General features: G+C 42.8%; 2 protein-coding genes across 3 annotated transcripts; one reads left to right on the top strand and one right to left on the bottom strand.

Annotated features, from left to right (window-relative positions):
• Window positions 1-21775: 21775 nt before the first annotated feature.
• fbxo15 (F-box protein 15) lies at window positions 21776-29545 on the bottom strand. Of its 2 annotated transcripts, none has more exons than XM_028969846.1 (10): window positions 29337-29545; window positions 27334-27435; window positions 26843-26947; window positions 26624-26758; window positions 24843-25043; window positions 24187-24319; window positions 24019-24101; window positions 23536-23681; window positions 22959-23083; window positions 21776-22119 (listed from the first exon to the last, which is right to left on the bottom strand). In XM_028969846.1, exons 1-10 carry the CDS (start codon window positions 29432-29434, stop codon window positions 21850-21852), a joined length of 1398 nt encoding a protein of 465 aa, XP_028825679.1. In that variant the 5' UTR covers window positions 29435-29545; the 3' UTR covers window positions 21776-21849. The 2 variants fall into 2 exon arrangements, with proteins under 2 accessions (XP_028825679.1, XP_028825678.1); XM_028969845.1 differs by having other exon boundaries at window positions 26516-26758.
• Window positions 29546-32424: 2879 nt separating this feature from the next.
• Window positions 32425-35521, top strand: cbln2b (cerebellin 2b precursor). Its single transcript, XM_028968563.1, has 4 exons — window positions 32425-32638; window positions 33059-33573; window positions 34060-34179; window positions 34588-35521. The coding sequence occupies exons 2-4, from the start codon at window positions 33286-33288 to the stop codon at window positions 34783-34785; spliced, it is 606 nt and encodes a 201-aa protein (XP_028824396.1). The 5' UTR covers window positions 32425-32638; window positions 33059-33285; the 3' UTR covers window positions 34786-35521.
• Window positions 35522-72089: the final 36568 nt, after the last annotated feature.

Here is a 72089-nt window from a genome sequence, read left to right on the forward strand (position 1 = left end):
TTAGATGTCTGTCTTTTTAATAAATTGTACACTTGTCCATCATGTTTTTTTTTATTGTTTTTGACTGATCTATTGAGTTTCCTGCATAGACCCCCAATTTGCTAAACGGTTTCTAAAAGTGGAGTACGTGCTTATGAAAAATAATCATTAGAGAAAATTTTGAATAGCAGCACTTCTCCATTTAATATATTATAATCTTTGTCATTTGTATTACTTTATATTAATACACTTTATATTTAATTTACAGTACAATGTAAGCTCTCTGTACAATAGCATATGAATGGAATAGTTTTGGCAAATGTGGGGTATGCATATAAAACCGACTTTTTCTATATACACACCTGTCTGCCAAAAAATGACGACCGCTGACAGGTGACGTGAAAGTCATTGATCATCTCATTAACAGTGGCACCTGGCAGTGGGTGGGATCCATTAAGCGACAAGGGAACATCTTGTCCTTGAAGTGGGTGCTTGAAAATGGTTCAAAAAATGGCTCAAGAACAGTTTGAGGAACAAGACAATGGGTTCTTCAGATTGCAGCTCATTCAAGCGTCGGTAAGATGTGCTGGAAAAACAAGGCCGATCCATGGAGGCACCACATCACAACAAAGGATCCTCTGTCTACAGCTTGGTCCCGGTTACCACAACAAACCTTCAGAATCAAATTGTCAAAATGAACTTTGCCATCATCTCAGCTACATATAACTGGGCCAATAAAAAGACAAATAAGCATGAAAATGACAAGGCAATAGTGCAGCACGACTACAATTATTCTAAAGATGACCATGTTATGTTACTATGTAGGCATACATTTATGTAAACATTTTTAAGTAGAATTATCTAAGGTTATTGGTGATTGGCATACAAATTAGAATGATAATAATAATAATATAATAATATTATAGTTAATTGTAACACCCAAAATCCCAAATTGTAACACCCAAGAGTGTATGCTGCTTTCGAGGTGCTGCTACTGTGGAGGAAGGGACCGGCAAGCAATATGTTTCTCACACAAACTTCCACAATTCCCATACACAAGTACACCTACACATATTTACACTTGAAAGAAGTGTTGCTGTAGGACGGAGGACCATGAAACATGGGGAAAATGCAGCGAGGACGTGGGGTACAGCTCTTGGTGTGAGAACCACACGCCCACCAGTCCAACTTCCACTTCAAAAGGCATTTCACCTCAACCCTGACACAGCAGCGGACATCGGATTTAAAAACGGGAACTGCATCGGGCGCATACTCAAATATACAGCTGTGTTCCAGCCTTGCTCCAGAATGCTCCTAATAAATAAAGTAAATGCTGAATTGAATGCAGATTGTCTGTAGCTCAGTTTGGCTCTTTGATGTTGTGAGATATTGAGGGCTTAAGATCAACATCCAAGGACAGTTTGTTAATTTTCAGATATCCTTGTCTGATTATATAGAGACCACCCCTTCACAGAACAGAGTAGTGCTTATAATGCACAAAATCCTTCTCAATTATGCTGTCACTGCCTTTCCCTGTCAATAAATAAAGTACAGGTTTTGACCTCAACAGTCCAGAGTCTATGGTGAAGGTCATATTCACAGGATTATTCACAGTAACAGGCATTTTAAACGATGGTTGCCAAACTTTTGCATGTGTATTCGCTGGTCATATGAGCAGGTGTAAATTTAGCTGCTGTGAGCTGACATGTCCAGCCCATGCACAATAGAAGCACACTCAGAGCGTGACCTGCAGCACTCCAGCTCACTTCTAATGAGGGTGGTTCGCACAGCGAGACTGAAAATCCAGTCTCTCTCTCAATGCTTGCATAGATCAATGGAGATGGCCCGAAGCACAAACCTTTGCACCAAAAACAATTCATCCAAACGATCTAGTGGAGCCCTGTTCCCTAGCAATGGTTCCCCTTCCCAAACAAAAACCAATGGCTTCAGCTGCTTCAAAACAAGCCTCTTCATTCTTTTTTGTTTAAACCTTATCATCATTTCTCATATGCATGTGGACAAATCTGAGAAGAGCCTAAAGGCACCCTCGCTTAAAAATAATTTACATAAAGCTGGACAGAATTAGTGACCCTGTCAGTCACAGCTGAGGATAGCAGTGGAAATGCATCAATTACAACATGTGCTGGGGAGGAATGGAGTGCAAAGCGAGGCGGCCGGATGCGTTGAGCATGCAACACCTGCAGCTACTGGCAGCCCTGGCGTGCAGTCTTATCAGCTCGACGAGCTGCGGCATGCTGAGGAGCGGCAGAAGGAATTCACCGACTGCCTGCAGCAACGCAACCTTCAGTGCGTGCATGAGCACTCTGGGGAGCAAAGGCAGTGGGCAAACAGAATTTGACAAACAAGAATACAAAAGAAATCCCTAAATAAGGGTTGGCAGTGAGAGAGGAGATTCCTCGCCAAGATTTTAATACATGTTTGAAATCCAGAGCAGAGTCTCCTAGGCTATGGTCCGATTAGTTATCACTTATTCATCGAGAATAGGTTCATGCACCCCATGACTGAAGACGTGCTGACTCGTTCAGAAGCACTCACATTGTTTCTGACAGCATACGGAAGTAAGACCTGTGGTAGCGTAAACCAGCTTGCCTGCACAACAAGCCTGACTTGTCATTTTTACTCTGGATCGTCTATGATTGTGCAAACCTGAAGGACATACACTTCTCCTGTGCATGATATTCAGTGAAGATATTAAGTTGAGATAATAAGTTCTTTTCCACACTGAACATCATATTGTCACGGCCATCATATCGTACGTCCCCCAGCCCACCAGAGGGAGCAAGATCAGCCGGGGAGACAGCGACCCGCGGCGCGTCCACTGCTTCACTCCCGTTCCCCCTCACCTCCTGCCTCCCTCTCCGGTCACCTCCCAGTGTCTATTGTCCACTCCCCCTACGACGACTTGTCCCCCCTCTACAAGCATGTCTGCAAGTGCATCCCCGAACTCGCATGTTGACACACGTCCCTTTGCATGGCTGCTTAAGTAAGTCCTTCACACTTAAAGACAGAGTAAGTGTGTAACAATCAGGCTATTCATTGTTTCACAAAATTAAATTGTTAAATTAATTGTTAAATTGTTTACAAAAAAATTCAACACCACACCAATGTTGACACGTTTTAGGTTGAATTGGTGAAGGGACAGGATGAGAGGGAAGAGTTGAGAGAAGAGGAGATGAACAGGTTAAGTCTATGGGAGTCACGTTACATGATGGTAGGTGGTAGTAGCCTAGTGGGTAACACACTCGCCTGTGAACCAGAAGACCCAGGTTCAAATCCCACTTACTACCATTGTGTCCCTGAGCAGGACACTTAACCCTAAGTTGCTCCAGTGGTATTGCAATTGTATTTTAACCTTTATTTCGCAGCACAATGCAGACACCTGGTTATAAAGGAAACCCATACTTTCAAGCTATAGCCGGTCCACCAAGTTTCACATGCATCATACATTTAGACATTCTTCCAATAACCCAGCAGTTTGAACTGCAAAGTTTCAGTGAAATGTGTTCTGCAGTTGCAGATAAATACATTGACTATTAAAATGTATGTTGTTGTCAAGCTAGAGTCACTAATTCTCCAACTGTGACCAAAAATATTTTCTGCCTGATGTTGAATTTTTAGAAGAAGAAAATAGTCTGTTATATTACTGTTCATGTCACACCAATGCTGTGTGTATAATAATGGGTTTTTGCTCTGACTATTTGTCATTGACTGACCGTTTCCATATGTATCCCACCATTTGACAAGTGCCATTGTTGTGTGACCATATTTGTTTTTTAATAAGCATAGGTCCTCTCACCCATAAATCTAGTAAAAAAAGCACAAAATGGAAGCTTATTAAAAGGTGATTTGTAACAGACAGATACATTACAGAATTCCCATATTACATTAAAAAAAGGCCTATGTAATGTGACAGAATATGACCAAGCTTCCAAATGTTGTAATAAAGTTCAGAGATTTAATGAACTCTACCCAGACATGAGGGCTCATGGATCATTATAAGAACGGGGATGAATCCATTCTCCGCTCACTGAGCATAAAAAGCCTATTACTGTATTCTATAGAACCAGTCAGGTCATCCATACCCTGGGAAGAGGATTTGGTCTGGATAAAACGCACAGCTTTAGTTCACATTCATGTCAATATTTCTGTGCTACTCGTCAGTGAAAATGGACCCCCATGGATGCCAATGGCTTCACATTCAGCACATTTATTGACGTCCATCGATTGCTCCAATAGTGTTGTGGTGATTGGTCTGTAGGAAAATTATTCTCCTGATTACCAGAAAAAAAAACACTTTTTTGAATGAATGGCATAACGAGGAGATGGGCAGTGAAAGCTGTGGCCTAATTAGCATGTGCCCATGGTTTGTGATAGTGGAAATTTAATTGATGGCGGAGGTCTGGGTGGAAAAGGATGAATATTAATCAGGCATTTGAAGTACCATACAATGTCTGGAGAATGCTCCTGGGGTTTATAGCAGACACATAGAATAACGCACAATCATGGTTGGGACATGTCAAACAGTGTTTGTTTCTCCTGCAGAAAGTTAATCCAGAAAGTCCCTAGATGTAAATTATGTCATCATGCTGTGTTAATGTTCTACCAAAAAAATTATGTGATGGTTGGCCGGAAGTGGACGTGGATGGAGTCGGCGACCATCTTGTTCACTGCAAGCTCATTGTTGGTTTTCTCCATTGCTGCAAGCTGTTTTTCTTGTCTGACATAGCCTCACACTGCCACGTTCTTGACACTTCTTCTGGATTGCCCTTGTCTGTCTCCTGCTCTGAAACCAATGTTGCCAACCAATCGCCTGTCCCTGGATTCCTCTTCTGCCTCGCCCTCTGCTTCATCTGCCATTGTTGCTGCTAACCCATGCTTCCTGATGACCCAACTGTCTTCTCCCTTGTGCCCAGCACACACCACAGTAGGCCTGAACTGTGTTATCATGCCGTGTGTCTTTCCCACGGCCACCGCGCAGTCACATGAACTGTATCTGGCCAGCAAGCTGCCTCTCGCCCACTCCACGGCCTGCGCGGCCATCCAGCAAATCCCCAAGCATCCGTACAGCGCTGCTCGTCTTGTTCCTGCTCCAAGCCCACGGGGTCCTGCTCTTCCGCCCTCTGTCCATCGCATACTGTCCATGACAGTATGAGGCTTCCATTACCAGGCGCAGCGGGACCAGTTTCAGTACAGACTTTCATCACACATGCCCTCGCTTCGGTACAGCAGCAGCAGCCACACACCCTCCTGCAGCTTGGATCAGCGGTGTCCTCTCTCGTCGCTACAAACCCCACCAAGCCACCGCTTGACTTCTACTGGTACTGCCACCACCAGGCTTCTCGGGCTAACTCCAGCCCTACTGTACAATAGTAATACTGTCGGTGAAGGGGCTTTCTGACCCAAGGAGACAGCTGTGGTCAACTGCCATTGATTGCCCATAGATGGAGCGCCATCAGTTGCGACAGCAGGAGCGCCATCTGCAGTTCCCCCGTGTCAGGTAGTAGCCTAGCGGGTAACACACTCGCCTATGAACCAGAAGGCCCAGGTTCAAATCCCACTTACTACCATTGCATCCCTGAGCAAGACACTTAACCCTAAGTTGCTCCAGGGGGGGGACTGTCCCTGTAACTACTGATTGTAAATTGCTCTGGATGAGAGTAACTGATAAATGCCATAAATGTAAATGTGTTTGGACTCACCCCTCTCCTCGACTGCTCCCGGAGAAACCCATGATACTGGGCCATGCCCAAGGTCCTTTCATGCCTGGGGAGTGACAGAGCCGGGTGGAGCGGAATGTATGCTTCTACTCCGGTGGCCAGGACCATTACTGCACCCAGTGCCCCCATCATCAATCCAATCACCAACCCCTGGCTGACGCACCTTTAATCTCAAGCCTGGTGAGTCCTGAACCCTCACACGCAGCACCACACTTTGCCAGTCACCCTCAGTCGGACTCAGTACCAAGAACTAGTGGATTCAGGCATGACCATGAAGTCAATCAACATCGAACTTGCCACCCACCTTCGCCTCCCCATCAGCCATGATGGGCTCTGGACGGCCGCCCACACTGCTCTGGCCATGTGCACTTCCAGACTGAACTGGATCTACGCAACGCCTACTGCCTGGTGTGCATCAGGCAGGGGAGACTAATGAAAGAGTGGCTTCATCACTCCCACCAATCAATACGAGTACCTTGTGATTCCCTTTGGCCTCTCCAACAGTCCAGCAGCTTTCCCTGTCACAGAGACCACGTCCCTGGACTTCCAGCTGGGCCCTCAGTGGGCCATGGACCCCACCGAGAGCACACCCATCAGAGTGGTCTGTCCTAACCACAGTACGCCAGTTGCAACAATTTCTTGGAGTTGTAAAACTTTATTGCTGGTTCATAATTACAGTCAGGTCGCACAGCACATGACCTCCCTTTTGAAGGACAAACAGACCCACTTCTCCTAGACCCCTGAAACCCAAGCTGCTTTCAACCTCCTTCCTCCATCTCCACCCCTGCGACTTTTTGTCATGGCCCCTGTCCATATCCGAACATATCATAGATGCTAGTAAGAACATGCAGGTATCTCAGAGCATGGTTGCATGCCAATGAAAAGGAATGGCAGGGCATACTGACACATGTGAATGTTTCTCTCTCCAGTCGGCTGATCTGATGATTGTTTTTTCTGTGCCAAAGAAGACATTTTTCCCAATTTAATAAGAGCTGGTTGCTCCTGCGTTAACTAATTTCCATCACAACTGGTGCTCCAGCTCATTGGCTGCAGTAGTGGATTAATTGAATTGTGCCAAATATGGTAATATTTCCCAGACTCCCTTAATTATCATTGTATAATTCACCAGCAAGCATTGTGTAGCAAAAATTGTGTTCTTGTTTGGGTGGTGTGCAACTTTTAGACCACTACATCAGTGAACAGGTGCTGGTATAGAGGGACAGAGCTGAGAAAGTGGAGTAGTAGTACAATGCTGATAGGTTACACAATTTCAAAATGGTTAACCGTTGTACTGGCGCTCGGTTCTTCTGTGCCACCCTTTGAAGCTAGTCTGACAACAAGTATTTGAAATGTGAGGGAGTCCAGATATTGGTTTAAAAAATGTTTACTTAAACACAAAATTAAATCACACTGACAACTTTACCTCGGTTAACATCTTTCTCTCACCAGTGAGCAATTTAACAAAAACAAATGCAGATAATCAATCACAAAGAAGGATATTTAGATGAGCAGATAGGAGTGGAAGGCATTTCAATTTTAAATGGGGCCACTGATAATTTGGAGAACATTATATAAATGAAGCCTTTTTAATGGAAGGTCACAAAGACATCACTATTTACATGACTTGTTTTAATCGAATTTTAATCCAAAGAATTTCCAACCACACTATGTGAGAACCCAATGGTGTTTTTCATTTAAGTGAACTCTGCCACCTAGTGGTGAAAAGCAGAATTTAATGTATTTTAATAGAATTGATTGATTTACAAATACATCGACAGTTCATATACTTAAATGTATACAGAAGACATATTTGAAATATATAATATAAACTGAACCATTAAAATATTAAGTAATAAATAGACAATAGACATAACTTTACGAGCACTGACAGGTGAAGTTAATGCAGGAACAGCTTCTTCCCCCTCGCCATCTCCCTCCTAAACAGCTGATACTGTAAATCAGATCCATCATTGCACAATGCACTTTATGTTCACTTGTATATAAGATTTAGTTTTGTTTGCCTATTTATTTCATAAAAAGTAGATATAGTTATTTAAAAATCGCAAACAAATTCCACAACTTGTACAATAACACGTACACACATCCTTGCACATTGTTGTTGTTGTTTTTTCCTACATTGTACTTGAGAGACACCATCTACCGGAATCAAATTCCTTGTATGTGCTTGCACTTACTTGGCCAATAAATACGATTCTGATTCTGATAATGTCATTGATTATCTTGATACAATGGCCCCATACAATACATTTATTGCTCAGCTAAGCATATTTTTAAATGACTTTAAAAACATGTGAGTGCAGCAAGAGGAACCCTCAGAACAAGCAACTCAGTATGAAGAGATTCTTACAGCCACTTCCGACCACATCACGGTGCTGTTCTAAAACATAATAAAATTGGACAAAGTAGACAGTGGATGTTGTTGTGGAAAACATGCCCTGCTGACCAACAGGTTCATGCCATGCACTATCAGGGCCCTATGAAATCAATTTAGTTTTTCCCTAAATTCAGTTTTATTTTTTCCTAAATTCCATTTTTCCTGTTATAAACATATTTAGTCACCTAAAAACTATGTGATTATGGAGTGTGTGGCGAAAGAATAAGCTGCAATATGAAAAATCACATTTAATCTCTGTTCAACAAAGTGCTTGGGCATTTACTGTTTGCTCAGTATTTACTGTTTGAATCAGTCAGAATCAGAAAAATGCATTAATTCAGAAGGGAAATTGCTTATGCTACAACTGCACAGAGGGGAAGACATACAATGTACATACAAGGTATGTATAAGACATACAACAAGTGTACCGAGAGACAGACATACATTTATGAGTAAAATAAAAAAAATTTAATAAAAATAAGCACTAAAAATAAGTATGACCAAGGCATTGCACATTATGTAAGAGTTAACAAGATAAGAGTGAGTTATTGCACAGTAAAAAAGAGCAACAGGAGACAGTTGCACAAAAGTAAATGTAAAAAATGTAAACCATTTACATGTAAATTATATGTACATTTAATACAAAGAACTATATCACAATATTACACATTATTCATTTTGTAAAACGAAAGTGCTTCACTTTTGACCTCAACATAAAAAACATATCAAATAAATAAACTTTGGCGAGACCTGGAATACAAAAAAAAGTACCCACTTGCTGGCATGACTGGCTCGCGCTAGTTTGCAAATTTTCTCTGTTTCTGAGTTATTGACTGTAAGTGGTCACATGTGTTCAGAGCGAGTTCAACAGGCTGCCATAGGATCTGTATAACAGCCCGGCAAGCTTTATGCTCCTGATGATGGCCGTAATTGGCGACCAGAACTTTTTGACTAAGCTCTGCTACTTGGACGACCGGTTGGCGTACAGTCCCTGACAAAAGTCTTGTCGCTTGTGTACAAATTGACCTCAAGTGCCACTGAAATATATTTCTAATCAAGATTTTTTTACACAAAATGGATCATTTTATTCCCAACAGCTTTTGTAATAATGTTTCAATGCAAAAGAAAGAAACTGTCAAAACTGTTCTAATATTCAAAGCTCGGTAAAGCCCAGTGTTGTCACTTTGTCATATGAGCTTCACATGTGACTAATAATGGATCAATGAGGTGTCAGGTGTGTATAAAAAATACACCCAGAACACTAGACCTTCACATCAACTGCAACTAGAACTCTGCAAACATGCCTGAGATTCACCCTGAGACTAAAGTGTTGATTATCCAGAGGCTGAAGACCAGTCTCCACTGCTGATGTGGCAGACACCTTCAATGTGTCTTAGAGTCAAGTACAGAGGATCAAAAAAAAAAGATTTGAAGAGACTGGAGATGTTTTTGACCAGCCCAGGTCAGGCAGACCCCGCAAGACAACTGCTCGAGACTGTTTGTTGGCTCGAATATCCAAGTCCAGCCCATTTCCACTGCAGCAGAGCTCCACAAGACCTGGTCACCTGAAGTCCCTGTGTCAACCAGAACAGTTTGTCGGATTCTGTCTCGAAATGGCCTCAATGGTCTAATCAGTGCCCAGAAGCCAGAACTAAACAAAAGACAGTTGATAAACTGTGTGCCATTTGCCAAAGTCCACAGCCTGCTAAAAGGATGGATGCTGGAAAAGTTGCAGAAGGTGGATTTTTCAGATGAATCTTCTGTTGAATTACACCACAGTCGCCACAAATATTGCAGGAGATCTACTGGAGTGTCTTAACCACTAGGCTACTACCACCCATAGTTAGCGTTTTAGGCAATAGTATTAAAGGGTTTCCCCCGCCCATTACTCTTTTTTTTGTATATATATATTGTTTTCTAAGACAGAAGCTGGCCTTGGACAACAGTAGAGGACTATTTGACAGCTGAGATGAACTTGTGACTAGGACACAAGGTCTTAGACTTTGATTATTCTTGCAACATCAGATTGAGTTTTAATACTGTGCTTGCCTATTACTTTACAACAAAATTTGACTTTAATATATTATACCATATGATACCATTAATAAAAAATCTAAACAATATTAATTGTCATTTCATTTATTACAAATATCACTTATCAGCTTAAAAAAAATTACAAGCCAATGATCACTACAACAACATAATTCAATCGCGATTCGATGATCATGACAATTAACACAAGATCAACAAAACACCTCAAATGAAGTAAAACTGCCTTCTGACTGCCTTCTTCCCTGAGGGTCTGCATCCACCTGAAGGTCCATTGACAGCAGTGTGCAAGTAGCAGTCTGTGTGATCCACAGACAATAACCTCTCAAAAGGAAATTAGACACTGCTGCACTCCGATCTTTATATCACTTAAACTTTAAAGCTGCAGAATAGTAGTTTTTTTTTTATATATATATATAAAATACAAGAACATTCACATACTGTCACGATGGCTGGACATGGAGAGGAAGGAGGACACATACGCACAACGTCACGAGACAGGGGTTTAATACAGAAGTGACAAAACAAGGGAAACCTCACCAGACAATGACCCGACGACCCTTGCCGGACCGGATCATGACACATACGTATTTCATAAAAAAAAATCACGATTAATTTTAAAGTATACTATTGTGGATGGTGTAAAATGAATCATAATTGTGTGTGCATCTTAAAAAACAATTGTGCATGAAGCACATGAGACATATTTGTGAGCATTGTTCTGTGCATATAGCTTGATTTGGTTTTGATGTTTAAATAATGTTAGTGTTCTGATTCCATACAAATTGGTGGAGACAAATTGGTGAAAAAGTGGCCAGGAAGTTCAACCAGGTGGCTGTTTTTTTTACAAGGCTAGAAATGGTAAGCTGTGAAGATTATTGTTATTCTGCAAAGAAAAGTAAAGCCCCAAAACTAAAACATCAGGTTATGCATATAGCCAATGTTCCCTGAGGAAGAGGAACGAGGTACAACACAAGAACCATGGGATAACCATGACTCTGCACGCCCAGCTGAAGACACCGTTAGCCACGCCTACAGACAGGAGGTGGGGCCAGAGCGGGAGAAGCCACCTCCCCACCCCCCAGTTCAGTTCAGGACCGCTCTTCGCTGAGCTAAGCAGGGCAGTGTAGTGTTGTACCTCGTTCCTCTTCCTCAGGGAACACCGGTGTTGGGGAGTAACGGAATACATGTACCGGCGTTACGTATTTAGAATACAAAATACGAGTAACTGTATTTCGTTACGGTTACCGTTTAAATGAGTGATAATCAGAATACAGTTACTTTTTTTTTTTAAATAAACGGATTACACGGCGGTCTTTTCCTGTTTCATATGTTAGGCTATCCCCTCTCTATCTCTTCTCTAATTTTGGGAATTTGGTAATCCCACGCTGCGCGCACCACGCATGACACAGGTGTTCTGTCGAAACATGCTGCCTGTCGAGTTGTGCTACCTAGCGGTCCTGCGCACGCGCAGAGCGTCAAGTTTGCGCTCTGTTTCAGCGCCCATAAATCCACGCTACCCCTGAAATTGTAAATAAATTGATCTTTATACTCTTACAGTGCACATGGACCGAGTGTGTGTAAGGTGACACGCCATCACCCGGTTTAACCTCGCCGCTCGGAGGGTTTGAGGAGGAAGGTGCGATCCTAATAAAACAGAAGGTAATTTGTCTTGTGCAAGGCTACTTTTTATTTTAACTAAGTGATGGAATATGTTGGTGACCATAAGAGTAAATACTTTTCAATGGCATATTTAATGTTTCTCTTCCACTTTTCAGCTTTATAAATAAAGAAATGGTTAGGGAAAAACAGGGCTTTTTATTATCTGTGATTGCTACATTCATGTAGTTGTAAAAAACATGACAATATATTAAGTAATCCAAAGTATTCAGAATACGCTACTCACATTGAGTAACTTAATGGAATATGTTACAAACTACATTTTGGGGCATGTATTCTGTAATCTGTAACGGAATACATTTTAAAAGTAACCTTCCCAACACTGGGGAACAGTGGTTATATGCCCTGTATACCCTGATATTCCCTTTAAGTTGATACACTCGATACAATACAAGATATATGGGACATATGTACACGCCCTGCCTAGCAGAACCTAACTAAGAGAAGATGTGGCAGACTAGTCCCTGAGTCCCTGAGGTGGCCCCTGAGTCCATGAGGTAGTCTCTGAGTCCCTGAGGTGGACTACAGTCCACATTTTTTTTTTATATCAAGTACAATAACATGAAAAGGGAATTTCAGGCAAAATAATCAGCCTTTCAGTAAAGAAATAATGTTTGAGTTTTCAGATGAGTTGAGATATCAGATTTATATTTTGTGCAATAGGATGCATAAATGAGTTAATAATGCCTTATCATTGCATTCATTTACATTAATGAACTATTACTTTACCTAAAATGTATGATAGCATTTGTCTGTTGATATAAAGGTCTTTGTACACTCTAGTTCCAAACAAGACAGCAGAACTAAAATAAACCCAATCACCTAAATATTTTCACATTTGCAAAACACTTATGTTAAGGCTTAGTGGTACATGAAAGTGAAGTGATTGTCATTGTGAAACCCAGCAGCACAGCACACGTTGACACAACCAAATTTTGTCCTCTGCTCCCGGCCCGGGGAGCAGTGTGTGGGGACGATACTTCACTCAGTGGCACGTCATTGGCACCTTGGCGGATCGGGACTCGAACCGCCAACCCTCCGACCATGGGGACACCTAGGCCACCTCTGCCCCCACAAATACATAAATGTGATGACACTCTTAATTTTGTTAGGAAGTCTACTGAAACGCCATAGTGCCACTTTTCTGAGTTAGTTATGTCCACCGGCTTAAACTGTAAATGTTCCTGCTTTGTCTCCAGTCCTTGTCGACTCGCTATAGTGTTAACCTGCTGTTCTGTACCTGTGCTGTAGTATTTTGCATTGTTTTTCATTAAAGACATGACATCTACACAAACATTTTTATTTAAAGTAACTAAAAATTAGCTTGTGTTAATCAATTTCCGTCAACTTCTCAAGTTCCCTCTCACTCATTCAATTTCCTTAAAGCTCCCATGATATGAATTTTATTTTTCTTTTATATCGGTCTTAGTGGTCCCTAAATATTGTACCTAAAGTTTCTTTCCGAAATTCAGCCTTGGTGCAGAATTATAGCCACTTTGGGCCAGTTCCACAACGAGATTTCCCCAGGAGGCGCTCAAGTGTGATTACTCAGGACTCCTTGATAAGCAGTTGCTGCAACATTGACATAGATCTGTCCCTACCTTATTTGTAGTTTCCACCTTCAGGTCATTTCCAGTTGTTTCTGTTCTTATTATTAAAATCCTTTCCCTGGAAACATGTCCTGCTTCTGTGCTTCTTTGCCGTTTCGACCCCGTGACGTGACACTGTGTCTGTCACTTTAAATGCTAATGAGGAGGAGAGAGGCGGGATGAGGAGGAGAAGTCACGTCAGCGTTTTTCCAGAAAACATAAATCCCCGTATGACGACATAACGGGTCCAGATCCGGCTGTCCGAGCTGCCTCGAAGCAAAATGTCCAAAGCGCTCTTTACGCCTATCGCCATTTCTAGCCATTGCAGGACCATAGACAGACTAGGGGAGCTCATATTAATGTTAAATAATCTCACAAAGTGAAATTTTAATCGCGACATCCTGTTACTTAGGGTCACAGTGTAATACAAAAAATGTATAAATAACAAATAGAGATATTATACAGGGAGTGCAGAATTATTAGGCAAGTTGCATTTTTGAGGAATACTTTTATTATTGAACAACCACCATGTTCTCAATGAACCCAAAAAACTCATTAATATCAAAGCTGAATGTTTTTGGAAGTAGTTTTTAGTTTGTTTTTATTTTTTAGCTATTTTAGGGGGATATCTGTGTGTGCAGGTGACTATTACTGTGCATAATTAACAAAACACAAATATATACCCATTTCAATTATTTATTTTTACCAGTGAAACCAATATAACATCTCCACATTCACAAATATACATTTCTGACATACAAAAACAGAGCAAAAACAAATCAGCGACCAATATAGCCACCTTTCTTTGCAAGGACACTCAAAAGCCTGCCATCCATGGATTCTGTCAGTGTTTTGATCTGTTCACCATCAACATTGCGTGCAGCAGCAACCACAGCCTCCCAGACACTGTTCAGAGAGGTGTACTGTTTTCCCTCCTTGTAAATCTCACATTTGATGGACCACAGGTTCTCAATGGGGTTCAGATCAGGTGAACAAGGAGGCCATGTCATTAGTTTTTCTTCTTTTATACCCTTTCTTGCCAGCCACGCTGTGGAGTACTTGGACACGTGTGATGGAGCATTGTCCTGCATGAAAATCATGTTTTTCTTGAAGGATGCAGACTTCCTGTACCACTGCTTGAAGGTGTCTTCCAGAAACTGGCAGTAGGACTGGGAGTTGAGCTTGACTCCATCTTCAACCCGAAAAGGCCCCACAAGCTCATCTTTGATGATACCAGCCCAAACCAGTACTCCACCTTCACCTTGCTGGCGTCTGAGTCGGACTGGAGCTCTCTGCCCTTTACCAATCCAGCCACGGGCCCATCCATCTGGCCCATCAAGACTCACTCTCATTTAATCAGTCCATAAAACCTTAGAAAAATCAGTCTTGACGTTTCAGCTTGTGTGTCTTGTTCAGTGGTGGTCGTCTTTCAGCCTTTCTTACCTTGGCCATGTCTCTGAGTATTGTACACCTTGTGCTTTTGGGCACTCCAGTCATGGGCAGTTATTTTGCGCCTTGATTTTTCCACACGCTTCTTGCGACCCTGTTGACTATTTTGAATGAAACGCTTGATTGTTCGATGATCACGCTTCAGAAGCTTTGCAATTTTAAGAGTGCTGCATCCCTCTGCAAGATATCTCACTATTTTTGACTTTTCTGAGCCTGTCAAGTCCTTCTTTTGACCCATTTTGCCAAAGGAAAGGAAGTTGCCTAATAATTATGCACACCTGATATAGGGTGTTGATGTCATTAGACCACACCCCTTCTCATTACAGAGATGCACATCACCTAATATGCTTAATTGGTAGTAGGCTTTCGAGCCTATACAGCTTGGAGTAAGACAACATGCATGAAGAGGATGATGTGGACAAAATTTGCCTAATAATTCTGCACTCCCTGTATACAGTATTATATATTAAATAGGTATTTAAACAAGTCTAACCAATATATACCTAATTATAGCTTGTAATCAAACCAAGTGAGCAAATCTCACAAAACTGACATGAAGTCTGTCAGTAGATAACTAAAATCCATGCTTGAACTAGGAGGTTACATAACATATATTTCTTTTTATGGTGAATGTGGCCAAAAACTTTGTAACGGTGATTTATGACAAAAGCAATTCACAAATAATAAAAAAAAAAGAATAGAATGAGTTTATTCCAATGTACTTTCAATGAATAGATGTTTTGCTTTTGTGTGACAAAGTGCAATTTGTACTTAACCAGAACAGTAGTCCAGCTGAAAGCTCTGTCCTTGGGGTTTTTGAATCCGTGTGTGTTTTTGTTGAGGTGTGTGATGTGAAATTTATCAGTGCAGTGAGTTGGCAACGGATTGTGTGGGTACCCAATGTTTTTATTGTGCCTAAATGTGTGTGTTGTCTGTTGTTCTGCAGATGACGTCCAAAGACCCCTAGAGCAAGTGCACCTGTCGAAGGAGTGCGACCAAGATCAAGTTTTATGGCACATACTTGCAGTAAGAAACGTGGAGGTTGGGGTGGGGGTGGGGGTGGGAGATACCTACCCACTAACAATTAACACAACAGAGAATCCAGAGCTGCTGCCCACAGCTCGAGACTTTCTGTTTCTAAAAGCCATCATGTCATCATGTAACTGGGTCTCATCATTTGTCTTTCTTCTTTTGGGAGGATGAAATTTCGACCCTATTCATCGCTCTGATCTTTGTAAAGCTAACACTGCAGCACCATTCAGTGTGTTGTCTTCTCCTGGGTGTTTGTGGTGGCATTTCATGTTTTGCTATCCGGGCACATTTGATGAAGACGAGGCGGCCTTTGTCTGCAGGGAGGTCTTTCATGTAACAACACAACTCATCCATTTTAACACAAATAAACCTATACGTTTGCAGAGCTGTGATGTACTTCCTTTTTGCATCTACTAGGGGCTGCAGTTTCTCCATGGCAACGGCATCCTAAAGGTATCTCATCACATACAGTCACACAATCTGAAAGTGATGCTTCTTTACAGGGAGAGCACAGATGTATTTACCCAGATTGGCATTCAGTACAAGCGTACTGTCCTATCTAACCTGTGAGTGTACTGGTCCACAGGGAGACGATGTCCTGATTAATGATGCCGGAGTTGTGAAGATCTGTGAGTACTGACTTCCAGAAACACGTTATTCCACCATTTCCTGTGCAGAGCAAGAAAGAAGCTGGATGAGTGTGTTTATATTTATGGGTGAAGAAGAAGTGCAAATGTGATGTGTTATTATCTCTTCCTGCAGGCGATCCGGGTTTGGCAGCAAGATTGTCCAGACAGCTGGAACATTCTATTAGTAAGTTTCTTTTAAAACACATAAAATTGATCCTTGTGTCTGTCTGGTTTGTCACACCAGTGACATTTGGTCACTGGGAATGATGGCTGTTGACCCACATGAACACCAGCCAGACAGTCATCCCTAAGGACCAGAAGGAGGCAGATTGGGACTAAGAGCCAGTCACCAGAACAAAATGGGGTGGCATTTTGGCAAACTCCAGGCATCCTGCCATGTGCCTTTTGCTTTGGCCACACAGATTACTGCAGAGAAGGTTCTCCTCTGTCCACAGAGGACCCCTGGAGCTCTGACAGAGTGACTATTGGGTTCTTGGTCACCTCCCTGACTAAGGTCCTTCTCCCCTGATTGCTCCATTGAGGTGCTAGGCCAGCTTTAAGAAGAGTCATAGTGGTTTTGAACTTCTTTCACTTATGAATGTTGGAGGCCACTGTGCTCATTGGGACCTGTGAAGCAGCAAGCATGTATCTGTAACCCTCCCCAGATTTGTAAATTTGTCTCAGAGGTCTACAGACAAATCCTTTGACTTCCTGCTTGGTTTCTGCTCTGACATGAACTGTCATCTGTGGGACCTTATGTAGACAGATGTGTGCCTGTCCAACTCATGTCCAGTCAACTTTTTTTTTTACACAATAGTGATATCCTGTGGATACTTTCTGTATGTATTTTGTATGTAATTGTTTTCGACAGCATTACAGCCTTAAACAAAATCACCAAAAAACACTGGTCAGCTTGGGAGCCCCCACAGAAGAAACGGGACAAAGGGGGAGAAGAAAGGGGAGAACAGAAATAAAATGTCTACATTATTGATGTTGATGTAGAGTAATGTACAAAAGTTTTGTATAGGTGTGAAAGAAATATATAATTGATACTGGTTGCCTCCCGTTACCTTCAAAGCAGAATCAGATTTGCTGGGTACTCTTGCACACAGTTGTTGAAAAATCTCTGCTGGTAGGTTGTCACAAACATCTTTCATGTAATATCTTCCATGCCTGCCTACTTGCTCAGATCCAGATCAGATGTAATCCCAGACAAATCTAATGATGTTGAGATCAGGGCTCTGGGGAGGGCTCTTTGTTGTTCTTTACACTGATGATACCTCTTAATGGCATTGGCTGTATGTTTGTAGTCATTGTCCTGCCACAGAATAAATTTGGGGGCAAAAGACAAAAGGAGGACTGTTTGCGGTGCTGCCTACTGCTGAACTAACTGGTGATATCTGCTATGTGCTGGATTGGAATAAATGGACTTTTTGTATGTGTTACCATCAAGCGTGTCAGCCGGGCCACATCCTGCTTCAGGCACCTCAGTAGTTCGGTAATAGACCAAACTCCGTTAATTCCTATAATTCTGATCATTTAAACTTGCAGAAATGCAGCCCCAAAACATAAGGAACCAGGCTTAACTTTTGCTTGCAAACACTCATCATTGTACCACTCGCCACTGCTTCAGTGAACAAACTGCCTTCCAGTCAAAATATTTCAGAATTTCATTCATCAGTTCAGATTTTATTTTTTAGAATGAACACAATGAAATATACAATACAATAGAACATCTCTTACCCACTCAAGAGGATGCGAGCCGGCACTTCCACAAACAGAAGACCAGGACAGCACCAGGTCCAGCTGACTTTAGGCCTGCCATTCTAATGCCTGTGGTCCTAAAATATTTTCAGCGTCAGGTATTGGCCCTGTTACTGGATAACTTGCAATCTGCCTATTGGCCAAACAGGGTGGTGGATGATGCAGTCAACAGAGACTCATACCAGGATACTTTCTGGGACCTTAGCTCTGTGTTCAACACTATTATTTCAGAACTCCTCTCCTCCAAAGTCTCCCAGATTACCATGCCCTCTAATATGTCAGTGGATCACCAGCTTCTTGACAGGACGGGAAAAGAAGGTGAATCTGGGGGAGATAAATTGTGATTCACGGGCAGTCAGCACTGGAGCTCCTCAGGAATGTATCCTTTACTTTACTTTACTTTACTTTGTAGTAGTAAGTAGTAAGTGGAATTTGAATCTGGGTCTTCTGGTTCATTGGTGAGTGTGTACTAGGCTGCTAAAACCCCAATAATCTTTCACAGAAGCTGCCAATGCCGCAATAGCCTGTACACTGACCAGTATTGGTTTGGTGATGCCACTATTTAATTTCAGGTCAAAATGCTGAGTCAAAAAATTTACAGAAGTTTCCTGACAGTGCTGATTTCATGTTTCATTTCTAAATAAATGCCACAGTAAAAAGAGGTGTGGACAGTGTGATAGCCAGTGAACTGACCTGTAATTGTTTGGTAATGTCACTATTTTAATTTAATTTCCTATCACAATGACAATGCACATTTTTCTTTTTTAAATTTACATCAACATTCTTTTTTACACCTAAATAAATCTTGAATATGTTGTCTCATATATATGCAGGACATATACAGACTGTAAAACGCCGGTAGGTGGCGCCAAATACGCTGCTTCAGCTGGTCACAGTGTTGCCAGTTTGGTAGACATTACACTTATTTTTGGTTTGCAAAAATACATAATAATTTAACAAATTCACAAAACGTTTTAATTTATTTGGTTGAATTAGATTTTTTGTTAAATGTCTTATTTTGGCTGTTCAATTATGAGCAATTAGTATAACTAAACTGTTTTTTAAAAAGCAAATGGATGGGATCATGGAGCTGTGGCTGAGGGATTAAATGGCTCCATCTCTCACATATTCTGATTTTAAAAAAGCCCTATAATATATCACACAATATCATCTTACTGGCAATTTTTGTATTTTCCTTTCATTTGTCTGATTAATCAACTTTGTAGAAGGTATTAATGCCCCAGTGCAAGACAGATGAAAAACAATCAGGGCATCCAAAGAGTGACTGGTGGGAACTTGATGAGAGAGAAGATTATTTGGTTAAATGCTTGAAATAAATAATAAAAAAAGCTCTAAAAGAGTTCTGCCAAGACATTCACAAACTGTTTGCTAACTCATAAACGCTTGACAAGCACTTTAACCAGGACAATATGAGCAGCAGGTCAACAAGTTCCCAGCATGGCCAGCGTTGTTCCACCTTTTGACAAGCTCTACAATTTCTATGATGGCCTCAACTGCAGAAACACCTAGTCATTTATCTGACCAGTTGACTTTGAGCTGAAACTTGTCTTGGGAGGCTATTACGGCTGTGTAGTGCCCTGTGGGTTGTGATTGCTCATAACTGCCTCAGAAGAACGACTTATTTCAGGAGTGGTTGCCTGCATGGAGTGTGGTGAAGGTCACCATAGTGGCACTGTGTGCCTTAAATCGCTCCCTGAGATGCACTCCTGTCCTGATGAGAGTCGGTGATACAGTGCAGTTGGGCTAGAAATTCAGCCCAGACTCAGGGGCTGATGGAAACGTGACTGTGGATGCAAGGTAGACATGACAGACAGACTCGCCCTTTGGCCACAACCTCGTCACTGACTTTCGCAAGTCATCAAAAAAAAAAATTGATTTTTGTAGTCGAAATGGAATTATCTCAAGGTCACTACAAACCAAACCATGTTTTCAAAGTCAGTTAATAGCTTTAATGACCAACTGGAGAAAATCTGCATTAAAGGCATGGAAATATGCTGATGTCAGTGCTTTCAGTAAATAGAAATAGAAGATATTATTATTTATTATATTAGGGAGGGGTGGGGTTCAAGGTCAGTGAAATATTTAATAAAAGGCTGAAAGTGGCAGAAACCTCACTCACTGCCAGAAAAACGCATCACTCAGCAGCAGCGTCATACTTGTGCGTACAAGCGGGTTAGTCTGAAATCTGATGACTCTTTAAATATTCAGCAGGCATTGCCCCGGCCTGGAACGCAGAACTTGTCTCAGTGACAAATACCACGGCTGAAATGCAACACACGCTGAATCTTAAATCGTCATGGGGGAGTCACATGCCAAGCTTCCAACCAAAGACTAAACGCATGCATATTTTATAATGCTCCTCTCAATCTCAGACATTTTTTTTTACATTTGTTAGTACCTACATTAATAGACATTAACATATGCATTTTATGTATTGTTAGTTAAAGAAAAAAATGGGGGTGTCTTTAATAGAATTTTTAGTTAATTTACATGTATTTTTAATTTACAGCATTTGGCAGATGCTCTTATACAGAGTGACTTACATATGCTTTAAAATGTCTATCATTTTAATCCCTAATTTTCTTCACTAACACCCTATTTAGGACCAAATTGGTTCACTTGGTTTAATAGTTTTTTTCATGTTTTGCAAATTACAGGTTTTATGCAGGGAAAGTGATGTTTATAACAGTTGGAATATGGACACAATTAATCCAAAAATGTAAAATGAGCATAAAGACAATATTGCAGCACTTTCTACAAATCGGTCAGTTCAATTTACACTTGCACATAATGAACATCGAGGGGAGCTCTAAGACACGTCATGTGCACTTTAAACCTTTATAGTCTGCACTGAAGAGATTCCTGTTGCCACATAGTGCTGACATGTTCCATAATTCTGTTTTTAAAAAAAAAAAAAAAAAGAAGAAAAAAAAAAAATAATTGAAGTTTCTTGCAGGTGGCTAGTTCTACATCTTGGGTAAGTCCCTGTCCTGCACACACTGTCCCGTCATAGGCCTGCAACCCGGTTTAGGATTTGGAGGCCATGAGTGAGTGAGTGCATGGATTGCAGTATAAAAAGATCAAATATGTTGAAAGGATATTTTAAAATAGTCCACCTGCTACAAATGTGTCGTGTTTTTTTTTTTGTTTGTTTTTTTTTTTATGAAAAACAAAACAGAATGCCACAGAAATAAAAACACTCAAAATCATGTACAACTGTCTTTAAAATCCACAGTATGCATTGCTCAAAAAAAAAAAAAATAGTAGGCTTTTTTTTTTTTTTTTTATACTAATCAAAAGACATGTGACATAAAAACACTCAAAATCATGAACAACTGTCTTTAAAAGTCCACAGTAATACACATTGCTGAACTATGAATAACATAACAGAATAAATAAATAACAAGCAGATTGGTGAACAGAAAAGGGCAAATTATACAATTTCTCCAGGCAAAAAAAAAAAAAATATATATATATATATATATATATGTATATAGGAATTGTGCCCTAAGTCTTCAACTGTTTCAGTAATCCCTGCCAAAGTGCTTGTTGACCTTTGTGACTGAAAGAAACACAGTAAAATTAACCAGAAAGAACTGGCCCTGCTCCTCTAGCCACACCAGGTCCATCTTGACTTTGCCCTCTGAGCTCTTGTATTTAATAACAAAGGCCGGCCCGTCATAGTTGTAACACACCGGACCCTGGTTCGACAGGACCAGGCTCACGGGGGAGCTCTCACACCAGAAGGGCTTCTGAGCTTCATCCAGCACGGTTAGATTCATCACAGTGCAGTTCTACACACAAAGAAGAGAACATATTCTGATGTACACTGTTAAATTTGAAAGGCTTATACATTCCACTTCTCTGTTACAAATGCACTATGAAAGATACGTAAGATGAGCTGATTATTTTGAGAATTCCTTATTATTTTCACCCTTACTTGGTTTTGGGAACATTTACAGCATTTATTAGACGCCCTTATCCAGAGCGACTTACAATCAGTATTTACAGGGACAGTCTCCCTGGAGCAACTTAGGGTTAAGTGTCTTGCTCAGGGACACAATGGTAGTAAGTGGGATTTGAACCCGGGTCTTCTGGTTCATAGGCGAGTGTGTTACCCACTAGGTTACTACCACCCTGAGCACAAATCACAGGAACATTAGTTGTAGAATATTTCAAACCTCAAAATTAGGCAATATTAAATTATTGTGTCAGGAAGAAATACCCCCAATAAGCCATAACATTGACAAGTGAATTCCAAAAAAATGTAAACATTTTTGCTGACCAAGTATACACCTTCATGGAATAAGTATTCCCTGATGTAAGAGATGCCATTCACTGGTCCTTCTAATTGTCCAGATCTCAATCTAACTCAATCCTCAAATCTCTCTTTTTGCAGTAAAAGAACAACCTACTTAAATGGAATAAGCCGCAACATTGATATTATCTATCATCGGCCATCCTCCCCTCTAAACTTTGGCGCTGGCTGAAATAAGATGATTCAAAAGGTAAAATAAACTTCTAGCTGCATTTATATAAGTCTCCTGTTGGTCAGCACTGTTGGTGCCATACTCTGCAGTCCCAGTGTTCTATGATACAAGTCATGAAAAGATATATATATATATATATTGACCTCAATAGTCCCATTCAAAGCCTCTGCTTTCCATTCCAGGTTTATCTTGCCAGACAAGGTGGTGTGCTGTGATGTATTGGCTTTGTCAATGAGCCTGAGTGGCACATAGCCATCATAGATGTGCTCTGTGATGAGAAAATACAAGGGAAACATTTCATGAGGTTAACGACACAAAACAGAAAAATAGCATGAACTGCATCTGTATTATCCACATCACACCACTTGATACACAATGAAAATATGTGGATTGAGATTACATACAGTTTATGTAGCCCTTCATCAGTTATCAGTTGTTACCACAGGATGGCTGTGGAATGGGAGTTTTTGGGTGGTGGACTGCTTTCTATCCAGCAGTGACACTAATGTGTTCTAAACTCCAACCAACATACCACCAGCAGCAGGTGAGAATTGAGACTGCTCCCCACACCTTAATTATGCAATCAGCAGTGGTCCCACGGTCAGAAAAGGACCATTGATTAAAGGGACAAAGCCTCAATGTGTGTGTGTGTGTGTGTGTGTGTTTGATGTACTAAATCATGTGGTTTAAGAGTTCAGGTACCGGCCATTTATCATTCACCTCTCCGGCAGAAAAGTTTAGAGAAGTGTCCAGACATTATGCATTTTGCCATGCTGTGGAGCACAATATGCACAGTGTATCCATGGAGACCATACTCTGAGTCCACATCGTCAAATGGAGCCCTTTCCTCAATCAACTGATAGGGACTAGGGGACAAAGGGAAGGAGAAACCCCAAATTGTTAGCATTTTGGGCCAGGGGATAAATCTGGCAACAAACAAAAGGCCACTTCTACAAAGGAGCAGGGCTCTTTTCTTCAAATATAGTCTTCAGCATTGCCAGGAGATGGAGTAATAACACAAAAAAAAAAAAAATGCCACCCTTCAGAATCCAATCCCCTAGCACTTCAACTCTTACTGCAGGCAGTCAGAAAAGCCTATGCATGATGAACACCTATAATTCTACACATTGTTTTTGTCAGTGCGCTAAAATAACTGATTTTGGTGAGTCAGATGAAGCGGAAAACTCAATGGGACAGACGTACTGGTGCAGAGACCCCAGCAGGCATTTTTCCACAAGCTTGTGAAGATGGAGGTTCACTTTCATGAAGGCGACAGAACAGCTGCCCTGCAGACAGAGATCATCATTTAGGCAAAACAGGGACTCTCTTAAGGAAGGAGAGGAAAACTTTGACTCTGGTCAAGACAATTACCCTCCAGAGTCCCAGTATTATTCCCGAAACAGGATGAAGGGCTCTCTGAACTCGTACAAGCATGCTTGTTCCAAAGAATTTCCAGCTTTCTCTTTTCTCTTCGATTTTGGCTATCAGAGACTTCCACCCAGGTCTACGACAAAGAAAGGGAAATTAACCATAAAACCAGGTTCTATTCACCGGTTATTTTTACTGCTCGTTCACTCAAACTAGAGCATCCAAACACAACAGAAGAAACCTGAGCCCAGATATATTAAAATGGCTTAAAATGATTAATGACTGTAATAGATGGTTTTCTTATAAGACACAGAATAGCAATATATATCTTTGTCTGAGATATATCGATAATCATCAGGAACATTATCTGATTATCGATGCATGAGAAGGAATCGTTAACAAAATTAAATTATGGACAAAATTTCTGTGCACAAAAGAACTACAATACTGTTCACAGCAGCGCTGTAAATTTACAACGGTTGCTACCGTGACCCCTCTAATGGGCCACTGGCAGTTTATTGTTAATATTCACTGCTGCTGTGGGTATAAATGAAGTGAGGTTATACTTCTTAAAATGTACACTGATATTGGATGAAGGTCAGTAATACATGGAACTGATATTAAGAACAGAATTGCCTCCTTAGAGCCACTGTTCTAACCTGTTCTCAGCAGCACAGCCCAGGTTCATTTGAACCACTGAATGGATCTGCAGGCAAGAGACCTTTTGCAGGAACGGCCAGTCTTTGCATTCCCAGCTCACTGTGATTGAGGACTCGGTGAAGAGAACATCGGAGTGTGCAAAAGTATGCTTCTTTCCTGTATTGTCGATCACCGTGATCTCCCATTTGACACCCAAATTCCTGTGAGGAGCACACAAGGCACATCATACTGCTGTTCTGGTAGGACCTAAGAGACAATTAAAGCCAGGCTGATAGAACCATTGCCTGGAGAGGTGTAAAATTAAGATTAAAAGGTCCCCTATTAAGAAAATTTCACTTTCACTAGCTAGAAATGGTGAAATGTATAAAGCGTGCTTTGATCATTCTGCTTCACCGTTCAGAGAGCAGCAGCTCAGATGGTCAATCTGGAATTTATCCCCTTATGTAGTCATAAGGGGAAAGGTTACCTCCCCTTTCTCATGCTTTGTTCGCCCAGAGAATTTCCCACCCCGCCCCTAAAAGAAGTAACACCAGACCATCATGGCTTCCAAATGTGCAAAACATTCCAATTGCTCTGTGACTGGATGTAAAAATGAGCACAGATAAAACATTTTTAGTTCAGTCACACGAGTCTGACGAACCAGTGGGATAATACATTTTTTTTCCGGGAAAAATGGCATCACCACTTCCTGTTTGCCTGTGTACTTCGATAGGCCGCTCTCCTCCTCATCATCATTTAAAGATACGCACACCAAAACGGCACGTCCTGGGGAAAATCCCAATGAGGAACTGGCTAACAGTGGTTGTGATTCTGCACCACGGCTGAACAGTCAAGCAGATCCTCTGCAAACATTCAAGGTTCATTTTACTTAGCAGAAAACGAGACACTCGGTGAATAACTGTTACCGTGGATCATTAAAACAATTAGACGGGGCAAAATGAAACATCTGCATGCTGAATAAACATTAGGATGTAATGCACTGTGTGTGCAACCATCGGAAAGGAACCGACAACAGGCCAAGTAAAACCTGCTTTTCTTTTGTGCCTGTAACTGGAAGGCCTTTAGGGATTTGTCTGGGCAAGTGGAAGGGGGCAAGCAATTTATTTCTACAAATCAGAGCGCGTCGGAGAGGAACACAATTACGTTCCATGGTCTCTGAAGCAGCGGATGCAACAGAGCCCAAAATGGTGCGACACCGCATCCCTAATCTGGGGTTAGGACAACAATCTGCACCCACCGCTGATCGCCAGGCACGATTCCCTTGCGCATCGAGCTCTAGAGCACAGCCCAAAGCACAGACAGCCACCCTCTGTCTAACCTTTAATGCCACTCTGTTACCAAGACAAGAGCGCTGTGACACTTTGGGGATGAATTCCTTTCATTCGCTGCAAAATTAATGATTTATGCATTCGGTCATGCACAGTGCAATCTGGACAGTTTGGTGTAATGTGCAACTTAAGAAATAAATATGTAAAAAGAAGTCATACGGAGGAGCTGGCTTAGACTACGGCATTATGAAATACCCCAAACCGTCTTCCAACTGAAGAGGGTAGCAAAACCTCACGTAACTGAGCACGGGGAACAGTGCGCACTAAAAACAAGGCAAAAGCTTACAGTGGCGGCCATTTCACACTGTTGAATGATTATAGGAATGAGGAAGTGCAAATCTGACCTGAGGACTCGTTCTGTTTGCTTTGGCAAGCCAGTATAGGGGTTAACGTCTTTGAGATCTCGCTTCCATTTCTTATCATTGCAGCCAGCCATCTCTTTGAATAATAACCTCTTCCAGTATCCCCTGGGCTTCTCCTGTATGGAGGCACCACTCATGCCATCGGTCACTTTGCTTATTTCTTTGGCCTTCCAAGGCCTCCTCCTCTTCTCACATTCCTGAGAATAAAGCCTGTACCACAGATCACTGAAGGGAAAAAAATAATTATGAGGAAGAGAGCAGCAGTTCAGCACAGATTACAGTCTATGAGGATATTGTGCACCGACTTACTTGTTATTGGCCAAGTCACTGAAGTGTCTGTTCACGTAGGTGAGGCAAAAGAGTGAGGCAGCATCCATGTATGAAAAAATCTTCAACAGGATCTCAGGAGGCATCCTAATTAAAGTTGAATTAGAAAAATTAGAACAAATTAAGAACTGAAACTTCTCTTCCACAGTGCTACACAAAGTGAAGCCTTCTTATATGCAATAGGTGCATATGTACATACACTTTTATATATATTAAATGTACACAGACATACACAAATATATTTTATGCATATACAAATACTTTTAATACTCTCATTCTCTTTTTTTCCACAGGTTCACCCCCAGAAAAAATATATTATTTGTATATTTCATATAGCATCATAATATTTATTTCTTTGCTGCTCTGTGCACTTTCTGCCGTGACATGACAGTGTACATTTCCCACTTGTGGGACTAATAAAGGATCATATTAGCTTATAACAACAACAATGATAATAAAAATTGCATGCTTGCCTTTTGATGTGATTTTCAGAATGCTTCAGACTTTTGGAATGGCTGAGGAGGCCTCTGGGTTCTAAAGGGGTCCAGCCATGTTTTGTCCTGGTATTCTGGTGACTGGAACACAAGAACATTGCCTTGCACGTTACGTTAGAAATAGATGTGGTAGTAACCTAGTGGGTCACACACAGGTTCGAATCCCACCTACTACCATTGTGTCCCTAAGAAAGACACTTGACCCTAAAATTGCTCCAGGGGGACTGTCCCTACAATTACTGATTGCAAGTCGCTCTGGATAAGGGTGTCTGGGGGGGGGGCGTAAATGTAAATATAGTTCAGTCGATGTAATCCTCTATTAGCTGACTATGAAACAGATGTATGTTACTGTTCAAATGTTTGATGTCTTTTAGAAATGACCTTGATTTTAATAGGAAACAACCAGTCCAGACTTTATAAATGACCCTGGTAGCTGGTAATGCTTGTTAAAAGGTGAAATATCTGAAAACAGGGAGGAACTTAATCAGCAGTATTGAATGTCAGCTGAAAACAGTTAAATAAGCAATGAAACTGGCCAGATTCACACTTGTACAGTATCTAGTACATCAGGAGAAGTGGGTTCAAATGCATCTTTATTTATCAGTTTTGTTTCTATTCAAACCCATTCATGGTCTTTATGTTTAGGAAATGTCTGAATGACTAGTGTAGGTCAGGGCATGGAGACACTACCGGGTACAAAGCAGTAACTGTTGTCTATAGGGTGCCACATATCAAGAAAAGCTTGCACATACACTACTTATCCTTGCACATATACATTACTTGTTCACACAGCCACAGACTAAACTTGGTCACACAAACTCTTGCAACACAATTATTCTGACAGAATAGTAGAGTCATGCAAATACTACTGCAGTCTTTGATGAGGAACGCTGCTGACACATAATAGTGGGATCAGTGGGAATTGCTTTAATTTCAAATCCAACAGGAGTTCTCCTGCCAACAAAATTATGTGAAGTATAATTGGTCAAATCCATAAAAATGCAGTGGCTCTGTGTGCTGTGCACATAAAAAGTGAAAGTGATGCAACTCTGAAATATTCTACTCTATGTTTAACATGTTTAAGTGAAAAGTGAAGTGATTGTCATTGTGATACACTACAACACAGCATACGTGCAAACAATGAAATGTGTCCTCTGCTTTTAACCAATCACCCTTGGTGAGCAGTAAGGAGCCACTACAGGTGCCCGGGGAGCAGCGTGTGGGGATGGTACTTTGCTCAGTGGCACCTTGGCAGATCAGGATTCGAACCGGCAACCTTCTGATTATGGGCCTGCTTCTTTAACCACTAGGCCACCACTGCCCCACACATCACACATTTAGTGTGCATATTCTAAATTAAGAAAATAAATAAATAAATAAAATCAAAACTATGAATGTTTATTATTCAATTTAATTACTTTATTAAATTGGAAAGCACAGAATCACATTGGCTAATATTATAAAAAAAAAAAAAAAAAAAAAAAAAAAAAAGTGGCTGAAAAGTTTTGAAGCTTGAGCTGCATCAGACTAGTCCAATACAGCAGCACAGTTCTTCATCGCCTTTGGGTGACTGTGGAAAATTTGCACAATTAATATAAAACCAAAAAGTAGCCTAGTGGGTAACACACTCGCCTATGAACCAGAAGACCCAGGTTCAAATCCCACTTACTACCATTGTGTCCCTGAGCAAGACACTTAACCCTGAGTGTCTCCAGGGGGGGGACTGTCCCTGTACCTACTGATTGTAAGTCGCTCTGGACAAGGGCGTCCGATAAATGCTGCAAATGTAAATCAAGGCTGCAAAATATACTACATTTAAGTGTGTCTTACTAATCCCACACAGCACCACCGTTCTACGTTGATTTGGACCCCAGCCCTGAAAGAAAGCGGGAGCTACTGAAAGTTTAGTCTTCCTGGAGGGTTGTGTTAATTGCGAATATCGGGACACCGTCGAACATCCAGCCCGCAGTCTTGAACTCTACCTTCGCGTCGGCGCATCGGGCATGTCCGGAGAAAGCGCCCTCGCTCGTCCCCGCGACGACGTGGCGGTGGCCAGCAGCTGTCCGCGTCCCGTAGCCATAGCAATGGGCTCTAGGAGGCCTGTCGCGCAACTGAGCGAACTTCTCGATTTATACGGTGCCAATACCCACAATGCCGTGCAGCTGCAACCTATTGCGCCTCGTCGCGTCAGCTCACGTTGTGGCGTTCTTACTTATTTCCACCGACCTGCGAGAACTACCCAATCACAGCACAGTGGGCGGGAAAAGCACTGCGTTTCGGCCAATAGGAAGGCCACGCAAGGTACTGCGGATCCTCCCACTGCCCTTGTTCGGAAGCCGGCTATCGGTCAGAACGCAAAGCAGAACGGGGTAGCCGTGGTAAATAGAAGTTAATACTGACGATGTTCTAGATTGTTACACTGCAGCCCTGGTATTTGAGTTCTGAGACAAAAATGTGAAGTTGAGGGCAGTCGTGTTGAATTCTGGGTAACCAACACTCGGTCATGTTCCTTCTGTTCCTGAATCTGAAATTCGATTTTTTTTTTTTTGTAGTGAATTTGAATGGCAGATTTTGAACAAATTTCTTTCACGGTGTGAAATACATTTTCAGGCGTCCTATTGCTCCACCGACACTATTTTGAAATGGTTTCATGCATTGCTTGTAATTTTAGGTGGCATGTTAATGGCTGCACGTTGCTGAATCTTCACGGCATCCTGATTAAACCTTCCTGGCGTGATATCATTACCCTCTATTCACTCATACAATATATGGTAATGATTCCCCTTCGGCCGCATTTCCATTTAAAGATGCTTCGAATTGCAGTCCTCTGCAGTCCTCCGTCACCTTTACACAGGCAGCACCGTTCCTAGAACCTGCGACGACACAGTTCACCAGAGCCACTCTCCACATCTCGTCAAGACTAAACAGCCGTGACACTCGTATGATGCCCCGAGTGAGTTCGCGTGGTGCTCCAAGGGCAACAAGTGCCTGGGGTTCATTAACAGCCGGCTCTCTGCCCTTACAACTTAACATTTCTTTCTTTCTTTCTTTTTTTTTTTGGCCTGTCCTTCTGCGGGCCTTGGGTCAGTTACCGCTCTTGGATCCTTAACGTCAATTTCTGCCTCACTTGTCTGTCACTGTGCAGCGTACGTCAAGGGAAGTGAGTAGAGAATTTTTGGTTGGGTTTATCTGTGATAAGAACAACACATGATGAGAATCCACTCTTTTCTTATCTTCTTATTTTCCCCAAAATTAGCATCATCACTTGAGGAAATTAACAACAGTTCTTGAGTAGTCAGTGCAAGATGATACCCTTATTATTTACTACAAGGGGCAGCGGTGGTCTAGTGGGTAATGAAACAGACCCGTAATTGGAAGGTTGCAGGTTCAAATCCCTGTCATGGCTGCCCACTGCTCACTAAGGGTGATGGTTTAAATGCAGAGGCCACTGGGTGCTGTGCTGTGGTGTGTCACATGTAACAAATAATCAGTTTCACTAATGAACTTTTATTTTTGCATTCAATAAACTAAAAACCTACCCATATACATAACACACAAGCAGCATGTAAAATATTCACATTCATTTGCGTCTAAATAGGGGCAGACAAGCGTTAAATACAGGAAATAAATAAATTACTTTAACGTGTCCATTGCCAATTAGATGTCTTGAGAAAGGCAAGCAGACAGTTAATTATAAGAAGAAAGTGCAGGTCCACCAGTACTGAATCCCCAGACCTGTCAGAGCTGTGGAAGTACACCCCACCGCAAGATCAGAGATGTTTATGCAATATAAGTTTATTGGGAGCGCGGTCCCCTGCCCCCATGCCTGACTTTTCAGTTCATTAGTAGAAATTTTCAAAACTTCAATTTCTTTGCCTGTCCACAGTCAAAAGTGGCCTACACCACTAGAATCTTTGCTCCAACAAATATATCACGAGTAAACATAATTATTGAATAAGAGTCTAACGTGTAAATAGAAAAAAATAAAACTGTCATTGAAGTCAGTGAAGCTTCTTGAAAACAATGAGGAAATATTGTAGATTATATGATTATAACTGAAAATACTACTTTTCTTACTGTACAATATAACTTATACTTTTGTAGCTACATTAAAACGATAAGCAAAGACTTGATCGCTGAATCAACAACAACAAAACATGTTTTATTTGTTCATTCCAGTATATGATACAATACCTTTCAAATATTTAGGGTCATTTTGTATTTTTTTCTTGAAATGAAAATGCTTCAATAGAAAAAAAATAAAATAATAATAATTGATAAAGTTAATGTATTAGTGTGACTGGCCAGTTTTATTGCTTCTTTGATTAGTGTATCTGTTTGCAGCTAACTGAGGAAAGTTTGCTAATAATGAATTAAACTTTTAAAGTGACGGACAGAGCATTCCACCGGAGAACATAATTCCATTGGATCTTATGAAGTTCCTCTCTACAGGCATGCAAGATATGACAGTAATTTACAGCATGAACAATGTCCTTTTTTCAGTACCAAACAATTGTTTACCATCAGAAATTGTACATTTCTAAATGACTCTAAACTATTGAACAGCTGAGTATGTGAAAGAAAAAAAGAAAAAAAGAAAGTGAAGTGATTGTCATTTTGATACACAGCACTGCATACGGTGACACAACGAAACGTGTCCACTGCTTTTAACCATCAGCCTTGGTGGGCAGTGGAGAGCAGCGTGTGGGGACGGTGCTTTGCTCGGTGGCACCTTGGCCGTTCGGGTATTCGAACCTGCAACCTTCTAATTACGGGTCCTCTTCCTTAACCGCTTGAGAGACGTGTACATTTAACTGCTGGCCAGCGTTACCCCACATTCCTTCTTCATTTATTAATTATCACTTGAGAGCAGTTAATGAGGGGTTGGAGTCATAACCCAACGGAAAGGAGCCTCATGCTGTAGCGCGTTTTGTCCACGGGGTGGCGCAAGAGCATCTCGTGAGATTCCGCGGAAACGGCTCTTTGGCAAAAATTGTAATTAGCGCCACACACTCGTCTGTTACATAAACGTGGCAAAAAAAAAAAAAAAGTTGCCCTTGATTGACGTGCGCCGCGTCGCCGGCGACGTCCTGCGCGAAGTGGACCGGCGGGACGGGGTCCCCCGCACCCACCGTGCCGAGTCACCGCGTTCTTGTATATAAGGGGTGGGCGGGCGTTGTCGTCTGAGGGCGGAGGGGCCAGCCGGCACCTTTCCCTCCACTCCACTTCCTCTCCAGGCTGCTGCGCGCACGGGGGTCCCGCCACGGCGCGATGGATTTAACAGGTAACTTCGGAGACGCCGTCCCCCTTTTCGATCGTTTGGTTGCCGGCATTTTAAGCCGCGGTTAAGCGCTGCGTTTCGTGCGCTGCCTCTGTCTCCGTGGGTGTGGGTTTTGGCCGGGCGCAGCGTTTGGAGAGGAGCGGGCGCCGTGACGCGCGGATTTTCTATATATATATAACGGTGTTACGGTGTTTTATATATGTTAAACGGTGTTACGGTGGCGGGGAGAGTTCGAAAAAAAACGACGTCGAGCTACAGCGTTAATCGGAATCTTGGATTCGTGCGCTTTAATCCGTCGCCGTGGGTCCCGTGGCGGTTTCTGCCTGGTGCCAAGTTTGGAACGTTTTGGGTCTTTTTTAGCACGGGTTGGAGCGAAGTTGTCTCCGTTGCGATGAACGACGTTTTGCTCTCTCCGTTTTGTAGGCTGTAACGTACAGGCGGCGTGAAGACCCTCCTGATATCACCCGAAGCGCACAGGAAAAGGGGCGAAGCAGAACGGAAAAGTGTGTGTGTGTGTGTGTGTGTGTGTGTGTGTCGAAAGACGGTGAGAGAGGGGTTACCCTGGACCAGGTGATACAGCCCGATACGACAAACCTCCGAGGGGGGGTCGATCGTTAAGACCAGTGCGCGCCGGATCGCCGTTCCCAGTCATGGTGCCAGCGAGCCGCCGCGGACCCTGCGCCATGCTGGCCCTGGCTCTCCTCCTGGGATGCGGCGCCGGCCTCGGCCTCGGCCAGAACGACACGGAGCCCATCGTCTTGGAAGGGAAGTGCCTGGTGGTGTGCGACTCGAACCCCTCGTCGGACGGTGGGGTCACGTCGTCGCTCGGGATATCGGTGCGCTCCGGCAGCGCCAAAGTGGCTTTCTCGGCGGTGAGGGGCACGAACCACGAGCCCTCCGAAATGAGCAACACGTCGATGACCATCTACTTCGACCAGGTCAGATATCACGAGTGGGATTTTATGTCTTCTTCCTCCGTCCGAACGCACACGCGGCTGCTTTCCATCGATTTGCTGCGGAATGGGAACTTCCGGATTTCCCCGCCTAAACTATATAAACTATAAAACGATATTTTCTGGCCGATTCGTGAACAGTCCTTTTTGGGGCTCACGATTTTTATTATTATTATTTTTTTTAAATCTTGCCTTCGTTGCTTGGAGAGATACGGGAGCCTTTCCCCCTTTTCCCAGCCGAAGGATGTTCTTTGAGAGTCAAATTTAAATCCCCTCTTCGACGTAATCAAATTGTAAGTCGTGTTGTTAGTCGCTCTGGATAAGGACGTCTGTCCAAACGCCTTAAATGTAAATGTAAATTGGACCACATTTTTCGATCACACTTCATTCTGTATTTACGGATTTAAAAATAAAAATAATAATAATGATAAAAGACGTACAGACGTTTTTTTTTTTTGTGTGTTGTTTCAGGTTTTAGTGAACATTGGCAATCATTTCGACCTGAAGGCCAGCGTGTTCACCGCGCCGAGGAGAGGCATCTACAGCTTCAGCTTCCACGTGGTGAAGGTGTACAACAGGCAGACCATACAGGTCAGGTCGGACGTCACCGTTCCTTATCATTTAAAATGATCCACCCAAACCACAAAGCTCTCCAAACGTCGCGCTGCCAGGTTTAATCGGGGGTACCCAGCCAGAAAAGGGGGCCGCCTTCTGTAGTTTACCGAGACAAATAAAGATTTTACGGGCTACGGAATAAGGGACCGTCTGCAAACTACCACACGCAGCAGTTCACCCCAAGAATGAACGACGGAAAACGTTTTAGTTTTTTTTTTTTTTTTTTTTGGTTTCATTATTTGTCTCGAGACAGAATATACCGCCTTTTGTACTTGAATCTCTCGAATTCATGACGTGGCGGCGCCAAATCGATTTTCATACGTCCACGTTACTTATGCATGCGCGCATTTAAAGAGGATTAAAAGTGAGTGTGGTGGCACGCAGGTGAACCTGATGCAGAACGAGTACCCCGTCATCTCCGCCTTCGCCGGGGACCAGGACGTGACGCGGGAGGCGGCGAGTAACGGGGTCCTGCTGATGGTGGAGCGCGAAGACCGCGTCTACCTCAAGCTGGAGCGCGGCAACCTCATGGGCGGATGGAAGTACTCCACCTTCTCCGGCTTCCTGGTCTTCCCGCTCTAATCCCGCGGGGTCAGGAGGTCAGGGGGTCAGGAGGTCAGCGGGGAGGCCCGTGGAGTTCGTGCGTCTGCCGACCAGGACAATACGGAGCTATTGGATTTTTTTCTTTTCTTTTTTTTTTTACATTGTTGGGGGGAGAAAAATAAAGAGCGAATAAACTTTTTATTTCACGGACAGTTCGAACACGTCGGACCAGGAAGAATAATTTTCAAATCCCGAACCACGTGTATTTATTAAAAAAAAAAAAAAAAAAGAAGCTTTTTATTTTGTGTTTGTATAGCCTTAACGACAGAAGTACGGAGTTAACGGACGATCCCTGTGTCAAGAATTGCTTTTTTTTCCCGCCTCTCCAAAAAAAGCGTTTTTGCACGAATGGAAGATGATTTTTTTTTTTGTGCTGTCCATGGTGTTCGTTTGGATGCTGAACATATTGAAAATATGCCAAATGTAGGCCAACTACTACTATACAGTATATTGCAAATGTCATATCTGCCAATGGAGAACATCATCAAAAAGAAGAAGAAGAAGAAGAAATACTTTTACTAAACGTTTATCTAATTTACTAAATGACATATTCACATAATGGTGTGTTCTACATTCCAGAATCTGCGTAGCTTTGACTGATTTAGTGTTCAGTGACGTTGTTCACAAATGTACATTGTGAAATAAGTACAGAAAGAAAAAAAAAGAAACCCCTATATGATGTCCCACCTAATAAAAATATTGTATTGTACAGTTATCATTCACTTTTTCTTTACCGAGGACAACAGGCTCAGTTTTTTATTATTATTATTAGCTTGTTTTTTTATTATTATTATTTTTTATATTTTGGCATGGTGCAATAATATTTAATAATAATAATATGGACCCATTTATTACCATTAGGCCATTTTTGAATTCTGTATAAAACTGCAGGCCCCTACATTGTCCCTGTCCATGGTGCTGAAACCGCATACTGGATAGGGCACCATTAGCAGAAACCAGTTCTGTGTTTCCATAAGTGAACAGCAATTTATTTATTAATATTAATAATTTGAGAAAGAAAAAAGTAAATATATAGCTTTTCTGTTGTAGGCTTATAGATCCATCAGCCCTCCAACACACACATAAGCTCAGAATTAGGAGAATATTTATCCTGGCTGAGTGAAACTGTGTAAAATACACTCAGGACGTGGAATCAAACCAAATGCACCATGGAATCTGAGGCCTAATGGGTAACCATTGTCTCTAAATGAATTATCTGAGCAGCATCTTCTAATCAGACTCTGAATGCAAAGATCCTAAATGGAGAGTTATTACATTGATAATGAGCTCTTTATGTTTTTCAAACTTATCTACAGTACAGTGTGTGCAATTTGCTTGTTTCACATAAAATTATGGAAAATTGTAAACATTTGGTTATTTTCTATCTGCCTTCACATCAGTTATATCCAGGCTGTACAGGGCAGGTTGTTTAGCTTAGGACTTTATTTAACCTAGCAATCATTTATCAAGGCCTAATGAAACTAGTTGGGTAAATTAATCACAAGAACAATCTTGCACTGCCAAAATAAAACATTATTCTGATGTACAACCTTATTAGACCTTCGGATAGCGTACGCCTATTATGTCACACGTGTCTTACATCATTTTATACTGGTGTCTGTTGGTGGCTTTGTGCGTTGAGGTTATCACTCCTTAAATAACTCATGAAGATTGTCCAAGTCCTGGAACAAATTTCGATGATCATGAACGCAGCCTCATTTCAACCTCATTAGAGAATTGACAAGGGACCGGGAAGATGTTGGGAGAGCTCCTTTAAAAAAAAAAAAATTCTCCGGAGAGTTTAAAAATATACTCTTGGATGAATGCATCTCATGGATGAATTAAAGGGTGGAAAGGATTTAATATCTGTATTTTGTAATTTGATGTGCATTACAAGCGCAGCAGAACAAAACTGCACAGCATCTACTGCAGTTCAGAGATCACAGGGTTGTTGGCACAGGCAGCATGCGAATGAGTAAAAAAAAAAAAAAGTATTATTCACATCATAAATTAAATTGTGTCATCATTTGTTTCATTAACCTTGCATAATCAAATGGCCAGTGTTTGACCATTCACACTTGTTGGATTTTTACTTGACATTATACACAAACATCAAACAAAGAAAAACTTGGCAATGACCTTGCATGACCCTGAAGCTTTATATGAAGTTTCTTTAGGCTTAAAAAAAAAAATGAAAAGATACTAAAACAAATTCTGGCCCATAGAAAAGTTTTATTGGTGCACAGATGGCAGCTTGGTACAGTTTGCAGAAATGACATAAATAATTGTGGAAATAGCAATGGCTCTAGCACAGCCTAGCACTGACGCAAATCTTTTTGATAAAGAGATGTCCAGATACAGCAGGCGCCCATCTCCGGCATCGTTGGACCTGTTTCCTGGGATTGTCCCAGAGTGGCCACAAGGCCCAGCAGGACCATCCACCTTGGCACAGTCTCGCAGCAGGAGTCGGCGTAATACTTCATGCATTAGCGTCTAAATTGCACATTAAAGCCATCGGAACGATATTATCTCTCGGCGTCAGGTATCATAACGGGTGTCGGTTGTGGTTATTCATTAATCTGCGGGCACACATGTCTTAAATATCCACTCTGCGGGAGCTTCCCCACTGCGAGGAGCAGCTGTAATTCTTGCTCACCCATCCCTGAACAAGCTCCCTTATAAACACACACTCTGAGGCAGCACAAAAAATGATTTAAGCCTCCGTAAATTAGATTTCATTGCCATTTCCTCCAGCTCTGTCATCGGAAGAACCAACTCAGCTATAAATTTCACCTACATTGTGAAACTTCAGAAAAATGTTTTATTAAATAGAAGGGTATACAGAAGCACGTCGCTATATAAAGTGTGTAATTCCTAAATAATTAAAATATAAACAAGTTAGCACACAGAAACATAGCTTAACGTAAAAAAAAAAAAAAAAACTGTGACTCAAAAACTCATTCTGTTGCTGAAAAAGCCTGGTAAGCAATCAAACCCGGGAAATCACGAGGCACAAAAACCATCATCAGTCCAGTCAATTCAAAGGGCAATCAGACTGGCAGGTGGGAAGGGGGGGGGCTTACTTTGAATTCCAATGTGAACTCTTCCCTTTCATCTCGAGAACATACACCCACGTAAGTTTCGGCGATAGCATGAAGAGCAGGCGTTCGGAAAAAATTACCTGCTCTGTCCGTGTGATGTAACTAATGCATCAGCACTTTGCAGCTGGGGAATAAAATCAAACCAACATTGCTTCTTCCTGATGTGTAAAAGATACCAACCCGAGGCTATGGTTTCTTTTCCTGGAGAAAAAAAACGACAACGTAAGATGTGTAGCTGGTGGACAGAGCATGCAGGGCCGTGCAGGGAAAAAAACACAAGTGATGGGGCTACCATCGGCGATTGAATGTCAGTGCAATTCAACATCTTGCTGGGCAAATGAACAACTAGCAACACAAAGTCATCTGGTACAAGATACTATATACTACAAGATACTACACGTTACTATATCACTTCCATGTAGTGGCTGTAGTACTGAGTTTGTTAGGGGAACCGCTGCAGGAACCAGCACCATGTTATTAATGCAGCTACTACATGGAATAAGTCCAATGGGTGACCTGGGGGTGTTAAGGCATTTAGGCAATGAATCTCAGTCCCAAAACTGGATTCCCTTCTTGAATGAATGGTCATCTGTCTGAGCCTTGGTTGCACTAAATTATCCAGATTGCTGCTTCCGGAGTCCATACCAGGACATTGGGGAGAGGGTGGGGAGATGGAGTGCTCACACCATTCATACACCATTTAGTAGTCACATGAACATCATTGACAAAAAGGAAATTGACATTTGCTTGTCAGTAATAGTTATTGAGAAAATTCTGATTTAAATTCTGATTTGATGCATCACTGATCATTTGGAGCTGGAACAAATAGGTATTCTCTGACAAATTACATTTTAACCACGTAAAGCAGTAAAACGTGTGCAGTAAAAACATAAAAATCCATGTAGATTTAGTCAGATGAAAAATCATCAATGAGCGGTATTCTCGAGTGGTATTCTCTGAATTTGCTGAATGTGATGAAACGTTGCCCCTTTTAAGGGAAGCTGTTTAAGATGACGTATCGCAGAGTTCACACGCTTTACACATTTCCAGCAATGCTTAATTTAAGTTTTAAAACTTTGTTCCTATTTTTTTTTTTTAAACTTTATTTTAACTCTTTTGAGCGTGAGTACCGCAGGGGTGTAATTCAATTACGGCATAACAGCATTTTCTTTCCACGATTTTTTAGCGTATTCTGCAATGTGTAGAAACAGAGCTCTGTCCTTCCTGTTAAACACAAAAAGACTCACAGTCAAGCTAACTTTATATGACACATTGCAGACACGATGACCATTAACTGCATTACCAAACCAGAAGAGGAGAAGAAGGACAAAGTGCCAGAAAGTTTAGCTACATTGAGGTGCATACGGCATCTGATTAAAACTCAAGCCGACACTGCAGCACTACTAGCAGCAGTTTCGTCACAACAACAAGCCAAAACACAAGATGCTGATCTGAGTTCCAAAAAACTGCAAAAAAAAGTTTGTTTGAAGAAAAAAAATGACAGCGTGAGGGACAAAAAAACACACAGCTCAGCTTATAATGCATAGCACATTTACTGCTCCACAAACACAGACACACTAGGGTGAACATCAATCAAGCAACGTCTCTTTGTGATGGCCCAAGTCAATTCGCTGCATGAGGGAGGAAAGGTATGTTTATTTCCTCTGCACGCCGCTTCCTCACAAGACAATGGCTATTCTGCTGAGACAGGCATATTCCCTGCAGAAAAAGTGCTACTTATGCTGCAGACATGCACAACAAGGGTATTCCACCTTCACCGGGATGCCTCTATTATGGAAATACAGCGTAAAGACAGCCTTCTCAGTCTTTGGGTTTGGAGGGAAGCTGGAGAGCAATGGACCTGAATAAAAGATTTTTTTTAACACATTCATCGCACACGGGTTTGAATAACAAACATTTGACCCTTCAAATTGAAAAATAAATGGCGAATGTGTAGTAACCAGTAGGGAAAATACAGCATGTCTAGCCGGGTGCATAATTTTGACAGCCTGATTGATGTAAGGAAACATTTTTACGGGAGTATCCATGTTTCCACCTTCTGTCAATACTGAATTTAGTACCACTTTTAATCACCTGAAAAAGGTCCTTAAAGAATAATCTTATTTAACCTAATCTAACACTTTAAATTTAATTCCAACTCAGCACTGAAGAATCTGAATGAAAGCTATTTGGCCTTGCAGTGTATATAACTGACCATTAAGTCAGTGTAGACAGCCTGCTCCAGGCAGACCTATCCCATCATTGTCAAAACTGCAGTGGGACTAGTTGGGCCAACAGCCACAGAAGACATCACCCTTAGTGACCAGTGGGCAGCCATGATGGTGCTTTTGCTCAGTGGCACCTCAGTGGCACCTTGGCGGATCGGGATTCGAACCGGAAACCTTCTGATTACAGGGCCACTTCCTTAACAGCTAGGCCACCACTGCCCCTAGCAGGATGCTGCAGGGATGTTCAAAGGCAAAAAAAGCTTAAGTCAACTTCCAATCAATTTAACATAGGATGAAACTTACAATTTCATCCTTCATAAACCACCATGCTAAAAATCTGCCCCACTTCCACAGTGTATGCTGGCAGGCCAGAGACATTATAGTAATGCGGTGGGTATTTGCAATGTTAAGAAACCTAATGCATTAGGCCCATTTTATTGCGCGGTTCTCTACAAAATCAATGGCTGCATGCTAATAAGCATGGAGCAGATGTAGCCAGAGGCGCTACGATAATAGCAGGCTTATGCAGAACCTGAGCACGCTTGAGCTTGAGCTTCTAAAGGCGCTAATGAAACACTCGGGCTGCGAACGTACTTCAGCAGAGCCCCTGCTGGACGCATAGATGGAACCACTAAACCTTCTGAAGTAAAGGGGTCATAGAAGACGGGCCGCAGGTTAGGAATGAAGGCCAGATTCATTGCACGCAACATTCAGGGGCAATGGTCCAACACGCGATTCCATAAAATCACAAGAAGGCCTAGTACCAAGCTGACAAAACAAAGCTGAAAACTTTTAGTCTTACATTTACATTATTTATCAGACACCCTTATCCAGAGCGACTTACAATCAGTTACAGGGACAGTCCCCCCCTGGAGCAACTTAAGGTTAAGTGTCTTGCTCAGGGACACAATGGTAGTAAGTGGGATTTGAACCGGGGTCTCCTGGTTCACAGGCGAGTGTCTTACCCACTAGGCTACTACCACCCTTGCGTTTCTATCCCTCTGGCCACAGCTCCTCCATTTTCTAGCGTCCTGAATGAGGGACCAATTATACAGCAGCCATGTGTTCGTACTGATGCACCCGCTTTCCCTCTGAAAGTGAGAACTTTCATCAGGACAATTTATTGAATAAATAATACAGTAATATATACCGCCCTTGAGAAAGTTTTCTGTTTCTGCCTAATTGTGGCATTTAGCCGTGGAGAATGAAAAAGAGCTCCAACGTGCAGAACAGATCGGAAGAGGCGAGATGCGCGCTGTCTGGGAAAGCCATTTCAGATTTGTTAAGACTGGCATGTTTGCCTAATCAAAGCCCTCACCATACATATTGGCCCAGTTCTGGGGAGCTTCCCATCTGGTTTGACAATCTGTTTTGATAGAAATCAGTTGTTCGCGGCTCGACTCAGCGTGGCTTCAGATTTCTCGGCTCTGAAGCGGGATGAAGCTCGGGCGCTATCACAGTCTCCAGCTTATACAGCTTCTCTGGGGATGATATGTCGGGAAAAAGCTCCTTCAATCATTTAAGGAACTGGCCGAGTTTTCTTGCTTAAGGAGCCGCATCATCCAAAGACTTTTTCTGGCCAGTCTTCAAAGGCGCTCTCTAAACGACGAAATAAATTCCCAATTTTACATCAACATTTCCCGGCGCAGCGCTCGCAGTTTTTTCTTTTTTCTTACGAAGCATCAAGTGCATAGTCACGGTGAGATGGTGAGAGGGGTCATTAGTGCCAGGCCGGTGCAGGGTGGCAAAGGGCAGCGATATGGAAAGGTTCGCCCGCCTCTCAGTGGGGTTTGGCGCGGCAGCCTGCGACATTTCTGCTCCATGCGCGTTTGATGTCAGAGACACTCTATCCACAATGAAACTTCCCCCCACCCTCTTGCTCTGACACGGTGAATATTCTTTTGTGTTTTGCGTTCGCCACTTTGGCTTTCACATCACGAATCTTGAACTTTTATTATTTTTTTTTAATGCAAAGACGGTGTGGATTTCTCACTTCACAAAAGAAGCGCCGTCATGGACCTATTCCCTCTCCCACTTGTTTCTTCCTCTTATACTTGCCTTGTTTTTTCTTACTTTGCACGCATCACTTTCGTTCTGACTTCACTTCAAAGAACTTTGGGGAGAAACTAGCTACTTTTCTGAACAGGAGATAACACGCAGTGGAGGAGGAAATATAAGATCTTCTAAGCAACATCAAGGGCATCATTTTTGAGATGGCGCTAAGCATATTTCAATGAGCTAAGCATGGGCATTAGCTTGCATGGGCAAGTGTAAGGTCAAAGGCGAATTTAAATAAATAGAAACACAATCTTCAATTAGGTTTGGGCATGTGACATTTTGACAGAATCAGAATATATTTATTGTCATTGAAACGTTAAGACTTAAAAAGGAAATAGCACCCATGAGAGCTATCAGCCATTGGCTCCTGCCATTTTTTATTCATCATTAAAGATCATGTTCTGGGCAACAGAAATAATTACACACCAAATACTTCTTCTCCTTTTTATGACACAGACATTCCTTTTTTGATCCTGTTATTCCTTGTTTTATTCATTTATGCAAATCTTAGGGATGCTTTAACTGACAAACCCCATGCTTAGAGCATAGCACTGTGTTCAGCACCAGTTTGAAAATAGTGGGCAAGGATCGGTGACCCAGTGACTCACACAGCACTGTTTCCAACACAAAAATAACTACTTTGAAATGTTCTGTCATTGAAATAATTTTTCATCAGCCAATCAAAGGTCACGGAGACACCAGTCACTCTCTCTATCTTCTAGGGTGGTAGTAGCCTAGTGGGTAAGACACTCGCCTGTGAACCAGAATACCCAGGTTCAAATCCCACTTACTACCATTGTATCCCTAAGCAAGACACTTAACCCTGAGTTGCTCCAGGGGGACTGTCCCTGTCACTACTGACTGTAAATCACTCTGGGAAAGGCGTCTGCTCTAAATGTAATGTCAAAAATCTTGTCAAAAACAAAAACTTGGCGTGCGTGCACTGAGAAGATGCCTTTGAGTGTGGAAGGGAACATTTGGCCCCGCCCCTCACCCCCTCTTAAACCCCAAAAAGGGAAAAGGTGCATTTTGACTCTGAAAATGGCTACAATGCGGTCGATGCATGTTAAAGTCATGAGACCAAACTCCAATCTGATTGGGATTCAAACAAGCCTCTCCCAAGGTCTTCCCCGTCTCAACTCTCCCTGTCTGTCTACATTTCTCAGCAGGTTCTCAGGAGCTCCAGAACTCCTGGCACTACGTATATAATTTAATATCCGTTCTATGTATCAGGGACAAGAAATGCTGGCTTCATCTTGACTCCCATTAGCCCCAGGCATGTGATATTTTATAACTATTACCATTCTGTTTAATATGCAATCTAATCCATCTGCTCTTCTCACCTGACTTTTCTTCAACTAACAGCTGTCCCTGGCGGATGAAATAAGTAGAATGTAAGAACATGCAAACAGTCCAAATTGGTTTCCTGGAGCGCTGAAATCAATCCAATCTGAAAACTGCAAAGCTGGAGGCCTTGGGATATTTGTGAAAGATGAGCCAAGGTTGTTTTGGGTAATTTTGATGTGTGAATATGAAACGCCCCTGCTCTGCTACTTAAATGACTGACAAAAATTAAGCTGCATGGGAAAACAATAAACATGGAATGACTGATCCATTTAAAATGTATTTGTATTTCCTCATTTGCATCGAAGATAGCACTTTGTCTCAGAACAATGTCTGGACACCATTAAATCCACACTGGTGAAATGGTACAGTTCCAGATGTTGGTATGGCACACATGATCTAATACTTCAAGAAGGGACAAGCTTTGGCAAATAGGTCTCCATAGGCAGCAGAAGTTGTTCTCCCCATCTCCCCAAGTTCTTCTTTGCCCATCTGCAACTGTACAGTGCTGATGGAGCCAAGTTCTAGAATGCAACCTGGAGCGAACTTAATGCACCCTTCAAAACGCTGACCATGATCTGTTGCTCCACACAAAGAAACAATTCTTCAGCTCTAATCTTGGTGGACGATGTCGTGGTAGCAGATGTTGGAGAAAATGTTGTTTCCTTAAATAGGTTTTTTAATTATTTGTGTCAAGGACATTTTGAAAACTAATTATGATTTAAGGCAGATTTTTTTCCAGAATTATTTTATTAATTATTTTTCACTACTTCACTCACTACCAATAACAGCTGCAGTCAGGGTTAGAGTAATGAGCAACATACTCAAAAGTTACCTTTTACTAATTGCTGAACTAAGCAACATTACTTCATATATTACTATATTATTTTTTGATATATGAACGCGTATATAAATATAGATATAGTGTCCATAACAATATCTATATTGTTTGATTCATGAGTCATGAGTCTTGATCGACCTATTTTATCCCAATACATGTGATGTCCCAGCTAATAACCTAGTTTGTGTTAAGAATGGGAAAAAATATCTCAATGGTTGGGTCGGCATGAAGATTTGACAAGAACCCCATATAAGAACCCCATATAAAAAATGAGCTTCCCCCATACAGTAAAGTTTCACTCTCAGGTACTCTTTCCTACTTTGTTAAGATAAGTGATGGGGCATGGCAGGGTTGATCGCTCAGAAGAAAGCCACATCATTAGGCGAGTTCAGAGAGGCTCTCTTGCCTCTGGGGAGAAAATGACAGATCATCAGGGCCCTTGGGGTTACATTCCTTTTAAAATATGCAAATCAAAGGGTGCTCTGAGAATTTGAATAAAATAAGATGAAATAGTTTCACAGCTTTTAAAAAATAATTATCCAGCCCCTTAAAAAGTCATTCATTTTAACATGGTTCTGAAGTCCAATAATGGTGAATAATTGTGGAGAGGTTTTGCTCTTCAGTGTGAGTGCTTTGCAGCAAACACTTGAGGGGGTCTGTGTAAAGAGTTTCTGTGTTTGTTACACATATAGAATATTTAGAAAGAATGCAGAATCATGTCATTTAACAGGTGTTTGGTAATGACTACTCTTCACCAGTGATATGATAACCGCTCCTCGTTTCTTGAATGCATGAATGGAAATGCTTTTCTTTTTTCGAGTGCTTCTTATTGTACTTATGAGAAAGCAAAGAAGGAGAGAGGCAGAGTCATAAACGGTTGGGTAGACATGGAAATGCACCTTTCTGTGCCTCTCACATTAGCACATAAAAAATCATTCTCACATGGATAAAGCTTGATGTCCCACAGAGAATGGGAGAGCTGCACAGGAAGCTGTTGTGATGAGCTGCATTTAGCGTTAAATGGGGAGTGCAGGCATACTTGCTCATGAAGTGAAATGTATCCAGGCAAAGCTTTGCATGTACACACGGGAGTCTTTGTCAATGATAATTGGCCCACCAACCTACCAGTGATGTGGAACAGCAATTTCGGCAAGCACAACAGTTGTTAGCTCTGGTGCCAGGGATATGCTTTTGAGGCATGCTGTCTCAGGTAGTTCAACCAGGGAGACAAAGTCATGAAACAAAGGGAGGGACTGCGAATATGTCACCAAACCTCAGTAGTTTATCTTATGCAATTTCCCACTTGTGGGACTAATAAAGGTTTATCTTAACATTAGAAGACATGATGACTGATTAAAACAAGACAGATAAAAATGTTATTGGAACCATTTGCCATGCCAATAACAATGATTAACAACACTTTACCTATAGAATAAAAGTGAGATCTAAGTGATTGTCAATGTGAAACACGGTAGCACAGCTCACGGTGCATGCAACAAAATGTGTCCTCTGCTTTTAACCCATCAGCCTTGGTGAGCAGTGGGCAGCCATGACAGGCTCCCACGGAGCAGTGTGTGGGGACGGTGCTTTGCTCAGTGGCACCTTGGTGGTTCAGGAATCGAACCCACAACCTTCAGGTCCACTTCTTTACGTGCTAGACCACCACTGCCCATAATATATAAATCTATATAATATATAATTAATCTGGTCTGGCAGGGGCTACTCTGGGTCCGGAGTTTGGATCGGAGTTTCATGTTCATCCTGTGCAATGTTTCCTGATCGTGTTCACCTGTGTATGATTGTATAAAGCTGCCCTGTTCATGTCTGTTTGCCGTTGGGTCATTGTTTGGTGGTGTTCCCCTTGTCCTGTCTACCCTTAAACCCCTGTCTCGTGAAGTCATGCGTATATGTCCTTCTTCCTCTGCATGTCCAGCCATCGTGACAATAACATATAATAAATCATATAGAATGTGAAGCTAGTACCCTAGAATGTAAAGCTATATGATTCATCACAATATACACTACCTGTCTAAGTATGTGAAGCACCTACTCTGTGGTGTTAAGATGGAGGCCATGTCAAAGAATCCAATGCAAGAAACATATTTAGTATTTTTGTTGCAGGAGAAAGATGATTCTGTTTTTTCAGGGTAAACTCTTTTTACTTTCACTGCTGTTACTACTTTGTTCACAACTGTTTTCATTAAAAGATGATCATTATCATGAGTGAATGTTAAGAAAGTCTTCAGCATAAACCTTCAGAACTGTTGGAAACCATCCCGTTATCTAATTTAAAGTGATACTCGAATGTTCATCTCGAATGTGCATTGTTTCCCGACTCTTGGATGATTTATTGTCCTCCCTTCGTCCTGCCACCACAGTCCTGCCACTCCCCCCTCGGCACCAGACCATATTCAAGCCGACCGCATTGCTGTTCTAACCCTCCGCAGCCACCCAAGGTTCTCATCCCTCAACTCCAGTACTTACCGCTGAGCCCAACACCTGCCAGTCACTTCACTCACAATGTCTGCCTGTGCGTCCCCGAACTCTGGAGGTGACAGTAAGAGCAGGCCATCCTCCGGTGCAGCAGACATGGCATCCATCCAAGAAATGGAGGGTCAGCTGATTGCGCCGCTGCAGATGCATGAGCTATCCCTCCAAGAACATCAAGGCCTCCGGTAGTTGGTAAAGGACAACAATGTTGGACAGTATAGTCACACTGGCGACCTCCAGTAGGCCGGTGCCAGGAACGGCAACACCTCTCCATCGACTCCCCCGCGGTTCGCCTGTCTGACAACACATGAAGCCCTCCTCCGATAGCCACGGACAAACCCATGCAGATGGGCCAGGCACGACCCCCCCAGGAGCACCAGTGCTGTGAAGAACAGGGGTTGAGCTTTTACAGTGAGTAACCACTAACCGTCGACCTCAACTGGCACAAGTGGAAAACGCCACCGCTCTCCTCCGTCCCGGAGCCCCCTGGTGAGTGCTGAATGCCGGTAGCTCCCTGGCAATAAAGCTGGCATTGGAGGAGTGGATGCCCTGTCTCGGCGTTACAGCCTGGGCAAGGATGCCAAACCCCCCACACTCCCTCACTCAGAAACTGGGATCCCGCTTCGTACAACAACGTATTAACCCCATGGCGTATCAAGTGGCGATCCCATGCACTATGCATGAAAGCCTGTATTTTCATGTCCTGCACCTCCGGAAGGCCTGCTCCTCCCCCATGGTGCTCCCTCTCTGAAATAGTCCCCCGTCTCCACGTCTCATCGATGGGTCTTTCACGCACACAGTCCACCGCCTCCTTGACGTGTGTCAGAGAGGGTGTGGCCTGGAATATCTGGTGGATTGGGAGGTGTGCGGACCAGGGGCTTGATCCTGCCTTGCTGCTTGACTTCCATCCAGCATGACTGCCATCCTGATCTCCCAGGCCCGTCAGGTCCTACTTACCTGCAGTCTCCCTCTGCTGAGCCCAACGCCTGGCAGTCACTTCTCCTGCCTTCCCGGAGCTTGTGACCTCTCCAGCAAGTGGACCAGTATGCGCGATGTCTGCCCATTCGTCCCCGAACTCCGGAGGTGACCGTTTTGTTTATTACATATAATAAATTTATTACATACATTTCCATCATGTGTCTTCAGTTTTGTTCTATGATAAAAAAAAAAAGCAAGACCCATATAAATGAGTGTGTCCAAATTTTTTCAGTTGTCCTTCTTGCAGAACTGCAAGGTGTTCAGAGTAAGATTCTTCTTCCTCTTTCGACCAAGTAACTGGGTTACTCACCTGCATAATAGTTTTTATTGCTTTTCTGTATTTGCTATAAGACAATTTATACTTTGTTAATTGGGTTATGTTACTCAGACACTGAATACTTAATTTAGCCATTTTGCAACAAAATACTAAATCACTAAATGAAGTTCTTAACATTTGAGTGATAACATTTTGGATCGTAACAAACAGAAGCATGTTGGATTAAAAATTAAAATTGTAGACCCAGTGCAGTGTTTCCCTAGTCAACCCAGAGCAGCCTTGCCAGCATAGATCACCATTCATGTACTAAACATGTTTAGTTGCAGATGCAGGCACATTAGTGAATCACTTGATGAAATATATAATATTGCTGGATGGCATTCAGCCATTTTGTGTTGTCTCATTCCTTATTAAAATGCACTTAAATTCCCTTTGTTCTCTGAAGTGCTCATTAAAGAATACACTGTCTTCTGATGTCTATAGTTTTACATAATTAGAACCCAAGAGGTTTCCATGCACTAAAGTTCCCAGTTTGTTTTATTTGGCATTAAAGGAGCAATTTGTTTAATTTCTCAAGAGTTTAACCTGATGGTAATGGAGGGTTGTTAGAAAAAAATGCTTTATAAGGTTAACATTAAGCAAAACACAGCAAGTACAGCCTTTGCCCTACAACATTCAAACCATAATTCAGCCCCTGCAAGTTTTATGTCTTAATATCATAATCCTCTTTCTCTTCATAATAATTAAAAGTTGGGATTTAACCGATGTTTTCTTAACATCTGCTAACCTATGGTTAAAAGAATATCACAGAAAATGTGTGAAAAGGGAATATCTAACCCTAATATCTTAAGGGCTTGATAGATGCATTGAAACTACATTTTATAAAAATGTCTGATTTGGCAAATTAGTTTAATCTTGGGACCATTTTTATCTTATTCTGTGTTGGTAATGTTACATCCTTTGGGACGTAAAATGGTTTGGGGGGGCTCTGTGTTTCCCTTTTAGGCTGTCTGCTGGGCGGAGATTTGGATTATGGTTCCGCCCACCAAATCCCTTGTCAACTGCCAGCCAATCAACGCACAAGCCCAGGGAGCATTTAAGGACCATTGCATTTAAGGGGCTCATTGTTGTGGAGCCAGATGAGGAGGACGCGAGAGGAAAGTTTTGGAGTTTGGAGTTTTGGATTGTTGTAGAGTTGCACATAAGCCTTTGTTGTATGTTAGTGATTAGTGTGGTTGGTTGTGGCTTTGCTGTGTATTTGTAGAGTCTCTCATTTCATGGTGTGTTGTTGTTATATATAGCACTATAAGTTTGGTTGGTCGTTCACTACAGACTGTAAATAAAAGCACAATATTTCACTTGGGCCTGGTATCTGTGTATTCCCACCGCACACATTCCCCTTGTTTGTTGTCATGTTTCCCAACCCCTAGACGGGGACAGGACAAGTGGGGGCTCGTCCGGGATCATCGCCATTTTGTTGGCTGACGGTCCATTTTTGTGCCCGTGTGTGAGTTTGAGAACGTGCAGTGGTAGCCCGAACTCCAGTCATTAGAGTGCTGCAGCTGGTTCTGCTTGCAGACCTTCCTTTCGTGGCACTGTTCGTTATTTTGTTTTGTTATTTTTCCTTTCTTATTTTTGAAGTGACTCCGGAGGTAGGTAAGGCTGCTACTGCAGTCTGAAGTACGCAGGGCTGAGGTTCCCACATTTAAAGTCGCCTGCCATTGGTAAGCTTTGAAGACTAGGAGAGTTAGAGGATTGGTTAGGTAAGTAGGGGACTTACCTAACCAAGGTTTTGGGTGAGAGCCGTTCTGACATTTGGGGGTGTGCGGTACAGTGAAGCTTGTTGTTACATATGCACATGGGCAGTGTGCGTTTTGTGTGTTCCAGGTTGTGGGTGTTGTTGTAAGGGATTCTGGGTATACGGAAATAAAAGAGAAAAGAAGCAGACCGCGTGTCGAGAGTCCGCGTTGTTATTCGAAGATAGCAAACACAACATTTGGCGACGAGGATGGAGTTTTTTCTACCTCCTACACCTCCTTTTCTGGCTTTGCCCGGCGAGCCGCCGGTGCCCTGGGACCGCTGGTTTGAATCCTTTTCGACGTATCTCACGGCCGTCGGCCTCGCGGATTCTCCAGACCAGCGTCTGCGAGCCTTGCTGCTCCATAACCTGGGCACGGAAGGGCAGCGGGTCTTCAGGACCCTGGGAGCCGACACAACGTACGCGGACGGCGTCGCAAAATTGGCCGCGCATTTCGCCGCCCCACAGAGCGTTATCCTGCGCCGCGTAGTTTTTCGCCAGAGGAGGCAGCAACCGGGCGAGTCGGTTCACCATTACGTGACGGACCTGCGGGGGCTGGCGAGTTTCTGTAAGTTTGGAACAATGGAAGACGAGTTCATTCGGGATCAATTGGCAGAGCATACAAACAATCCCAGAATCCGCGAAAAGTTAATTATGTCCTCGGACGATCTCACGCTCGCCAAAGCTGTGGAACTGGCTTTTCAGATGGAGTCAGCAGCCGAATTAGCATCTCGCCTGGCGCCGGTACCCTCTCTTCAGCCCGCAGTGCCCACGCTTACTGTCCAGCCGCCTGCTCTCCGGGACGATACACCTGACCACGGCCTCCCCGTAAACTACGGCGCTCGCCGCGGCGCGTCCACCCGCCGGCCGTGTGGAAACTGCGAATCCTCCACGCATAACACCAGGGCGCCGAACTGCCCGGCTAATGGCCAAACCTGCTCACAATGCGGGAAACGTCACCATTTCGCCCGTGTTTGCCATTCAGCCACATCCGGCCGCCCTCAGAGGCCATCTTCTCCAGCGCCACCTACTACTATTCACTCTGTTACTGCAGCATCTCCCCCATTTAAAACGTGCGTGGTGCAGCTGGACGGTGTTCCACTGCCACTGCTGCTGGATACAGGGGCTTCACGCTCCTTGCTGAACCTGGCCACTGTCAAGCAGTTTTTTTCCCATCATACCCTCCACCCTGACTGTGAGCTCCTGAGTGGGTATGGGAATTCCAAAATAGACATAGTAGGCACAGTTTCCCTACCACTTCAGTATCAGAGTGTAACTTTACCATCTTTTACTTTTCACGTCTCGCGCCACGGGGCTAACCTAATGGGTCTGGACTTGTTCAGCAGTCTGGGATTTTCACTGATGGATGTGGATGGTGCCACCATTCTCACGGTGGGCTCACCCTGGCAGCAACGCTGGCCCTCTCTGTTCACTGGCCTGGGCTGCCTCACTGCATTTAACCACCAGCCCTTGCTCAAACCAGACGTGCGACCAGTCATTCAGCCATTGCGCCGCCTTCCTCTGGCTCTTCGTGATGAAGTCACTGCGGAACTCAACAACCTGCTCGAGCTGGGCATAATTGAGCGGATTGATGCTTCACCCTGGGTCTCCAACCTGGTGCTGGCACGGAAGAAGTCCGGGACTCTCCGGCCGTGCGTGGATCTAAGGTCGGTCAACACAGCAGTTGTCCCTGACAAGTACCCGCTGCCTACTGTGGAGGAGCTGGCCGCTAAATTCCATGGTTCTACTGTCTTCTCCAAACTAGACCTTCGACAGGGTTATCTCCAAGTTCCGCTGCATCCCGAGAGCCGCAACCTGACCGCTTTTGTCTCACACATGGGCGTCTTCCGCTATACTAGGATGCCTTTCGGTCTCAGCTCTGCCCCTAGCTGCTTCCAGAAAATCATGTCTACCATCTTTGCTGCAGTTTCTGGGGTAGTGATTTATCTGGATGACATTGTGGTGCATGGTCCAACCCTCGCATCACATGATGAGCACCTGGACCACGTCTTCAAGATCCTGGCAGGTCACAATCTTACGCTGAATGGGGACAAATGTGTCTTCACTGTGCCAGCGGTCGATTTTGTGGGCTTTCGCCTGTCTGGAGAGGGCATCACACCCTTAAATTCTAACGTGGAGGCTGTTCTACGTCTCCCTGAGCCCTCCAGCCCAGCCCAGCTCGCATCCTTTCTTGGAATGACTGCATACTACTTGCGTTTTCTCCCTCAATACTCTGCCACTACAGCCCCTTTGCATGCGCTTCTGAAAACCGGAGCCCCATGGGCCTGGTCCTCAGCCTGCTCCTCAGCCATCCGTCAGCTAAAGGCCCAGCTTACCTCACCACCGGTGCTTGCTCACTTTGACCTGTCATGCCCCACTTTTCTGACCTGTGATGCGTCTGGTGTAGCGCTAGGTGCCGTCCTTTCTCAGTGCCAACATGGTTCTGAGCGCCCCATTGCTTTTGCCTCCCGGTCTCTGACTCCGGCCGAGCAGAAGTATTCAGTTGGGGAGCGGGAGGCACTGGCCTGTGTCTGGGCGTGTGAGCGGTGGCATATATACTTGTATGGCCGACATTTCACCCTCCGCACGGACCATCAGGCCCTAACGACCCTACTCTCATCTTCAGGCACGGGGCACAGACCGCTCCGGCTCCACCGCTGGTCGGAGAGGCTCCTGCAGTATAATTTCACTCCGCTGTTTACCCCCGGCCGGGACAATGTTGTGGCAGACCTCCTTTCCAGGGCCACTCCAGACACTCCCCCAGGCCCAGCCACGGATACACTGGAGCCAGAGCTTATCCACATGCTTCATGGGCCACTCCGGGAGGTTGTGTCTCTACAGGACCTCCAACTGGCTTCAGCGCAAGACTCAGTGCTATCGCAGCTTTGCACTTGCATTCGAGAGGGGTGGCCACGCACAGTGCCCAAGGATCTGGTGCCATTTCATCGGGTTAAAGATGAGCTGTCCTGTTGGAATGAGGTCTGTGTGGCGCGGGGACTCAGGGCCATCATCCCTGGCAGCCTACAACCTCGCATCCTGGCCATGGCTCATGAGGGACACCTAGGCATCGTAAAGGTCAAGCAGCGCTGCCGTGACAGGGTGTGGTGGCCTGGGATCGACAGGGATATTGAATTTGCGGTGAAGGACTGCTCAGCCTGTCTCGTCAGTGGAAAGACGGGCCCTCCCACACCTCCACCACTGCAACCTGTGCAGTGGCCGGCCGGGCCATGGCAGCACGTTCAGCTGGATATCTGTGGGCCATTTCAGGGGGTCCCATATCATCAGCGTTTTCTAGTGGTTGCCTATGACCTGTACTCAAAATGGCCCGAGATCTCCTCCACAGGCTCGGTCACGTCCCAGGTGGCCATGGAGTTCCTCGACTGTCTGTTCTCAAGGTGGGGCCTTTCCAACACCATTACAACAGACAATGGGCCTCAGTTCACCTCCATGGATTTTCAGACATTCCTCGGGGACAGGGGGATTCGACACACACGCACTGCTTTCTACCACCCAGAGGCTAACGGTGGTGTGGAAAGGTTTAACCAGACCTTGAAGAACGGTGTTCGGGCTCACCTGGCCGATGGCTTGGCCTTTTCCTCAGCCCTGCAGCGCACCCTGCTTCATTACAGATCATCTCTCCATTCCACCACTGGCGTCTCCCCAGCTCTCCTCATGCTGGGTAGGGAGCTGCAGCTTCCATTAGACCGGCTGCGGCCACAGCCTCCTCCGCTTACTGCAGCGGCCCTGCGTCACAGGGTTTCGGCTTCTCAGCGCCGGATGAAGCAGTCCTTTGATCGCCGACGGAAGGTGACACCTTCCTGTCTGGCAGTCCATGATTGGGTCAGGGTTCGTCGGCCTCACCGGGACAACAAGCTCCTTTCCTTTTGGTCTGAACCAGTGCAGATTACGGGGCGGCTGGGCTTGGCCACTTTCCGCCTGGCTGATGGTACGAAGTGGCATGCGAGCCGGCTCAAGAAGGTGTCACCGCTCACCCCCGTAGACCCTTACTCCATGGCTAGTGACTTGGACCTAGTGGAGGACCTACCCGATGATACACGGAACTGTCCAGTGGAGGCTGGAGGCCGGGCGAGCGCAGCTTCACGACGCCCTGTCCGTGTCCGCTGTAGACCGGCTTACCTCAAGGACTATGTGACTGAATAGCACACCACGTAGTTAGGGCATAGCCTGTCACGTGGCAGAATAACCCACATGGCTATGCTGGCGTTCCGGGTAGTCGACCCCGGTCGCCTAGTTATATTGTGTTGTTGCCATTCCTCCTGGGGGGGGGGGAATGTTACATATGCACATGGGCAGTGTGCGTTTTGTGTGTTCCAGGTTGTGGGTGTTGTTGTAAGGGATTCTGGGTATACGGAAATAAAAGAGAAAAGAAGCAGACCGCGTGTCGAGAGTCCGCGTTGTTATTCGAAGATAGCAAACACAACACTTGTGCTGTGTATTTATACAACTAGTTGAGTGAGTTGAGTGCTGTACTCCAGTATGGAAGGTACACTGTGCTGAGTTTCTTCAGAGTCCTTCTGAGAATTTATTGCCATGCTGTACAAAGGAACAGTTGCTTCAGGTAGCTGCCTATTTGTCCATTGTGTTGTCCAGCGACAATAGGAAACTGAAAGAGTTCCTTACAGGAACGTGTACTCCAATACGAAGTGGCGAAATTACATTTGGAGCGGGACATTCGTGCATTTAAGGAAAAGGAAATGGGGAAGGAAATTCAGCTAAGGAAATTGGAAATACAGCGTGAGCTTGATTTGAAAAAGTTAGAAAATGAGGAAAATTAGCGTTTTCTCGGGAGGAACGTGACTTTGCCCTAAGAAAGCTGGAGCTGGAACTAGCTGTCTGACCCATGACCTGCGGTACCACTCGGCGGTACCAGGTTAATTTCTCCAACGGTGAACCGTCGTGTTTTGCCACATTCGGAAGAACCGGAAAACATACAACAGTTTGTTAATAATTTTGATGTTGGCTGTAATATTCGTATGGTGCCACCGTTTAATGAACGGGAAGTTTTTTAATCACTTTGAACGTGTTGCCCTTACATTAAATTGGCCAGTTAATGTGTGGACCTTGTTCCGCCCTGACCATAGCCTAGAGTTTAGATTATAGCGTTGTGAAAGCCGCTATTTTAAACTTTCACCAGAAGCGTATCGGCAGCATTTCTGGGGTCTTTGAAAAGATGAAGGGGTCACATTTGTTGAGTTTGCTTGTGAGAAGGAGAATGCGTTTGATCGCTGGTGTTCTTCACAGCAGGTCACCACGAAGGAGCAGTTATGTGAGTTAATTCTGTTTAGTTCTTTCATTTTTAATGCATTTGTTTCTGTGGGCGAGTCTAGAAAAGACCATTTGGCAATTAAATTATTGCGTGACACGGGCACCGCGCAATCTTTTATTTTGGATTCCTGTTTACCCTTTTTGGAAGACATTTATTGTGGCTATGATGTTCAAGTGCAGGGACTCGATATGACACTTATGACTGTTCCCTTGCACTCTGTCCATATTGAAAGTGAACTGTTTTCGGGTTGGGCTAACGTCGCTATTTGTCCTCATTTACCAATGAATGGGATTCACTTTATTCTTGGTAATGATTTGGCCGGCGGTTTACTGCCGACGTGACAGTAAACAAATGCAATATACAGTATTCTGGAACATAAATGATCAGAATTTGGTGAATTACCACCAATAAACAAAACTTCATATGAATGTGTTAATATAATATAATACATAGCTGTATTATTATAACTGTATATAATAATTGCACTTTCTTTGTATAATTTAAATATAGCAATGTAATCATTGCAATTACAATAATATACACTTTTCAAATTTGCACAGGGATTTATACAGTGCCCCTTGTGGCACGATTTCTTTCACATATCTGGACAGTTGTGGGGAAAGGCCTGTTTTTCTGGTCTCACTGTCTCACTGTAACACCACTTGTTACAGTGGTGTCAGAAGTGGGATGAAGGACAACCTGTGTCTCAATTAAAAGAGAAATCAGCAGAAATCTCTGTGAGGCTTGTATGAATTCGGTGGCTGGTTCGAGGAAAGAGAAAATGCAAATAAGGCACGAGCAAACCCTGACGGGAGGAATCGGCGACCGGACAACTGAAAGAGCAGCTCGACAGCAAGGTGAACCAGGCCAAGGAAAGAGCCTGGACACCAAGATGGCTTTTAAGGAACTGTGGCATCAGAGCATGGAAGGACTTACGTCAGAACAAAAATTGAAGTGAAACTTCTTCTGGCCCAAAAAATGCCGAAGCAACAGGTGACGGAGGAGAAGGTCCAAGAGATAGCAAAGGACAGTAATTATTGATTCTGGGGAAGACATAAAAAGTGAAGTGATTGTCATTGATATACGCTGCAGCACAGCACACGGTGCAGACGAAATGTGTCTTCTGCTTTGAACCCATCAATGGGCATGGGTGGACAGTGGTCATGATGCCTGGGGAGCAGTTTGTGGGGACAGTGCTTTGCTCAGTGGCACCTCAGTGGCACATTGGTGGATCGGGATTCGAACTGGCAACCTTCTGATTACAGGGCCACTAGGCCACCCATGCCCACCACATGTTGTGATGATGGGCTTTGGGAAGGGGGATGTTGCTGAGAACTCTTTGTAGCCCTACCAATTCCCCAACTCCAAATGAGGGACACTTTCTTGCAGGTAATCGAGGTAAGTACAGCTCAGAGTAGCTGTATTTATACCCCTGTAACAGTGGTGTACACCCCTGTGTAGCTCAGTCTTTTTAAACCCCCTACCCGTGTTTAATCACACCATGTGTTTCTGTGTTTGGAGGCATTGTTGGTTTTGTCCTCCACCTGAATTTTTGACTAATAAACTCAGTATTATGATGCAAAAATCAAACATCAACATGATTATTATCGTTTATTGACTGTCATCTACATCCACATTTATTTGTATTAATATTATTTAATAAAATTATAATAATTTATGTCAAACTAAATATTTACACAGTAGATGTATTATAAAAGCTTTATCTTACTTCAAAAAAGTATCGATAACAGAAAATACATTCCACTAGTACATAAATTCCATTACATCCAAACCCTGGCAAGACTAGAAGAGTTAATAGGCAATTACAACATTGCAAACATTTGTAAAGGTCCCTAACATGCCTGTAAAAGAATTCTGTTGCGAAAGGACGAGGCAGCTACTATGTCTGGTTGAGCTTGTGTTCCACTGATTAGATTCCCATGTTGACTTCCCGGTTTAGAGCAGATGTCTTGTTTGTATTTATAGTCTTGGTTCTTGTTCACCGAGTTCACTGTGTTGCTCAGCGTATTTAAACCCCTGGGTTTAATCACACCATGTGTGTCTGTGTGTGGAGGCGTTGTCTGTGTTGTCCTCCAATGAGTTGTGTGCCTTGCTGTTTTTTTGGCCACAGTCATTTCATTTTATCTCCCACCTGAGTTTTTGACTAATACAGTTTTTAACTAGTATTATGGTGGGAAATAAAAACATCAACATGAATAATATTGTTTATTGACTGTCATCTACATTCACATTTGAGTGCATAAATCATATTTAATATTATGTATAACAATTTGTGTCAGATAAAATATCTGCACAATGCAGATGTATTATAAAAGCTTTATCTTACTTCAAAAAAGTAAAAATATTCTAAGTACTGATAATAGAAAATACATTCCTCTCTTACATACATTCCTTTACATCCCATCCTTGGCAAGGCTAGAAGAGTTAGAGTCTGTTAGAGTTTGCTTTTGTATTGTTTAGATTCCTATTTCGACTTCTCGGATTAGAGCAGATGTCTTGTTTCTATTTATAGTCTTGGTTCTTGTTCACTGAGTTCCTTGTGTTCCTCAGCCTATTTAAACCCCTGGGTTTCCCCCACCCCTGTTCAATCACACCATGTGTGTCTGTGTTGTCCTCCAATGAGTCGGTGCCTTGCTGTTTTTTTGGTCACAGTCTTGCCATTTTATCTCCCACCTGAATTTTTGACTAATAATAAACAAAAAAAAAAGTATTATGGTGAGAAAAACATTATTCAGATAAATTTAGCTCTCAAATGTTCACTGACACTTACATTTACTTTTAGCAAATTCATCAAATTAGTAAGACAGTGTTGGTTCACTGATCTACAGTCAGTGACCAGTGACTTAACAAAGGGTAGTGTACAAAAAAAAAAAATATCCTGTGCGCAAAGGTTATTTAAAATTAATCACTCTAAATTCCTTTACATAACTAAAAACTTAAGATACACAGCTTAAGTTTTACAAGGTCCAGGGAAAATTGGTGATTATGGATGGATGTTCACAAAGTGCAGAGAAAATGGCCTTAAAGCAAAAAAGAAGTTAGAATCATATTAGCAAAGTTGGATTCTGAGGGGTCAGCATACAGGTGTGAATGGAAACTTCACAGAGGACAGTACATCTCAAGTCAAAGTCAAAGTAAATTTTATTGTCATCTCTTCTATATATTGTACAGATATACAGAGAGACGAGAAGACGCGGCTCCAGTTTAAACAGTGCAACATAAAAACAGACAACAAAAAACAGATGCGGCACATGGATTACAAAATATAAATAAATTTTAGCTAAAAATGAAGTGTTAAAAAGTGACCAGTGATATATACATGTTTACTGACTGTGCAAATAAATAACAGTAATAATAGTACAGTTTGTAAATCTCGACATTTTTCTTATTCTTGGTTTCAGTGTGGGAAGAAGCTATCACGCATCCTGGAGGATCGAGCCCTGATGCTGCTGGTAGCGTCTGCCGGATGGGAGGAGTGTAAAAAGTCCATGTGATGGATGGGATCTGTCACTTCCGCAAGCTGACGGGCGAATGAAGTGCAGATACTGTGAATACTGGGAAAAATGGTTTATTATACATTTAAGGAAAAGCGGCACGAGGGCCAAAAACAGGGGAAACAAAAGGGGAGAAGAGAAACTAACCCGCAGGCATGTGGCGATTGCCAGAACTGAAAACAACTGACATCTAATTATATTTGGCACAGTGATTCATATAACAAAACCTTTTGGTGTGTGCACAGGATAATTTTTTTCCATTTAACGGAACTCAAGAGGCTACGTAGTAATGAGCTAGCTGCTGGAAAAAAACTAAATCTGTCCCCCTGAACAACTGTAGTATGCGAGTATTCTTTGTTAGATTTAGTTTATCCTCACAGTTTGACGACTGAAACACAGAGCTAGTCAACAGTCTTGAAGTTATCTTACTTTTCGTTGTGCTTTTTCTCCAGATGCCAGGTGAATCTAGACTTTGTCCCAGCCGCCTCCGTCATATGCAGATTTCGACAAAACCGGCATAGAGCCAGCCATGGTCCCATCCCGTTTCTTGCCCTGGGCAAACACATTGCCCTGCAAATCGCAATAGAAAACAACGTGTGCATGCCAGAAAAAAAAAAAAACACCGGGAAAAGTGTGCTCAGTAGCGAGGACCTTGCCGATATGAACTGGTACCGCTTCCCACTTCTGACAGAAAAATCCTGTGGGATGAAATGCACCAAGGAAACGATGCTTACAGGAAACAAAGGGCCACTTTTATTTTTAAATTGCCACAGGCTACAGTCCTTCCCCGAAGGCTAACACATATCCCGCCAGGAATATAAATATACATGCATATACATGCAAATGTAAATATATTTCGCAAAAATATTCTTATGATCACATCAATTTTGTGCACTTCAAGAAAGTTAATATGAGTCACAGCAATTTACAAATCACAAGAAACGTGCAAAATAACCACACATATTCCCAGCCTGCTTTCTAACCTTGCCCTCTATGCTCACAACCATTACCTGGCACTAAAATTCATAAATCACGCACACACACCCCGGCCCTCCCGCGGTCTCCAGTCCTCAGCCTCTGCTACTAATATTGTTCTGCCAGTCCTCACTGCCAGCGATAGCAAACCCGGTCCCTCTCTCTCCACCACATTTACCCCCCACTAACTACCTATCTTCTAACACCACCGATGGACACTCAAATCTGGCAGCGGACCCGGCTTAGGGTCTTTTTCGCCCTCACACAAACCCTGGCCGTTTCCCCCTGTTCCCTCCACACTGCCCACTCTTTACCACTTCCCATCTCCTCCTGTCCAACGTGCACCTCATCGAGAGCAGCCACCCCCCCTACTCACTACAAGAATCACTTTCTGCCCACATCGCCCACATCAAAAACCGCCACTGCACACAGCAGAATGTTTCTTTTTTTCTGGGGCGTTTTGCAAATGCTCACGGTGCTCTGTTAAGCCAAAGTTAATTACTGACGACTTTACAGACATTTTCGGCCATTTCTTTACCGGCTTCAATATGATGCGATGTGTATCATGTGTGTGGACTGTGAAGCACTGGCAGGGTCCGTTGAGATAATGTATTCAGTGTAGCACTTTTAAAACAGATGCATCTGACTGGTTGCATTTGAACTTGTAATTTGAACTATAATAATATTGTGAGAATGAGCTGTCATGCCGGGGTCGTGGAGCAGAATGAAGGAACAACTGTGGCAATATGCAGGAAACTCCGATTGCAAAAGGAGTGGATGAGTATATTACTCTTTATTCGATGACTGTATATCAGCCGAAACTGAACACCACCGGTGTGAACAGTCATGTGAGCGAACATACGTATACAAACAAGGAATTGAGAAGGGAGAAGACGATAGGCAAAAAGGATCGGTCTTTATTTTGAGTCTCTCGAACATGTAGAGAACAGATTTAGTGACTGAGGCCTGAGCATCTGTTCCACGCTGCTTCAATTACAAACGTCACCTGCTTCCGCGTTTGTACCTGTCACATGACTGTGGTCACATGACAAAGACAAGGTTGAGACCAAATAAGGCCGAGAAGAAGACGAATTTGGTCTTGAGACCAGTCTACAGCACTACTAATGTTCACAAAATCCCTGGTCAATGACATTAACATGGTTTAACCTCAAATCACACAATGGTCACCATAAACACTCTGTTGGCAGGAACATGGTGTCTAAAGGCACCTTCCCACAGCCAAAACTGAATTGCAGTATCAGGGGTTTGGTATGAACTATAATGAAGCAGCAAATGACATTTCAATAATGTCAGTTATAACATGTTAATGTGATGTATTTTATCACCATTGTTTTTCTCATCTCAATATACACACTTTTTCTCTTCTGCAAATGGCATGTTGATGCAATACATTTTTAATGCCGAAAAAACATTTCGGCACAATTCAGTTTTAATGCTATTGCTATTCAAAAATGATCCACTATGAATGGTTCAAAGGGTCAAACTAGGATCTGTGTTAATTGCCATAAGAAAAACTTTGACTGCGTTAATATAGCTAATTATTTGTTGATGTTATAAACACAGCTCTGTCATTATGAATGTGCAGTACACTGTGCACTAATGCTTCTCAAAAAAGTTCATTTGTTTTTGTTCATTTTTGTTCAGTTCATTTGTTTTTGCAATTTAATTTTCAAAAGGTGAACTTTTATACATATTAAACATACTCATTACACCTTAAGAGAATGATTGTTATGAATATTGCTGATAGCTCGTGGAAACAAGAAATGAAGTATTTCTGGATATTACAGCAGCATAATCCAAAATATGGTGATTTGGCTAATCTGTGCTTTTCTTGCTTTAGATGGAGGGGTAGCTAAAATGTTTACGCTCCATGTTAGTCTACAAACCAGCACAACAGACAGAGTCAATGTTCACTCCAAGTGCACAGAACCTCCTCTGTCAGGTCCATCCAATCTTGGCGTGCATTATCTCCAGGTACGCCCCCAGTCTTGATCTTAAACAGAACCATGTTCCCTGGGCACCTTCCATGGCAGTACAGACACTGGCATTGGTAGACTGCCCCCCCCCCCCCCGGCATTTCTAAAGGCACAGGACAAGGAGATCTTTGAAGACGTGCCTCCAGCTCCTTTGCTCTCTTTGTCCGTCTCAGCCTGAGCACAGAGGGCGAGGGCCTCTCTCACCATCACTGTCTGGCATTTCCTTGTGTGATGGCGGAGGGTGGAGGAAGGGTGCGCAGTGGAATTCCAAATTGAGCCACCAGAGGGGAGGACAATAAAGCACAAATGACAGGAGCAGATGGTCTTCTTTATTGTCCCCTGAAATGCAAACACAGAATATCTTTACTGGGAGGGTTCATCATTTTGACTCTTCAGTTATGGCCTACTAACATCAGCCACCTGGTGTTACAAATTAAACCCTGACAAATATGGCAAAATATAAGTTAATGAAAGGTTATTTAGGATCCTGTTTCTTGACACACACTACGTGCAGTTCCAGCCAGGCTTTGATTAACTCATAAAAGTCTTGATTCACTCTGCATCTGCATAACTTGTACGACTGCTAAATAAAGGGAAAACAAAAATAAAACATCTTAAATCTGAATGAATGAAATATTCATATAAAATTCAGACAACATGTGCTGACAACAAAATCACACCAAAATAATAGATGGAAATCAAATTTATCAACCCATAGAAGTCTGGATTTAGAGTCACACTCAAAATCAAAGTCAAAACTCACTACAGGCTGATCAAACTTTGATGTGATATCTTCAGTGTGGTCTCCACTGTCAGGATCTGGTCCGAAATGGGGTTACTCCGGTTTCATTGTTGTCCTGTGTAATGTTCCCTAATCGTTTTCACCTGTGTTAATTGTATAAAGCTGCCCTGTTCGTTTCTGTCCGCTGTCAGGTCTTTGAAGTTATGTTCACCAGTGTCTTCGTCTCGGATGTCTCCCCTGTCTTGTGCTTCACCAATTAAACCCCGGTTTCGTGATGTCAGGTGAAAGCGTCCTTCATTCTTCGTCACTCCTCGTCCTCCTCTCCGTTCACCCGCCGCGTCATGCCCGCATGGACGTGACAGAAAGACCTGACCCACATTTGGACGCCACCTGACGCAGCCCCGCTGAGATCGGAGGAGCCGCGACTCGCCGGGAGGACGCCGCCAGCTTCCTTGTCCCTGGCCTTCCATGGCTTCATGTTCAGCAGGGTCCCGACCCCTGCCTCTCAGTCCCGTGTCTGGCGGCGTTGAAGGTGAGGAGCGGCCATTCAGCGGGGCGAGCCGGAGACTGACAGGGAGCGGCGGACGAGGTGCCGGTACCAAACTGGCCCGAAGCCGTCTGCGCTGGAGAACTGCCGCTCGTCCATCGTGAATACCGGACCATTCATTCATTCATTCATTAATCATTCATCTCAGCTCATCTTTTCTATCCTGGTTCACTCGAATCGATTCCGTTCGATTCCTCCTGTCCACTCGGACCATTTAAGACTGTGTTTTGGACTTTCCTCCCTCCTTCATAGACTGCTTCGTCTGGCCCGCCAGGTGTCGTGCCATAGGAGGGGGGATTCTGTCAGGATCCGGTCCAAAATGGGGTTACTCCGGTCCGGATCAGGATCCGGACCGGAGTTTCATTGTTGTCCTGTGTAATGTTCCCTAATCGTTTTCACCTGTGTTAATTGTATAAAGCTGCCCTGTTTGTTTCTGTTCGCTGTCAGGTCTTTAACGTTATGTTCCGTGTTCACCAGTGTCTACGTCTCGGATGTCTCCCCTGTCTTGTGCTTCACCAATTAAACCCCGGTTTCGTGATGTCAGGTGAAAGTGTCCTTCATTCTTCGTTCCTCGTCATCCTCTCCGTTCACCCGCCGCGTCATGCCCGCATGGACGTGACATCCACGTGGCTGAATAACCTCCTTACAATGCCTGGGCATGCTCCTGATAAGGTGGTGGATGGTCTACTGAGGGATCTTCTCCCAGACCTGGACTAAAGCATCCGCTTACTCCTGTACAGTCTGTGGTTCAAATGGCGTTGGTGGATGGAGCGAGACGTGATGTCCCAGATGTGCTCAATTGGATTCAGGTCTGGGGAATGGGCGGGATAGTCCATCAGTGCCTTCGTCTTGCAGGAACTGCTGACACACTCCAGCCACATGAGGTCCATCATTGTCTAGCATTATGAGGAACCTAGGGTCAACCATAACACAAAATGGTGCCACAAGGGTGTCGCACAATGGCAGTCAGACTACCTCTGGTGAGAACATGCAGGGCTATGTGATCCCCCAAGGAAATACCCCACAATAACACTCAGGCTTACTGACCCAAACTGGTCATGCTGGAGGATGTTGCAGGCAGCAGAATGTTCTCCTCGGCATCTCCAGAGTCTGCCATGGGTGCTCACTGTGAACCAGCTTTCATCTGTGAAGAGCACAGTGAACCAGTGGTGAATTTGCCTATCTTGGTGGTCTCTGGCAAATGCCAAAAGTGCTGCAAGGTGTTTGGCTGTAATTTCAACCCCCGCCTGTAGATGTGAGGCCCTCATACCACCCTCAAGGAGTCTATTTCTGACCGGTTGAGCAGACACATGTGAATGTGTGGCCTGCTGGAGGTTATTTTGCAGGGCTCTGGCAGTGTACCTCCTGTTCCCGCTTGCACAAAGGTGGAGGTAGTTATCCTGCTGCTGGGTTGTTGCCCTCCTTTGCCCTCCTCCATGTCTCCTGATGTACTGGCCTGTTTCCTGGTAGCACCTCCATGCTCTGGACACTACGGTTACAGACACAGCAAACCTTCTTGCCACAGCTCGCATTGATGTGCCATCCTGGATGAGCTGCACTACCTCATCCACTTGTGTGGGTTGTAGTTTCATGCTACAACTGTGAAAGCACCGCCAGCATTCAAAAATTAACCAAAACATCAGCCTGAAATTACAGGAACTGAGAAGTGGTCTGTGGTCACCACCTGCAGAACAACGCCTTTATTCACATTTGCATGTGAAATTGATTGTCAATCAGTGTTGCTTCCAAAGTGGACAGTTTGATTTCACAGAAGTGTGATTGACTTGGAGTTAAATTGTGTTGTTTAAGTGTTCCCTTTGTTTTTTTTAAGCAGTGTATATAACCCCTTATAAGCCTCATACTTTTGATTCATATCGCTACTAGCACTATGTAATTTGCAGTCAAAACTAGGTAATAAAAAAAGATTTGGATTAATCGTGATTTAAAATTTTGCTTTCAGTTGGCACTGTAATTGGCATTATATTATGTATATGGTATACAAATTTTGATAAAAAATATAAAGTTTTTGTTTTGAAAGCAAAACAACAAAAGTACAACAATATGCTTTAATACCAGTTTTTTAGACTAAGCACTAGGGGTGTTTAACTTTAATTGATGTGCAATTCTGCATTCTGTTTGCAGAACATATCCAATTATATCATATTTTGTAGAAAATACCTTAGATATTAGCAAATATTTTTCATGAATTACTTTTCTATTCCATTTAATTTATTGTCAGTATCTGCAGGGTATCCCTATTAAATGTTTGATCTTGATTTGTTACTAAATATACAAGTAATTGTATAATTAATTAATTTACATAATATGTATTAATGTCCGGCAGGGGTTACCCCGGGTCCAGAGTTCGGCCCGGAGTTTCATGTTAGTCATGTGTAATGTTCCCTGATCATGTTCACATGTGTATAATTATATGAGTGTGTCACAGCCAATACACCTCCAGCCCACCAGAGAGGACCAGACCAGACAGAGAGACGGCGACCCGGAAGCGGAAACGAGAGCGGGCAGCGTAGAGTATAAAAGTCAGGTAACCCCGAGGAGACGCTGCCTGCTCTTTGAGTTGAATCTATTTCCCAGAGACGCTAGCCTTGTTTTCCCACGCCCAGCTGACTAGAATCCACGACCACGACCTTTGCCTGTCCCTGACCACGAGCCTTGCCTGCCTCCTTTATTACGACGATCTCCTGACGGATTCTACCTCGACACCACGACCTTCGCCTGCCACTGACACTGAGTTTGCCTGACCCTTGTAAGAAGACGATCTCCCCGCTACCCCCCACGAAGCCCTAGTTCCCGCCACGCTGCGGCGCGTCCACGATTCCACTCCCGTCCCAACTTACCTCCGGCCTCCCTCTCCCCAACCAAACGCTTCCGGTCCTCCTCCCCAGCGCGTCCTATGTCTGCTCCCCATGCGACGACTTGTCCCCTTGCTTCCAGCATGCCTGCAAATGCGTCCCCGAACTCCAGCAGTGACAGAGTGTATAAAGCTGCCCTGTTGTGTCTGTTCGTCGTCGCTTCATTGTCTGGTTCCCCTGTCCTGTTCATTATGTATTAAAACCTCTGTCCTGTGACGTCATGCGTATGCGTCCTCCTTCCTCGCCATGTCCAGCCAACGTGACAATTAATATAATTGTGAGAGAAAGTGACATGGATGAGTACCAGCATATGTCCCTGTTTTTGGGCCAATACTCAATACCAGTATTGGTACATCCCTAGTCATAAATTCTTCTGGTCCACATACTGTAATAAGGATATATCTATATGTATATTCATATCTCTGTCTAACTTTTTCTCAATCTATATATATATATATCTATATATATCTGTATCTATATATTTATTTCTTTAGAAATTGCACTACCCACTCTATAATACTTCCAGCACAATTTTTCTTGCGTTCATTGCTCAATTTCTGATAATTCCCTAGTATTAACTGGCTGAAGTTATTACCCTTTATATGAGATGTCTATGTTGAGAGCAGTTTATGAGATTCTGGTCCCAGCGGATAAGATGATGGAGCTGAGGCAGGCTGTCAGCCAAAGGTTTATAATAGCATCAGTTGGGAAATACACAATGCCCGGGATTATTGATAGAGCCATATCTGTACTTCTGCTGACAAATTTGAGGCCTCCATAGAAGGGCATGTAATCTTGAAAAATATCTCCGCTAATATGTTTGTTCTGCGCATTCTATTTTGCGGCGGGGATTTTTTCTGTTTGATTTCAATCCCTCTTCTTTATTCACCATTTATGTGACAAATCACCACGATTTAATGACACAAGTGGCAGACAGTAGCTTATTGTTACAATTAGACACACTTTGTCTGAAATGTCTTTTCCTTACATTCTTAGTACACTTCTTTCAAACAAAAGGATTTAAAAAAAAATTTTACCACCACAGACAGACATTTCTGATGGCAAAAAGGCGCATGTCTGTGAATGCATTAAAAGCTTCTTAGACACATGTCGCTATATGTGCATATATTCCTCACCATTTAGCCATATAATTGCTATCAGCTGCTGATAAATGCTGCATGGCATCACAATAGAGTGCTCGGCTGGAGCGGTGCCTAATTGGTTAGCGTGGGCCAATCTTCCAACATTTCCCCTATCTGTGCTTCATCTTTTTTTTTTTTTTTTGCACAAAAGAAAGATGACCCAGATTGCACATCTAAGCATCTGGTGCATTAAAAAAAAATACTTTGACAAAGTATCAAACAGTGTGATCACTTATTTATTTATTTATTTATTTATTTATTTATTTAAATAGAGGTTTTGGTCAGTGTACGTACGTATGATGCCTGATAGAAAAACAGCTCAAATTTGTCTGTATTTTTGGCTTTTCAGCTTTCACACAAGGAACACCAAGTCACCCATAATATTTCCTCCCCACAGTCTGAATATTAAATTGTCAGTTGAGGACTTCATGATTCATAGATCCGGCATGTCCTCTTGTAAAACGCTTATTAGTCATGGCACACGAAAAAATCCCTCCCTCCCCTGCGTCACTGACACTAATCTGAGCGGAAAAGAAGCATGCGACTCCGGTCGTAATCAATGATCCCGCACCTTATAATCCATCAATTTATTCTCCCGTGCTGCCATTATGTCACAATGCTCTCCTCCGCACAAGCTTGTTGTGCCAGCATCACAATGGGAAGACACGATGAGCGCACTCCCAGTCTTCCCACCGGCCCCCACCGGGGGCCATGAAGGCACAAAGTGGCAATAATTGGAGGGCATATTAGCCCACCTTCTGTTGTACAGGAGGAATGTAAGCACACTGGTAATGTGCGCCGGAGCTGCGGAATTAGCTTGCGCTCGTAAATTTGCGTGCGCAAGGGAACACGGCAAGCTCCATCCCAAGTAAAGTAGAATATAATTACAAACAAGTGAGCCATCACCCTGGGCACAATTAAAAACTTTTTGCCGACAGCATTCTTTGACTGCAAATTGAATAAGATATTGAAGGGGGGGGGGTTATTTGTTAATTACGGAGATAGACTCTCTAAACAAGCATTAGTGGGGCTATTTGCTTAGATAGACAAGATTACCTTGTTGCCCCCTGTGTTTCATCGAGATTTTCTTGTCTAAAAATAAAATATCATTCCCTGATGAATATCGTAGCAATGAAGTTGAAATATTTGCAATACCTAATTACATTTAGCATAGAAACTATTGAAAGGATTAAAATGAATTCCTTGTTAAGCACTGTATGCAAGAGATTACAATGCAAAAAGACTATAAAATGCCGTAAAAGTGTCCCGTTATGCACTGTATGTAGAGAATTAGAGCCAATGACTTAAAAAAAAATCAGAAAAGCTAATGTGATTCTGGTCACAGATTCTTCAAAAGACGTCTCCTCATTGGTTTAAATGCTTGAAATTATGGTGGGCTTCCAAAGGTGTTCTGTATATATGTGATCCAGTGAGTGTATAAAGACATATCATATAATTTGCATAATTTCCAGAAGTCCATAAATAAAATGTTAAGACATTAAATTAGTGTTTAGTTTCGCTGTTATTAAGTGTTGTACGAACTTGCACATGGAAGTTACTCAGCAGATTATGTCAGTGTAATAAATAAACTGTAAACAGTTTTGGCCCGTGATGATTATAACATTACTGTATTAAAAAGTACGTGGGGTTTGAACCTGTGACTTTGCAGTCTTCTGGTTCACAGGCGAGTGTGTAACCTGCTAGGCTACTACCACCCTACATGCTATGATGTACCATTGATGGAGCAACACACTGTAAGATAATGGATAGACAGCTCTTAAAATCGTATGACAGAGAGACCGGTAAGTAATTAGGTATATTTTTCATCTAGGCATTTCATGCTTGTCTTTGTCAGGCTACAGCTGTTAGTAGCACTTGACCTCTGGCGCGGCGACTAACAGGGCCACTTCGCACCAATAACTTTTTAAATAATAAATGTGATGGGTGCAGCAGTGGAAAAAAAAAATCAGCATGTTGACCTTAGGAAGTATCTTGATGTGTTCTTAGTCATTGCCCTCGACTGAGAAAACTGCAGGTCTTACTCAGACCTAGTGCTCATTCTTGCTTGAGTAAATCAGAAGTGTTTTCTGACTGCAACTGTGTTTGGCATGATTAAAGCAAAGCCACAGGCTAAAACCTGTCCACATGGGTTTCTTCTTTTTTTTTTTCATATTTTTTGTAAGTCTGTTTTTCTGACCTTTCTTTTCCAGCAAAGCTTCTTCAGAACGAAGACCTGACACAACACGACATGTTGCCAGGTCACTAAACACAACACTGGTTAGGAGGAAAGAGATCACTTCCAAACAAACCAGCATGCGAGGTGAGGTGCACCACCAGTGCGTCGCCACAGCCCCCCGCTGTGTGGTTTTTATTGTTCTTTTTTTATTTGTTCATTGCAGGAGGATCCTTTGTTCTACAAAAAAACAGACATGACAGAAGTGAGACGTACAGGGACTAGCATGAAGGAGTCTTTTTTTTTTAAATGGCTCTACTTTTACCATATACAAATACATAACGCTGTCACTCACTCATCAACAATAATTAGTTCAGTGACAACTTTCCCATTTGTTGCACGCATATTTTAAATCTGATATAAATTAATGTTTCTAGGGTTAACCTTTATGACTTAACTGATCGATGGATGTGCAATTGAATCGTTGAATAATGAGGTCCTCATTAAAATGAATTGAATATGTATATTAAAATGGAGCTTGGATGAAGTGTCTGGCGTCATGCACACACAAGATTGTCCTTTACTGCCAAGTTCAGTGTGTAGTCACAGATGTCACATATTTGTGCCAAGCCTCTGATGCCCACCTGAAATTCAGTGTCAACACCGCCAACGTTGGCTACTTCACCCTGAGACAATTATGGTGCCGACACAGTGATAATGGCTGCTGCTGATGGTTTTAAGGACGCCGTCTATTCCAACGATACAGTTCAACAGTCTTCCATTGGAAACTGTCAAAATAACAAACAGAAATGAAACAGAAAAAAATACAATTCTGAATATGCCTCTAGTTGGTGGGTTGGGATGGATTCTAACATCATATCAAATCATATCACATCAGCATCATGCAAACAGAAACAAAACACATTAGTACAAAGAAGGAAATTGAGAGATCTAGTTAATGATGGCAAATGTGAGCAGAGTGCAGAAAAATCAGTTCACGAGAAATGATTTAAAAATTTGAGGCCCATTGTCGATGCAATAGAAAGCAGACATGACATGGCCCACTGTGGTCTTTGATCATCTCGCTGTGCTTGCACTCAATACATCACAGATCATCGTTCGACCACCATGCTTGTTCAAATAATTGCTTCGGCCATGGGGCTTGTTTTCTTAGCTTGATGGGTTTGCTTTTCGATTAAGCGCAGCTGAGCCCAACCTAACCTTATCGCAAATACTGGAAATGAAAGATGACCTGAAAATGATATAAGTCCATTCTTAATACTCCATTTCAATCACATGGATGCTGTACAACATGTTGTACAAAGGCAAAACCTGAAATTACAACACCTTCAAACATTATTTTTTCCTAAAGGTGAGCAAAAGCCTTACGGGAGATCTCTCAAAGACACTTGTATCTTGCACCATCATGCACAAGACTGTAGACTATTGTCATTCGGCAGCAACAACATTTATTACATGTACCACATTCAGTACGTGTCAGTGGGCTTTTACAGGTTCCTATATATTGCATTATGTTTTATTTATTACATTATTTAACTAGTTTACTGCAAAATAAAATATTAGCTGATTATTTTATCAGTGGTAAGAGACTAAAAATAATAAGGACAACCCACTAACAAATACTACTGAAGCTTTGTACGCACTTAGATAAAATGTTGCCACCAATGCAATGATGTAAATGACTGATACCTAATTGATGTATAAGATATATAAGCACAACAGTGTTTAGTACTGGTCATCATCTTTCATGGCCCCATAGATTGCAGCAAGAAAATCCAGCTTCCAGGATGCTGAGGTGCCAATCAATGGATTGGTGGATAGATGATGGATGGCTGAGTTGATTAACCTAAAGTAAATCAATCAATGACCCATAAATGTCCACATGTTCGATATTAGATACTGGGCCTGCCCATTTTTGTCACTATATGTATTGCGCATTCAAATAAACAGAAAAATATACTTTGCATTTTCATCTTTCTGAAGTGAAGGTTAACACAGGGACAGAAACCAGGGCCTTAATCGAACGTTTGTTCATGTGACCTCAATGGTTGACTGTCCCTCATTTGTATGTTTATGAATTACATGTGTTTAACTGATGATTTGTCTCATGTGAAACTGTTTTCTTGCACTATATAAACCCTTTGTGGTATGTGGGATTTGCTTTTTTACTTTTTTGCACATTACATAGGTGCTTGAAATGCTATTAGGTGCTATTCTACTTTTGTATGCTCAAATAACAATAATCATAATACAGCTGTGTCCAAACCAAACAACATCCAGAAAATCAACTACTTACATTAACCAGATCTATGATTATAAAAATCTGCTTTTGTTTCAATAGATCTCTTTATGGATCAACTTTATACATAATAATTTTACACATAAATAATAACTCGTAAGTACCAATTAGTCTTTTCATTAATTAATTTCACAATGAATAAACAACATCGTTGAATAAATATTTTATTGCAGTAATCACACTCATATGATCTCAATATAAAAGTACTTTAATTAAGTAAGAACTTTGAGCATGTTCATCTTTATGAAAACGATTGTGATTTTAGGTATTCAAATACATCAAGAATTCTTTGTTCCACTGTGACAATGTTAAACTAAGCATTAGGTCCTTATGACTGTACTCCAGATCACACATTCAGAATTAGCAAGTGGGTGAGATAGTAATACACATTTTTATTCAACATTATTATTTACATATGCATGGCACAATGCTTTACAATGCTTTTACAATCCTTTAGCAAAAAGTGCCTATGGTCCACATACGTATGAAATACCTTTTTGGTTCACTTTTTCAAAACCTTTATATTGAGGTATAGATTGCAAGATATATGAAATAACCTGTTACCCTTGGACTTCAATAACATTTGGAGCCAAAGCC

This window comes from Denticeps clupeoides, chromosome 2 (assembly GCF_900700375.1).
Source record: "Denticeps clupeoides chromosome 2, fDenClu1.1, whole genome shotgun sequence".
Taxonomy (NCBI): Eukaryota; Metazoa; Chordata; class Actinopteri; order Clupeiformes; family Denticipitidae; genus Denticeps; species Denticeps clupeoides.

Bases quoted from the DNA above. Each gene is read 5' to 3' on its own strand.
- fbxo15 (XM_028969845.1), bottom strand. From the start codon at position 29,434: ATGGCTACGGGACGCGGACAGCTGCTGGCCACCGCCACGTCGTCGCGG. The intron at 27,436-29,336 runs GTAGAGTTCAAG...CTTGTGTTCCAG, and splicing joins CCCGATGCGCCGACGCGAAG to TCACCAGAATACCAGGACAA. The intron at 22,120-22,958 runs GTCAATATATAT...CTTTGTGTGTAG, and splicing joins CTTTGAATGGGACTATTGAG to AACTGCACTGTGATGAATCT.
- cbln2b (XM_028968563.1), top strand. From the start codon at position 33,286: ATGGTGCCAGCGAGCCGCCGCGGACCCTGCGCCATGCTGGCCCTGGCT. The intron at 33,574-34,059 runs GTCAGATATCAC...GTGTTGTTTCAG, and splicing joins TGACCATCTACTTCGACCAG to GTTTTAGTGAACATTGGCAA. The intron at 34,180-34,587 runs GTCAGGTCGGAC...GGTGGCACGCAG, and splicing joins ACAACAGGCAGACCATACAG to GTGAACCTGATGCAGAACGA.